Raw genomic sequence first — 72,089 nt, forward strand, 5'->3', positions numbered from 1 at the left:
TTCTATCGACCTTACCAGCCTTCTCATCTACCAAGTATCTAGGGTAATGCTGCTCCAGTGGTTGTTCCCCTTATTACAGAAGCACTTAGTCTCGGGTTTGGGTTCAACCTTGGGTTTCTTCACTAGAGCAGCAGCTGAATTGCCGTTTCATGAAGTATCCCTTTGTTCCCTTGCCCTTCTTGAAACTAGTGGTTTCACCAACCATCAACAATTGATGCTCCTTCTTGATTTCTACTTTCGCGGTGTCAAACATCATGAATATTTCAAGGATCATCATATCTATCCCTGATATGTTATAGTTAATCACGAAGCTCTAGCAGCTTGGTGGCAATGACTTTGGGGAAACATCACTATCTCATCTGGAGGATCAACTCCCACTCGATTCAAGTGATTGTTGTGCTCAGACAATCTGAGCACAAGCTCAACGATTGAGCTTTTCTCCCTTAGTTTGCAGGCTAAGAAAATCGTCGGAGGTCTTATACCTCTTGACGTGGGCACGAGCCTGAAATCCCAATTTCAGCCCTCGAAACATCTCATATGTTCCGCGACGTTTCGAAAACGTCTTTGGTGCCTCTACTTAAACCATTTAATTGAACTATCACGTAGTTATCAAAACGTGTATGTCCGATGTTCGCAACATCGACAAACGACGTTGGGGTTCAGCACACTGAGCGGTGCATTAAGGACATAAGCTTTCTACTGATCGCATAATCGCTACTATCAACTTTCAACTATATTTTCTCTAGGAACATATCTAAACAGTGGAACTAAAGCGCGAGCTTACGACATAATTTGCAAAAGGTCTTTTGACTATGTTCAGGATAATTAAGTTCATCTTATGAACTCCCACTTAGATAGACATCCCTCTGGTCATCTAAGTGATCACATGATCCGAGTCAACTAGGCCGTGTCCGATCATCACGTGAGACGGACTAGTCATCATCGGTGAACATCTTCATGTTGATCGTATCTACCATACGACTCATGCTCGACCTTTCGGTCTCCGTGTTCCGAGGCCATGTCTGCACATGCTAGGCTCGTCAAGTTAACCCTAAGTGTTTTCGCTGTGTAAAACTGTCTTACACCCGTTGTATGTGAACGTAAGAATCCATCACACCCGATCATCACGTGGTGCTTAGAAGCGACGAACTGTAGCAACGGTGCACAGTTAGGGGGAACACTTCTTGAAATTTTGTAAGGGATCATCTTATTTACTACCGTCGTCCTAAGCAAACAAGATGCATAAACATGATAAACATCACATGCAATCAAATAGTGACATGATATGGCCAATATCATTTTGCTCCTTTTGATCTTCATCTTCGGGGCTCCATGATCATCATCGTCACCGGCACGACACCATGATCTCCATCATCATGATCTCCATCATCGTGTCTTCATGAAGTTGTCACGCCAACGACTACTTCTACTTCTATGACTAAAGCGTTTAGCAATAAAGTAAAGTAGTTTACATGGCGTTCTTCAATGACACGCAGGTCATACAATAAATAAAGACAACTCCTATGGCTCCTGCCGGTTGTCATACTCATCGACATGCAAGTCGTGAATCCTATTACAAGAACATGATCAATCTCATACATCACATATCATTCATCACATTCTTCTTGGCCATATCACATCACATAGCATACCCTGCAAAAACAAGTTAGACGTCCTCTAATTGTTGTTGCATGTTTTACGTGGCTGCTATGGGTTTCTAGCAAGAACGTTTCTTACCTACGCAAGACCACAACGTGATATGCCAATTGCTATTTACCCTTCATAAGGACCCTTTTCATCGAATCCGTTCCGACTAAAGTGGGAGAGACTGGCACCCGCTAGCCACCTTATGCACCAAGTGCATGTCAATCGGTGGAACCTGTCTCACGTAAGAGTACGTGTAAGGTCGGTCCGGGCCGCTTCATCCCACAATACCGTCGAAACAAGATTGGACTAGTAACGGTAAGCATATTGAACAACATCAACGCCCACAACTACTTTGTGTTCTACTCGTGCAAAGAATCTACGCAATAGACCTAGCTCATGATGCCACTGTTGGGGAACGTAGCAGAAATTCAAAATTTTCCTACGTGTCACCAAGATCTATCTATGGAGAGACCAGCAACGAGTAGAAAGAGAATGCATCTACATACCCTTGTAGATCGCTAAGCGGAAGCATTCAAGTGAACGGGGTTGATGGAGTCGTACTCGTCGTGATTCAAATCACCGATGATCCTAGTGCCGAACGGACGGCACCTCCGCGTTCAACACACGTACAGCCCGGTGACGTCTCCCATACCTTGATCCAGCAAGGAGAGAGGGAGAGGTTGAGGAAGACTCCGTCCAGCAGCAGCACAACGGCGTGGTGGTGGTGGAGGAGCGTGGCAATCCTGCAGGGCTTCGCCAAGCACCGCGAGAGACGAGGAGCACTTGGGAGAGGGAGGGCTGCGCCAGGGGCAAGGGTGAAGCTCCCATGCGCCTCCCCACTATATATAGGGGTGGAGGGGGCTGGTTTCTTGCCCTCCAAGTCCATTGGGGCGTTGGCAAAGGTGGGAGGAAAGAAATCCCATCATTTCCTTCCCCACCGATTGCTATCCCCCCTTTTTAGGGATCTTGATCTTATCCCTTTGGGATATGATCTTATTCCTTCTAAGGGGGGATCTTGGTGCGCCTTGACCAGGGGTGTGGGGCCTTTCCCCCACTACCCACGTTCATGTGGGTCCCCCCATGCAGGTGGGCCCCACTCCGGAACCTTCTAGAACCTTCCCGGTACAATACCGAAAAATCCCGAACATTTTCCAGTGGCCAAAATAGGACTTCCCATATATAAATCTTTACCTCCGGACCATTCCGGAACTCCTCGTGACGTCCGGGATCTCATCCGGGACTCCGAACAACATTCGGTAACCACATACAAACTTCCTTTATAACCCTAGCGTCATCGAACCTTAAGTGTGTAGACCCTACGGGTTCGGGAGACATGCAGACATGACCGAGACGTTCTCCGGTCAATAACCAACAGCGGGATCTGGATACCCATGATGGCTCCCACATGTTCCACGATGATCTCATCGGATGAACCACGATGTCAAGGACTTAATCAATCCCGTATACAATTCCCTTTGTCTAGCGGTATTGTACTTGCCCGAGATTCGATCGTCGGTATCCTTATACCTTGTTCAATCTCGTTACCGGCAAGTCTCTTTACTCGTTCTGTAACACATCATCCCGTGATCAACTCCTTGGTCACATTGCGCATATGATGATGTCCTACCGAGTGGGCCCAGAGATACCTCTCCGTTTACACGGAGTGACAAATCCCAGTCTCGATCCGCATAAAACAATAGATACTTTCGGAGATACCTGTAGTGCACCTTTATAGTCACCCAGTTACGTTGTGACGTTTGATACACCCAAAGCACTCCTACGGTATCCAGGAGTTACACGCTCTCATGGTCGAAGGAAGAGATACTTGACATTGGCAAAGCTCTAGCAAATGAACTACACGATCTTTTGTGCTAGTCTTAGGATTGGGTCTTGTCCATCACATCATTCTCCTAATGATGTGATCCCGTTATCAACGACATCCAATGTCCATAGCCAGGAAACCATGACTATCTGTTGATCACAACGAGCTAGTCAACTAGAGGCTCACTAGGGACATATTGTGGTCTATGTATTCACACATGTATTACGATTTTCGGATAATACAGTTATAGCATGAATAAAAGACAATTATCGTGAACAAGGAAATATAATAATAATACTTTTATTATTGCCTCTAGGGCATATTTCCAATAGTGGTATGCTCCTATAATACCACGCTTGAAACGTCTATTCAGAAACGGAGAGCATGCCAAGTTGATGTGATGGCACAGTGAGGATCGTAAGAAAGACGGGAAGTTGAGAGCACCCGCTGACGGGTCGCAGTGGAGAAAAATCGAGAGAAAGTACTAGGCTGAGTTTGCACGTGACCCAAGGAACGTATGGTTTGCTTTAAGCGCGGATGGCATTAATTCTTTCGGGGAGCAGAGCAGCAATCACAGCACCTGGCCCGTGACTCTATGTATGTATCACCTTCCTCCTTGGATGTGCATGAAGCGGAAGTTCATTATGATGCTAGTTCTCATCCAAGGCCCTAAGCAACCCGGCAACGACATTGATGTGTACCTAAGGTCATTAGTTGAAGAACTTTTATAGCTGTGGAATGGAAACGGTGTACGTACGTGGGATGAGCACAAACAGGAGGAATTTGACCTAAAGGCGTTGCTATTCGTGACCATCAACGATTGGCCCGCTCTCAGTAACCTTTCAGGACAGACAAACAAGGGATACCACGCATGCACGCACTGTTTACTTGACACCGAAAGTATATACCTGGGAAGCTGCAGGAAGAATGTGTACCTGGGCCATCGTCGATTTCTTCCGACCAACCATCAATGTCGAAAGAAAGGCAAGCATTTCAAAGGCGAGGCAGATCACCGGAAGAAGCCCGCCATGCGTACCGGTGATCGCGTACTTGCTATGGTCAATGATTTACACGTAATCTTTGGAAAGGGTCCCGGCGCACTAGCTGTTTCGAGTGACGCTGAGGGACACGCACCCATGTGGAAGAAGAAATCTATATTTTGGGACCTACCCTACTGGAAAGACCTAGAGGTCCGCTCTTCGATCGACGTGATGCACGTGACGAAGAACCTTTGCGTGAACCTGCTAGGCTTCTTGGGCGTGTATGGAAAGATAAAAGATACACCTGAGGCACGGGAGGACCTGCAACGTTTGCACGAAAAAGACGGCATGCCTCCGAAGCAGTATGAAGGTCCTGCCAGCTACGCTCTTACCAAAGAAGAGAAGGAAATATTCTTTGAATGCCTACTTAGTATGAAGGTTCCGACTGGCTTCTCGTCGAATATAAAGGGAATAATAAATATGGCTGAGAAAAAGTTTCAGAACCTAAAATCTCATGATTGCCACGTGATTATGACGCAACTGCTTCTGGTTGCATTGAGGGGGCTTTTACGGGAAAACGTCCGATTAGCCATTGTGAAGCTATGTGCATTCCTCAATGCAATCTCCTAGAAGGTGATCGATCCAGAAATTGTACCAAGGCTAAGGAGTGATGTGGCGCAATGTCTGGTCAGTTTCGAGCTGGTGTTCCCACCATCCTTCTTCAATATCATGACGCACGTCCTAGTTCATCTAGTCGACGAGATTGTCATTCTGGGGCCCGTATTTCTACACAATATGTTCCCCTTTGAGAGGTTCATGGGAGTCCTAAAGAAATATGTCTGTAACCGCGCTAGGCCAGAAGGAAGCATCTCCATGGGCCATCAAACAGAGGATGTCATCGGGTTTTGTGTTGACTTCATTCCTGACCTTAAGAAGATAGGTCTCCCTAAATCGCGGTATGAGGGGAGATTGACTGGAAAAGGCACGCTTGGAAGGGACTCAATAATATGCAGGGACGGATATTCTTGGTCTCAAGCACACTGCACAGTTCTACAGAACTCTACCTTGGTGAGCCCTTATGTCGATGAACACAAGAACAGTCTGCGCTCCAAACACCCGGAGCAGTGCGACGACTAGATTACATGTGAACACATCAGGACGTTCAGCAGTTGGTTGGAAACACGTCTCAGAGGTGACAACACTGTTTGTGATGAGCTGTACTTGTTGTCCAGGGGACCATCTTCGACTGTTATGATTTGGAAATGATACGAGATAAATGGGAATACATTTTACACGGTTGACCAAGATCAAAAGAGTACCAATCAAAACAACGGTGTCCGCTTTGATGCAGCCACCGAGAGGGGAAAGGACACATATTATGTTTACATAGTGGACATATGGGAACTTGACTACGGAGTAGATTTTAAGGTCCCTTTGTTTAAGTGCAAATGGGTCAATCTGTCAGGAGGCGGGGTACAGGTAGACCCACAGTACGGAATGACGACAGTGGATCTGAAAAATCTTGGGTACACTGACAAACTGTTCGTCCTAGCCAATGATGTGGCACAGGTTATCTATGTGAAGGACATGTCTACCAGACCGAGAAAAAGAAAAGATAAGGAAGCGAATACATCATACGATGAGCCAAAGTGCCACATAGTTCTTTCAAGAAAAAGGGACATCATGGGAGTGGAGGGCAAGACAGACATGTCTGAAGATTATAAAAAGTTTCATGAAATTCCTCCCTTCAAAGTCAAGGCTGAGCCCAGCATCCTGATAAACGATGAAGATTATCCATGGTTACGGCACAATAAGCAAATGACACAAGCGAAGAAAAAGTGAAGACTTTCTCCCGCAACTATTATGATGATACCATGCCAATTTTGTAACAGACGAGTATGATACCATTGTCCGTTTTGTACATGCACATGCTATGTGGGTGAAATTATGATACCATGCCAACTTTCAACTTTTTCAGAATTCATTTGAAATGCTTTAATGTCTTATGGTTCGGCCCTCCTAATACCATTAATCCCAGTTCGCTCCTTGTCAACTATGTTCTCACCAAGAACACTCTCAAGAGGGCAGCCACGTGGGCCATTGGTCCCGGTTCGTCTGGACATTTTGGTGCCGGTTCCACGCACGAACCGGGCCCAATGCGCCTCGCCCTCGCCCATGACCATTAGTCCCGGTTTGTGCCACAAACCGGTACTAAATGGTTGGTCCTCGTTGCGCTCAGAGTTTAGTCCCACCTCGCCAACTGAAGGGCGCTCACACCGGTTTATAAGCCCGTCCCTCTCTGCCTTGTTGAGCTCCTCTCAAAGTGAAAATAGATGCCCCTATACAGGGAATTTGACCTAAATTCATAGTGAATTTCTCTGAAATTCATAGAAATTTATTATGAATTTAGGTTGAATTTTCTCTATAGGCGCATCTATGTTCATTTTTTTAGTAAAGTTAATCACAAACTTGTGATTCACACAAATTTTAACTATTCAAATTTGAAAACTAATGGCACTAACAGAAAGTTTATAATTTTGCTGACCTAAAAGCAAAAAAGAATTAAAATTAAAGCAAACAACAAAACAAAATAAATAATACAGAAAACAAAACAAAAAAACTGGAAACAAAATAAAAATAGCAACAATAAGTATTTTGTTGTAAGTAGAAACAAAATAAAATAAATAAAGCAACAAAGAAAACAAAAAACAAAAAAAAGTTTTTTCAAATTTGAAAACTAATGGCACTAACAAAAAGTTTATAATTTTTTTAAAACTAAAAGCAAAAAAGAATTAAAAAATAAAACAAAAAACAAAAGAAAATAAATAATGCAGAAAACAAAACAAAAAAACTGGAAAAAAATAAAAATAGCAACAATAAGTATTTTGTTGTAAGTAGAAACGAAATAAAATAAATAAAGTAAGAAAGAAAACAAAAAACAAAAAAAGTATTTTCAAATTTGAAAACTAATGGCACTAACAGAAAGTTTATAAGTTTCCTAAAACTAAAAGCAAAAAGAATTAAAAGACTGGAAAAAAATAAAAATAGCAACAATAAGTAAAGAAAACAAAAAAACAAGTGCCTACTACTGGGCCCCCACGGCCTGAATACGACTAGAAACCCTACCATGGGCCAGGATTCAGGCCCGCAGAAGGCACAGCAGGCCCACAGGCAAAGCAGTGTCAGATTAGGCCCATAGGCCTGCAGTTCAGAGGAGTTCGAGTGGGAAGAGGCAGCGGAGCTTATAAACAGGTGTGGGGCGCTCCCAACTAGCGAGGTGGTACTAAACATCCCATCGCACCAGTTCCAGCACAAGGCCTTTGGTCCCGGTTGGTGCCACCAACCGGGTATAAAGGGGTGCATCGGTCCCGGTTCGTGGCACCAACCGGGACCAATGCCCCCTTTTAGTCCCGGTTGGTGCCACCAACCGGGACCAAAGGCCAGTTTTCCCGGTTGATGGCACCAACCGGGACTAAAGGGTGCATTAGTCCCGGTTGGTTTCACGAACCGGGACCAATGCTCTTGCTCTATAAGAAACACTTGTGAAAAATTCTCGGTTTTCATCGCCAGTTGCCCCCATCCCCCGACGACGCCGAGCTCATCGACGCCGTCAGGCTGCTCCATCTCGCCGTCGCCGCCGCCGCCGCCAAGGCCGTCGCCTTCCCGAGCCCGCGCCGTCCAAGTCACCGGCCTCCCCGAGCCCGCGCCGTCCTCGTCGCCTGCCTCCCTGAGTCTGCGCCGTCCAAGTCGCCGGCCTCCCCGAGCCGGCCGTCCTCATCCCCGTCGCCACCTGCCTCCCCGAGCCCAACCTCCTCGTCCCTGTCACCGCGTGCCGCCCGATACCGCCGTCCCCGTCACCGCGTGCCGTCCCGAGCCCCTGCCCTGTCCTGCCCCCGCGCGTCGGCGCCCTCGCCGCCCCCACCGTCGCCATCGTCATCGCTAGCCGCCCCCGCTGTGAGCCGCCGCACTGCCCTAGCTCTGTTTTTTTATTTTTAGTAGTTTAATTATTTGTTCATATATATATATAATGTATATGTGTATGTATGTGGCTATGCGGCTCTTTTTTTTCATTTTTATTAGTTTAGTTTTTTTGTCCATATATATATATATATAATGTATATGTGTATGTATGTAGATGTTCAAAATGTATAAAAAAATATTCAGAGCATGTTTTTGTTCACATATGTATTTTTTATTCATATGTGTATTAATGTTTTCATATATGCAAAAGATAGATTTTTAGAAAAGTTAGGATTTTTTTTGTTCATAGATTTTTTTGGTGATATTAATTATTGTAGAATATACAAATGTTTGTATATTCATATGAACAATGCATTAGGCAAAACCTTTACTTTTTTTCGAAATTTTCTATTTGAACATTTTTTTAAAAAAACAAGCAATACTAAAAGAATGAGAGGAAAAAGGAAAATAAGAAAAGGAAGAAAGGAGGAGAAGAGGAGAAATAAATAAGAAGAGGAAAAAAGAAGAAAAAGAAGAGGAGGAGAAGAAAGGAATAGAGGAGAAGAAGAGAAAATAGAATATTTTCTATTTTCTCTTCTTCTCCTCTATTCCTTTCTTCTTCTCCTCTTTTTTTTCTTCTTTTTTTCTTCGATCTTCTCTTCTATTCCTTTCTTCTTCTCCTCTTTTTATTTCTTCCTTTGTCTTCTTTTTTATCGGGTATGTCATTGTCCATATACCCCCTCCCGATAACTTCAACACGAAGGGGGAGGATCGATATACCCCCTCCCCGATAACATTATTTTCCCATGTATGTATGTCGTCGTTGTCGATATAACCCCTCCCGGATAACTTCGACATGAGGGGCGGTCGATATATATACCCCCTCTCGACCGTGATAACTTATACCACGGCAGCACCCCCCTCGGCCCTCTCGCTCGACCAAAACTCTCGAGGACACCCAAACCCTAGAGAAAAACGATGTTGGTCTCCTACCCCCTCCCGCCGCGCCCCTACCCGACAAACTCTCTCGAGGCAGCGTCGAGGCCACTAATTAATATGATTCCTTACTGTGATTAGCTAGCTAGTTCTACGTTTGCCACTAATATATCCATATCTGTCATGTTTGAATAATAATTGCCATGTTGTAAATATTTGTAGAAACTATGGACACCCCCCGAGACGAAGCAACAGAAGTGATGTTGGAGGAGATAATCACACATGGAAGTGATGCCGTCTTATCGTTTCTGAACGACACCGATGGTCTGGAAGGACAGGGTGAAGAAGCAGGCAATTATGATGTCTCCTTTGACCCAATGCCGGTGCAAGAAGGAGACCATGAGGACTGCTTCGGTGACCCAATGACGGTGCAAGAAGGAGACCGTGATGACGGCTCCGGTGACCGAACCGAGTCTGGCCAGGTATATATATTAGTTAAGCCTGTGCTGACTAGCTAATTGATGCATTCATTGTTTTGGTATATATACACATATCAATTAACTCTTGTCTTTTTTCTTTTTTCTAGCCCTCCGAATCGAGCACAACTTCGGTGAGGAGACGAGGCCTGAAGAACAAGTTGAGCTCGAATGAAAGGTTTGAGATCACAGCAATCGCGCGCGACGGCGAACCGATTGAACCCATCCGGACAAAGAACGTATTTGTTGCTCAGTGAGGGGTTCTTGTTAGGGACAAGATCCCGATCAACATCCACCAATGATATAAGCCTAAGGAGGAAGATCCTCAGGTGTCTTATGTCAATGATATGCAGAAAGATGATCTTTGGACTGAGCTGAAGGCAAATTTCATCCTACCAAAACCCCCAACCCCCCCCCCCCCCCCCTCTCAAAAAAAAACAACCAACCGGGACCAAAGGCCCTCCTGCCTAGGCTCGGCGCACCGGCCACGTAGGCACATCTGTCCCGGTTCATGTTAGAACCGGGACTAAAGGGGGGAGGCATTAGTAACGATCCTTTAGTCCCGGTTCAAGAACCGGGACTAAAAGCCCTTACGAACCGGGACAAATGCCATGTTTTCTACTAATGGGCAATGCCGTCACTTGGAAGATCCCGCAACTGTGACATGCTCTCATTGTACCGACACCGACATGGCTGAGCTGTGAAGGAGAAACTAAGAGATGCCAAGGTGAACCAGCAAAGGACATGAGGAGTTTCTCCTTTTTTTTCAAGAAAAGAGCGAGGTCTGAAGTAGATATTTTGAGTAATACTACAAAATAACAAGAATATCTGGGACCCCAAAAGTTGTTAAAATTACAAATATTTATTTGATTTAAATACCTCACGAGATTTAAAACTGTAATTTTTGTAGAAAATTATAGGCTAAGGAAACTCATAAAATAAATCCAAGCAGAGCCTAACGGTAACATTTTTCAGTGGATTTCCTTTAACAAAAAAAAATATTAAAAAACCGGCCGATGGTTTCTCTTGGTTTCTGAGAAGTGGGCCGGCCCACTCGCTCGGTCGTGGTTTCCTTACCTCTGCCCTCCTCCCTCCGATGGCGGGCGGCGATTTTCCTCCCGTGGCGGTTGCCACGGGAAGGGATCGGGAGGCGGATGAGCAGCTGTTGAAGAAGCAGAAGCCGGAGCCGGAGCAGCCGCAGCCGCAGCCGGCGGCGGAGGAGGCGGTGGGCGTCAATCCTCTCAACCCGAGGTACAGCGAGTACGACCCCAAGCAGAGGGAGCACGTGTACACCCGCTTCTGCTTCGATCCCAGACTCGATCTCAACAAGGAGTGTAAGCCCCCGCGTCCCCCAACCGATTCTCCTGCAGGGTCGCTGTTGATTGCGCGTTGCCAACCTTGGGGGGCGCTTTGTACCGGTGTAATTTTGCACACAACACTAATAATTCTAGCATGGTATTGCGCTTTGTACTAGTGAGTCCGTCGGTTCAGAATTCAGAAACTCGCTTAAAGGAGTAGTATATGCGTGGTCGAGTTACCTGGTTGCACAACTAGGGTAAGTTTGCAGCCTGCTGTAAAAATCCTGCTGGCCTTTTCAACCATGATAACTTACCAGTTCATCCACCATCCAGTTCATTCTTGAAATTTGTAACGCTAGTAAAGTTTACTACAACGTAAAGAGCACCACACCAATACAATTCATGTTACGCCATTCAACTCTTACCTGTTCTATAAAGGACAGACCCAGTGCATAGAAGCTCCCACACAAGGTGGGGTTTGGGGAGGGATTATAGGAACCTAGTCTTACCCCTGCAAAGTGCAATGCAGAGAGGCTGGTTCGAACCCAGGACCTCTTGGCACAAGTGGGGAGGACTTCACCACTGCGCCAGGCCTGCCCTCTCAACTCTTACCTGTTCTATAGTGACAATTAAATGATTGATTACACATGTACACACACTCTTCTGTTGGCAATGGATCCGTTCATTTTATACATGTGTAATGTGTTGGTATTCATGTACGTATTGAAAGGTGTGTTCCTCTCTTTTCACAGCCCCTTATGGCCCAATGCGCCATACTCACAAAACCTTCGGAGAGGGATTCCCATTGTCTCACTCAGCAAATATTCTCTCAGTCAAGATTGTTTCCTCTGACTATGGCTACCCACTTAATGTCTATGGTACGGTCATAGCCAGGGATGATTTGGATCGCAAATGTGTCTATCTATTCCGGCGCGACAAGAAAAATCGCCAGTCCATCACCTCAGAGGTATTACTTATATTTTGCTTGCATGATAGCCAATGCACTTCTATACACATATAATTTCCCGGTGGTGTATTCACTGTATTGCTCTTGATATCTGTCATCTGTACAGTTATTTGAAATATGAATAGTGAATTCGTAATGGAGGGTTTATGATCGTCAATGGATTGTAGGCACATGAAACATATTTGCAACTTTGTGTGATTGAAAACTCCAATAAGATTATCCAACAAAGAATATATTCTATCGGATACTATATACTATATGGGTGCAGATATGGTATAAAGTAGAGTAAAATCTCTTTTATAACTGGACCGTCAGACAATTCTCGTATTTATCTATGGGGAACACTATTCAATGATTTTTTAAATGTGTTCCACATGATTAATCCTTATTTAGGCTCTGTATATTATATACTTAAACGATGGACCTCATAGATGGGTATGTCATGTTTGCTGTGCTGATATTATCAGTTTAATATATGTTGTTTTTAACGTCCACCAAATACTATAAGGTCTTCCCTTTTAGCGAATAATGTTAGGTGGCCTATGATTTGCCAATACTCCAGCATTTCAGTTTTGCTGTACCACAACCCTTGTGTGATTAAGAAGAGTAGACAAAATGCATGCAAATGTGAAACGTGCCTGAAAAGTATATCTATTCTGGTAATTTTGTTTCCTCGTTCAAACTCAAGCAAAGAAATTTAAAAGCTTCGATTTCAAACATAGACATTCCAAAAGATAACACCAGCAATTTATCTATTTGTACTTGTTTTGAAGGACAATTCTTTGATTTTGACTGGTCCAAAGAGAGGACTTGCGCTCTGCGGTTCGCTGTTCTTTGAAATCAATCTGAAGGTTAAGGATGTGCATGGGAGGGAGGTCAAGGATGAAAGACTCAGCAAAGGAATGCTGCAGATTAATGGCATTATAAGACAGACATCAAACTTCGAATATGGGGTCGAAACAGACATGCTTGTCAGCATGCACAGCACACTGGAGATGAACTTTGCATTTGTTAGGGACGCGGTGGAGGGCACTGTCGGGATCAGGATCCTTGAGGGGCCTGTTGATTTCCATGGTAAGATCATTGCTACCACCACTAGAGTTCTATGTGAAACTGTGTTACATGATAGCAGAGCGAATGGCTTGCTTACTGCCGGCAACAATCAAGTCATGCAAACAGCGTGCCGCGTGGTATGTGTATCTGTAGGTGAGATGCTCCTGGTGACTGTTGCTCCTGAAGGTGGCGATGAGCTCTCTCACCACACTGTTAGGTTTGCTTCAAAGCTCAACCTGTTATGCCAGCGAGAACATGGTGTGTGGTAACTATAAGATGCAATTGAAGGTCACTTGGTCAATTGTGATGTAATTCCTGGTTTACTAGTTGTGGTAGATCAGCTTTTAGATCCTTGGATGATTTGTAGCATCACCATGGGAAAAAAGGACGTCTTGGTAATGAGTGTAGTCCCTTTCATGGAATCTGGAAAGCTGAAGATCATATATGACCATGGTTTAATAGGGACAATCCATAACTGGTAAGATTTCTGTGCAACACCTTCTGTCCTAATACTTCCCATGCATTCATTTCAGATTCGATTGTTTCAGCACTGGCTAAGTGACTGTATAATTAAATTCTTAGAATCTGTGTTGTTCGGTGACACACAAGGTATAATTTTTATAACTATATCAGAGGTTTTAGTTTTTTGACCGAAAGAGGTTTTAGTTGCAGAAATAGGTCAACAATGTGGCAAGTCTTGATGAAAACCATACGAGAACCACATTTTGTGCTTCTCAAAGGGGTTTAACTGATGGGTGCAGGATACATTGTATATATAGTACGTATACAATTGCAAGCAGATGAAAAGCCAGATGCCTGTCTCCACATCGGGCGCCCTGTCTTGCCCAGTAGTTTCCATTCTTGATACACATTCATGCCAGAGCCTCTTCTTGGACTAGTACGATAATGCTTGATGTCTCGGGTTCGTGGTAATCACTGAAACTTCTGCATTGGTCTGTCTGTGAACTTCCATACTGGATACTTCCTACTACTGTTACATACTCCTACAATTGACCATTGCTTGATTTATTTACTTATATGGTTCTTTGCTATGCTATATATATATACTGAACGAGCGAGTCATTCTGCTGGTCCAGATGAACCGCATCATGAGGCCTCACGGCACGCCATTATCAGAGACGAAGTTGCTGTCATAGACCACATCAAGAAGCTTGTACAGGCGCTGAGATGGGATGACTGATCATCCAGCTCCGAGGTGAAACCTAAGAAAGGCACGCTCTGGTCAGGCGATGAAAGAAAGAGTCTTGAACTCTTGATCGTGAGGAAAAAGCTATGGGATGCAAAATGGTTCATGTTCTGATCTTATTAAGCTGCTGATTTCAAAAATCCTACTCCCTCCGTCCCATAATGTAAGACATGTCACACGTCTTACATTATGGGACCGAGGGAGTAGGTGTATTTCTTAATTTCCAAAATCTGAACACTTTGGCTATCCTTTCTCCACAGTTTTGTGCCTGTAATGGAATGTTTTTGTGTCTGCGATGGAATGTTCACAGAGGAGATAAAGATAGGGGGTGTATGACATGCAAAATTGCAGACTTTGAAGGTGCAGAATTCATAGGACAGTAACAGCCGTAACAGTATATGGTTCTCGGAATGCTCATCTGTAGCATTTCACAGGACAGTAACACTACAAGGGAAATCAAAGGATCAACGATGCCAGGCGCCGGGTGTTCTCTCTACAAGCGAAATCAACCGGACTCTCGCTCAGCATTAGCAACCCTTGCGCAGCCTCCAGCGTCCTCTCGTCCGGCTCGCTGTCACTGGCAATCGGCAATGGGGGCGGCCGCGCCGCTCTGCTCCCGGCGTTGGCGGCGAGGATCTCCGCGATGGCGGCGTCGGCGTGCGGGGCGTCTCCCTGGCGGTAGTGCATGACAACGAGCCCGAGCGGGCCGCGCGGCTGGCCGGCGACGCCCACCTGCAGCGCGGGCGACCGGAACGCCCACAGCTCCACCATGGCCGGCTCCAGGTCCTCGGCCCTGGCGTCGCCCGCCACGTCCAGGCCGTTCTGGGTCAGGAAGCTGCCCCAGCCGGCGATGAGGCGGTAGGCGTCGTTGCAGCCCAGCTTCTTGAGGCCGAGCACGTAGGGCCTGCCGCGCCGGTCGAAGGCCTGCACCTGCACGCTCGGCTTCTCCTCCGCCGTCAGCGCCTCGTCCAGCGGGAACGGCTCGCCGCGCCGCCAGCTCTTGCGCGACATGAGCAGCCGGTGCTGCTGCAGCAGCCGGTCCGTCTTGCACAGCCACTTCCCGTAGACGCGCACCGGCCGCGACGCGCCCAGGTCCCTCAGGATGTCCCGCAGCGCGCCGTCCACCACGCCGATCTCGTCCAGCGACGGGTCGTCCGCCGCCGTGGCGGGCGCGGACTCCATGCCGACGCCGGCCCAGAACACGCCGTCGAGCAGCCGACGCCGCTTCTTGCGCCTCTTGCTTGGGGAAGATTGGGCCCGGCGGCGGCAGGCGACGTGAGGCCGGAGCGCGGCGGCGGGGCCGGGCGGCAGGCTCTGGTCCGCGGCCAAGATCCTCCCCTCGCCCTCGCGCTCCCCTCCTTCTTCCCCGGCTTTCCGTTGCGCCGCCGCGGCGGCAACGGACGCCGCGGAGCAGCCGCAAGATCCGCCGCCCCCCTTGGCGTCCGTCGACCCATGGCGGCCAATGCCCGTGGCGGCGGGTGGAGGCTTAGGCGCCGTCCTCCTCCGGCGAGGCACGCTCCCGACCTCCAACAGCGTCATGGCGAGAAGGGCGCTGTGCTGGCAGACATTTGTAGGTAGGGGAGGCGGCGGCAGGAGATGAAAATGAATACCTAGCTGCTACAGCTCTGGATTCTGGAACATAATATACGCGTGGATACTAGTACTAGAGTTTGGTACGGGCTCCTCTCCAGTACTACTACTGCTAGCAGGAAACTTATCAGCGATAAAAGCTTTCTTTTTTTTAGAAGAATTTTATTTAGGACAGTAAAACTAAACTTAAACCCTAGTCCTCTCACGCGTCCGCGGCCTTTCGCCGTTGGATCCTGCGGCTTGGACATGCCTGACCGTCCGATGCATCATTTCCTCCTGTGTGGGCTGGTCTTGGGCCGACTGTCCTTGGGCTGCTATTCCAAGGGTCAAATCGGATGCCTCTCGTTCACTGCTACGGGTTAACGTCGTATTCCGAAAGAACGGTGGTGATTATGCGCTGTATCCACTCCCCTCTGTGAACCCTTTCCTCCGCTCTGCGAACCCCCACCCCTCCCAGTCCCACCATAGGTTAGAGAGAAAGAGAGATATGTGACTGATGGCAGTCCGCTGTCGAAAGGTATGCCCATGTAGCGCCCGAGGATACAAAGACGTCTAAGAAAAGGGAAACAGCCGCCAGTCAATGAGGTCGCAAGGTTGCGGACTAGGCGTGGAGGCGGGCAAGTAATGGCGATAAAGCTCATCCGTCTGCGATGCGTAACCGCAGCGGCGGTCGAGGAGGTATGCCATTGCCCTATTTCCTTCCTTTTTGGCCTCCATATATTTTGCTCCCTTCTATGTACCTTCGGCAGCCATGTTCGTTGCGTTGGGTTTGTATCCTTTCCACCTAAACTCTTAAACCATTTGGGAGTGATCCATGTTTTGTTGATATCACAAACTATGTTCTGGTGGTGTTTACATGGGTGATTGATTGTCGCCGTTGGTCATGCTTCATGCCCTAAATAAGGACCCTGTGTATATTCCGTGGCAACTAGGATTATGTCAAGTTTTCCATGGTATGATCGTCTTTCATCCCGCTCTCACCGGAGTTAAGACATGGCTCCGGGGCAGGTTAACCTTTGTTTATTCACTCTAACTCTACCTATTTCTCCTAACCGTGATGTGCTTTGCCTCGAGCATTGCTAGAGTGTAGAGTAATGGTGTATAAGTATGATAGTTTAAAAGAAGTATTATGGTGTGTTGCAGTAATAATTTTAAATTTTAAAACTACAGACCTTGCATCATTTTTTTGTGTGAATGTGGGCAGTGTGTTCAACTTGCATCATATTTTTGTTGTGAATGTGGGCAGTATGTTCAAGTTTATCTGGAACAATTTGAAGGGTTTCCTCAACACAAAATACTTCAACCAGGTTCACTTAAGCACCTCGAAGTATGTATAGAAATTTAAAATTATAATTGTTTCAGGTGCTTTGCCACTTTATGTATGCTTTGTTACAAAGTTTAATAACTGAACCTATTTGCTGTGTCGAACATTAGCATTTATTTGATCCTAATCTAATCCAGTTCGTCACCACCGTCTTTTGGCTCCCGCTTTCAACAATACAAATGCATTATCATTTATCTATTTTCTTGACACGATACTTTGGGAAACGGTTTAGACTTCTAGCCATTCTCTATTTATTGTCAGCACATCTTAAAAAAAATGAATAATGTTTCCTCCATATATGAATGACAAACACCCAGGTTTGAGGCCCTCGCTGGGAGGTAACACCCCTACTCCTGCATCTCTGAAATATATGTGGAATATGTAGCAATACAGAGTTACTCCTGAAGCCTTTTTACAGAAGGTAGTGGGGAGCTATGAGCTTCATGCCTCATGCATATGAGTGTGAGTGTGAGAGGGCGTGGGTTGCCTTGTGTGGCCGAATGGGCATGGATGGATGTATGCGTGAGTGTGTGGCTAAGGAGTCGTGGGTGAGCATTTATGTGTGTGTGAGAGTGCTCACCCCTTGGCCAAGTAAGTGCCTTCTTGGGCAAGGGAATGACTTCCCTCTCTAAGGCAGTGTTTTCTGGGTTACTTTATGCATTAGTGTCCAAGGACAAGTAACATTATATATGATGTTGGGTATGACAAGTGAACAGTGTATGCTTTATCAGCAATAGTGGCCATGGTATAGCCGCGGTATGGCCGTCTTATTGGTGTCGGGTCGATGCATCGGTTGACTCTGCGCAGCAGACCAGCTGGAGCAGCCGGACGGCGAGCCGGCCGGAGCAGCCGGGCAGCCGGACCAAGGGACGCTGGATGCCCCGATGTTCTGAAGCGTCGTATCGCCGTCTTGGGCCTACTCGGGGTCATCCCACGACATATATATTGCGAAAATATGTCTCAGTTTATTGGACAAATCGATGGACACCGAAACACAAACATTATGGTCTATTATAATTAACATCTTACACTATAAATGCACATAAAAATATGATCAATCATAAGTAACAACTTACACTACAAATACACTCAATATAATATAATAAAATATTATTACTTGTCTACTTATATTTTAACATAATTTTAAACACTATCATGCATGAATCAAGCTGGATGGGCGTAGCAACATGCACTATCAATGTTAGAGTCCTCCTAATAACCACACAATAGATTTTTAATTTCCCATTCCCTAACTCTAATTACCCAACCAAAATGTTATGAGTTCTGGATCAAGGGATTATGAGGTGTTATTGTTAGGAAACATACCCCACCTAGAGGTCTCCCCTGCTTATCCTGACCGAATAATGATGGCCATGGTTCCCTAATGGCCGTTGACCTTGGCAAGCACATATGTCGCGGTGGATGGTTATGTTCATTAACTATTATGTTTGGCACTTTTGTGTATATTGATTAGAGGCATATGTTTTTCTTAAAAAACAATCACAACCATTTTTCTTTCATAATCACATCAACACATTTGCGAACTCTACAATTTGCAAGTTACATCCGCAATGGATTGAATAAAATGCGCCTACAACCATTATACTTGTATCTTATATACACATTCGTCAAGCACATTCAGAAATTAAACTTATGGTAAGTGAATACTTCCGAGTGTGACAATATGGACATTGAGCTCAACATTTTCAGCCTATGTTGACCATTTGGCCACACTAGTTAGACGCATGCATGCAAAGTGGGGCCGCACGTGTTTTTTCCTACTTGCCACAACATTGGGGCATGGTATGCTCTCCCACTCCTCATGTATCCGCCCGATCGCCTACGCAGGTGCCGGCTCCATTGCCTCCACAACAATTCACACTCCACTTGATGGTTCATAGGACAATATGGTCATGTAAATGGTAATCCTCGTTCGTAGATATATGCCATTTTTTTGAATTGACGCTTGGACATTTTGCTTTGATTATTTCTTTTCGTTACAACATGTTAGTATGAAGCACAAAACCATAGAGTTAAAAAAGGCATAAAACTGTGATATTATCAAAATGCCTATCATTAGTCATACACTTTTCACATGATCCCTTTGAGGCATCCTTTTTGTTATATTATAACTAACACTATGTTGTTACTAAACATCCAAGTTACAAGAAACACTTTTTTTTTGCGGGGGTAAAGGGAGTTTTATTGCAAGATTATAGAGTTACAGTCTTGAGGCCACATATCCTCAATACACGGCGGTACTGAGTCCAACCACACAGCAGCAGTTTGCTCTGTGCGGCTATAATTGGCCAGTCGATCGACAACTCTATTTTAAGAACGACTAATCTTCAGAGGAAAAAACTCCCTGGTACCTAACAAGTCCTTGATTTCCAACACTAGGTGGCCATAAGCTGACCTGCAGAGCGCACTATTTGATAGGCTGGATAAGGCTTCAGAGGAATCCGACTGCACCACCACCGGAAGGACCGAATGTTGTATAGCTAGTGCCATGCCTTGCATTAACGCATGTAGTTCCGCCTCCAGTGAATCATTGCAGTGGAAGATAAATGGATAGGCTGCGAAAAGGATTGCTCCTTCACTATCCCTTAGAACCATACAAGCAGCTGCAGAACCGTCAGCCTTCTGGAAGGAACCATCAACAGAAAGGGCCACCATCCCAGCTGCCGGGGCCGGCCATGGAAGCGTGGGAGATATGCCAGCTCTCGCCGCTGGGGTGACATCCAGGGTAGACATCTTGCCTTTTAATATTTCATCAGTTTTGAAAGAAACTGTAATTACAAACTAGTCTTGGGATGATTCTTTGCCTCCTCCATGTTGCACACACGATGGCGTGTACAAATTTCTTCCCACCGTCGGAACGAGAGAGCAATTATGCACGCAGTCGGGAAGGCCATCTAACTCTGCTAGGAAGCGCGGGTGAGGTCAATCCAATCCGAAAGGACCCATTGCCCCGTAGCTTTGCCGCGAAACTTAGCCGGCCAGTCAAATGACACGAGTGCCAATTTTGATTGCGTATAAGTCCTAACCGATCAAATGCCACGAGTGCATAATAGCTAGTACAAAAGTCGACAACAAACGGGGATTCCTAGTTTCGAACACAGTCGACATCATGGGCATACCAAAAATTCAGTTGTGATGATGTCAGTTCATCCAAATGACCCAAATTCAGCAACTGTTTCCGGGAGCATACTAGGAGTTCGGATCATCTTCCCATTTCAGTTGTGTAAATATTTTTGCTGAACTTTTCGAAAATTTGACGAAATTTCCGGTGAAAACGAGAACCTGGTCGCGGATTCGCGATTACCCACACTGGGGAGATCCCAACAGTTTCCACTCCTCGCACCGACGCAGCCATGGCCGAGCTGCGGCACGGCACGGTGGCGGCGGCGGCGGCCCGCGCCTCCGGCTCGCCCGCGAAGCGCGATGCGGAGGCCGCCTCCGCCTCCGCATCCTCTCCCTTCCTCTCCTCCCCACGCGGCGACGGCGGCAAGGACGGCGCGCTGCGCCCGCCCCCTCCGCTCCACCAGAGGTACCCGCTCCCGGCCGCCGTCCGCGCCCTCCTCGCGCTGGAGGACCCCCGGTCGCCCTCCGCCCCGCCCTCCTACCGGATCCTGCTCGCCGTCCTCGCCTGCGTCGCCCTCGGCGCGCTCGTCTCCGCCCCCTCCGTCTGGTCGCGCCTCGTGAGTCCCCGATCCCGTCGATCTTCGCTGCGTCTCATCGGGATCCCTGATGCTTGCTTACATTCGTGTTGTTGTTGGACCCTAGAACGCGCCCTACCTGTGCCGCAAGGATGGGATTCGGCTCCAGTGCCCCGGGGTAAAGTGATGTTGATCTCAGCTTGCATCTCGGTGGATATCTGTGCGTGCAATCTGTTTTACCGTTTGTTTGTTCGGCTTGGCTTGGTGTTGTTACTGTTCAGGTGAGCAACTCTCTGTGGGAGAATCCGCATGCCGCCGCCACGTCTTGGAAGCCGTGTGCTGAGCGACGCAGCGACGAGATCTCAGGCAAGTGCTGAAGTTGATCGCTCCAGTAGAAATGCCGAATGCGATTAAAGATGTTCCATAACTGTATGGCTGTATATTCTCCATATAATTTTTGTTGGGTGTCTTTTCCATTTATGTTCATACTACCGCAAAGTCGATATGCTGCCTGGATAGTTGATAAAATTTGATCAGGACCATAAGTAACATGAACAGTTGACCTGCATCCTATTATCCTAAAGGGTAAGTTGTGTTGATGTCAATCAAGGGCTGAACTGCAGTTGCCCTTTCATTCACCTAGAATTTTGGCTTGGTCTTAGGCTTCAGAAAAAAACTTAAGAGTTAACCATCTAGTGCGAAAGTGCTAGTTTCCCCCTCCCAGAGAATGGGATAGTGGCAATAATACCCCTCACTGGTCAAAATAGAAATAACACTAGAGGCTAGACGTAGTATATTTGGTAAGAAGATATACCAAGCGTAAGTTGGCTGGCTGGAGAGATAAAAGATAATGACTTACCTTGAGATGAGGATACAATTATGATATCATTTGTGAGAGCACAAGTGGAAAGGGAACCCAGAAACAAAATACTCTACATTTCTTTCTTTAACAGGTCGTTCAAATCTTGTTACCCCTTTCCATGTTGCTTCCTCTTGGGGATAAGGAGTTCTCTACATAGCTTGACTAAGATTAAAGTGAAACTGTTTGGGTGCCTGTCCTCTGTTTCTGTTCATCACGATAACTTAAGAAAAATACAAAAACCATTCACTGAAACCATGGTTGCATCCTGATGAGTATCAATTTTGTCTTTTCTCTCTACTATTCTGCAGATCTTGTGTCAGAGAACGAAACTTCTGGGTATATTTTTATTCATGCTGAGGGTGGATTAAACCAGCAACGCATAGCTGTACGTATGTGCCCTATTCACAATTATCAGTTTATTGAACCTTTTTGGGCCTTAATAACATCATCATTCTTCTTATTATTATTGTTATTATTTCCATGCTTCGGTTTCAAAGGACATAGATTTAATGACTTGTTATGCAACATTTGCTTATGTAGTAAATGTTACCTTGCCTAAGTTGTATCAAATACTGTCAGTTAATTGCACTACTTGATATATTCGCAGATATGTAATGCTGTCGCAATTGCTAAGATAATGAACGCCACACTTATTTTGCCTGTGCTGAAGCAGGATCAAATATGGAAAGATCAAACGTAAGTGATAATTCTGATTTCCTTTTGAATGGACTCCTCCTTGCTTATGCCCCTTTGAAATTTGTATCCATTATCATGTTAGCTCCTGGCAAGTGTTTAATATCTGACAACGTTGTATGTTCAGGAAATTTGAAGATATCTTTGATGTAGATCATTTTATAAATTATTTGAAGGATGATGTGCGCATTGTTCGAGATATTCCTGACTGGTTCACAGAAAAAGATGAGCTGTTCACCAGTATAAGGTTAGTTTCTTCATTTCATCTTTTGGTCTGTCTTAGCTGCCTTCAGTTTGAAAGCTTGATACTAAAGTTTGAACACATGAATGGTATTCATTTTTAAAGCATTGCTTTCTTTTGTTAAAATCGACACTAATATTGTTAGAGAGGGAATTACTCTTGGAGCGTATTAATCTGAACAAGCCAACTAGGTGACTTCGGCTGCTTGTTTGTGCTCTGCACTTTACAAACTTACATACGCATTTCTCATGTTTGTTATATTGCTATGCAATAAATTGCTAATGTAATAACAGCGCAACTAGAGTCATCTCTGCTTCAAACCTCATAATTGACTCCCCAAGTATAAGTCTGCTTGTCCAATTCAGACTATTATATTGGATGCCGTGAGTTCTGAGGGTGCAAGCGGATCACAATGGTTTTTTGCTTCTGCTCATTCCACTTTGTGACATTTTTATCAATCATTAGATAATTTTGCCATGCTGGTCGATACTGCAATCCCACTTTATTATAGCGGTTTGAACTACAGTAGCCGCTGTCATATGTGTTATTCATAATTAGTTGACACTGGTATATTGTGTGGCATGATAGTTTGCTGGCTGACATATAGTTCCTTTTACTTGCAACCTGGCTTATCAAGTATCAACATTCAATACATCTGGTCTGTCTGCCAGATATGATTAAATTCTGCCAATTTCTGTGACTACTGCGTGTGAAATTTTGTTAAATGTTAGTACTGCCAGCTGCTAAATGGTGCCTATTTCTACATTTACTTCATGGTTTGATAAATGTGCTTATGTTTCTTTGTTTTTGCTTGCTGATGTTGTTTTCCTTTCGTGCCTACATATTTTCATACTTAATTGTCACGTCTAATTATGTATGTTGATTTTAACAGGCGTACTGTAAAAAATATCCCAAAATATGCACCAGCGCAGTTTTATGTTGATAATGTACTTCCAAGGATCAAAGAGAAAAAGATAATGTCTATCAAGCCATTCGTTGATAGATTGGGGTAAGTCTTCACATCATTTTATGAAGATGTTTTCTGGCTTTATCTTGATCATATATCTTCAGATTTGTTACATAACTGCTTAGCCCTGTGACTAAATCTTCACATTAGAGTCTTTTGTGGTCAAGTATATTGCTCCCTATTACCCCTCTCCCCCCTTGGCCCTTCACCCCACCCAGTTTATTTATTTCTTGCTACTTTGTTCACGACTTGTGACCATAGTGTAATGTAAACTTATTATTTCAGATATGATAATGTTCCAATGAAGATAAACCGGCTCAGGTGTAGAGTTAATTATCACGCATTAAAGTTTCTACCTGGCATTGAAGAAATGGCTGACAAGCTGGCAACAAGGATGCGGAATCGAACTGGAAATGTAAATCCATACATGTAAGTGTAGCACGTGATCTTCAGAGTAACCTGCCCTGGAGTCGGCAATTTTTTACATATCTCACCATCAGTTATTCTTGCTTTTGAAGGGCTCTTCATCTTAGATTCGAGAAAGGAATGGTGGGTTTATCCTTTTGTGATTTTGCTGGAACCAGAGAGGAGAAAGCAATGATGGCTGAATATAGACAGAAACAATGGCCAAGACGCTTCAAGGTGATGTACTAATATGAATTCTCTAGACAATGATTTTAGCCTGAGGAGAATAAGGTCACAGAGTACAGTAGTTACATATATTTCTCTTGTATATATGCAGAATGGATCTCACCTTTGGTCTTTAGCACTGGAAAAGAGAAAAGAAGGCCGCTGCCCGCTTGAGCCTGGGGAAATAGGTTTCATTCTGCGTGCAATGGGATATACGAAGGAGACTCAGATATATGTTGCATCAGGGCAAGTGTATGGTGGAAACAATAGAATTGCACCGCTGAGGAATATGTTCCCCAATTTGGTAGGTGTTCTACTGCAAATCCTGTTTGTTGCCTTCAAACTTCAAAGTGCCTTTGTATGGACATAATGGGAAACTACAGATTCAGAAAGGAAACTGAGACAATTACCTTTTGATGGGCAAGCAATCATCAGCAGGTGGATTTGTTGTAGAGACAACTGACCCATTATCTTTGTTGCTTGCAGGTTACCAAAGAAGATCTCGCAAGCAAGGAGGAGATAGAGCATTTCAAGAAGCATGTAACCAGCCTTGCTGCATTGGACTTCCTGGTATGCCTGAAGTCGGACGTATTCGTCATGACCCATGGCGGCAATTTTGCGAAGCTGATCATCGGGTTCCGCCGCTACATGGGGCGGCATAGGCTCAAGTCTATCAAGCCGGACAAGGGGCTCATGTCGAAGTTCTTCGGCGACCCCTACATGCCATGGGCGACTTTCGTGGAGGATGTGATGATCACTCACCAGACACGAACAGGCCTCCCCGAGGCCACCTTCCCGCACTATGACCTCTGGGAGAACCCTCTCTCCCATTGCATGTGTAGAGCATAAACTATATAGACTACAAGTGATTGTGCATAGCTTAATTAATTCCTTTGTTCATACAGATCCATCCTATAACTGTAAGTTCATATAACTATTTTTTTTCACGTCCAGTTTTGTTTGTGTAGAGTTTTTCATCTAGAAACACTACATGTATATGAAAGTTCAGCTGATGCATATGAATTTCCCAAAAATAGTTTGTGCATAATAATTACATGATTGAACAAACAATTTTCACTTCAACGGTGTAGTTACAGAGATTTAGGGCCTGTTCGGAGTCCCTCCTGCTCCGTGACTCCGCTCCCTGAGCAGCCCAAGCCGCAGTTCAAATTTATGGAGCGGCGAAACGGATACTCCGCGGATCCTTGGATTTGGCGGAGCTGGTGGTTTCCCGAACAGCTCCTTAATCAAATCAAATACAGTTGACATGATTCATTCATTGATGAACTGACTATGAAACCCAAGAATGCTATCCTTCAGCAGAACAAATAATTTCGGAAGAACAGCTAGTTGGACATTTGTACTACAACTTGCCGAACGTCGAGCCTCTTTGCTTTAGAGTTTATTTAGGCTCGACGTACAGCGTGCGCCTGCACATAGGGCACGTCTTGCTCTCCACGAGGACGCTCTCCAAGCACGCGCCATGGAAGACGTGGGGCTTGCCGCACCCAGGCCACGCGGCGAGGTCGTCGCCCTCGAGCAGCTGCAAGCAGATGGGGCAATCCTCCCCGGCGGCGACAACCCTCCTTCGCTTTACTGGCCGTTCACCGGCGTCCATATCATCGTTGGCTTCGTCTTTATCATGGTCGCGCCGCATCGGCTCTGGCAGGTGCAATTCCATGCCGGTGAAGCGCACGGGCCACGGCTCCTCCACCATGTCCTCCAGCGCGGGGCGCATCCACTCCATGCGCTCGGGCGTGTAGTACGACCTCCGGAGCATGCCGTCGACGTCATCGACGAACAACGACCTCCGGAGGATGCCGACGTCGACGAACACCTTGACGCGCGCGGCCCGCGGCAGCACGCTCACCTGCGCCGCCAGGCTCAACCATAGCTCCTGGAGCTGCTCGCTGAAGTGACCGGGGTATATCAGCCGGGGCAGAGACGATCCGGCCCACGCCAGCGACCTCGCCGTGTGGTCGCCGGTGGCCATGAACCGGAGCAGGTGCTTCTTGGTGCTCCCTCGCACTACCACGCCGTCCGATGATACTGAAAAAGGGGCGTAGCGGTAGAGCACCAGGATCTGCTTGCTGTCTGCGTCTTCTTCTTGGTCCTCCACGGCGGCGACCCGCATGCAGCCGGCCGTACACCCAGCGTCGGCGAACCACGGCGCCGGTCCTCCAAGAAACCGCCCCTCGGGGACGTACTCCATTTCCACCAGCTCGTCATCGCCGGGGCAGCTCATGTCGAGCTCGTCGTCGGCCGTCCCCAGTTCAGGTGGCACTGTGAGAAGGAAACCGTATAGCCGAACGACGGCGTGGGCAGCGGAGTAGACCTCCAGCGAGAACTCCTGGTTCATCACCGGGGACCTCAGCACCAAGTTGGGGCTCTCCGGCGACAGCACGAACGTCTCCATCTCCTCGCCGGTGTTGGCGTGTACGGCTACGGCCACGCGCACGCTCTCGTCGGTTCCGTCAGCTGTCGCCCAGTCGACGAGCTCGGCGATGGCGACAACCGCCTGCTGGCTGGCGCCCAAGGGAAACCTCGTGGGCTCGCCGCTGCTGAGGTCCCTGGTCCAGCTCTGCGGCCGCCGCGACATGCCGGACCGACTTAAGGGATTAGGGTTTAGAGTGACTTTAGAGACAATCTCGCGCGCGGCGTGTTAAGGTAAGCAGCCATGCATGTCTGCTGCCGTGCTGTGAAATCTTTTGTGCCGACTCCAAATTGAGTTCCGGAGCAACATATATCCTGATAACCTGCCGATTCCAAGTTCAATTCGGACACTTTTCCGTTTTCCGTCATCCAACGCACAAGGCAAATCTCAGTTCAGCTCAAAATGGACTGAAAATTTCCTTTGTTTTTTGAGAACCAGCAGTTTTTTTTTCGTGATCAAGCCCATCATACGTCTAGCACAACTCCCTGCCTGACTTATCATATTTTCCTTTGTCTTCTTTCTCCCGACCCCCTTCTTTCAGCCGCTTGCCTTCTTCCTCCGGGTCCCCTTCTCTCTCTCGGTCGCTCCTCGTCTTCCTCCTTCAGATCCCACAGCCGGCTAGCCCCAATCCCGCATAGGTCCCCACCTCCAAACTCAGCATCCATGCCCACTTCTTTCACTGCCACCGTCTTGCAGGTTCCTTCCGCCCCGCGAGCCGGAGTTGGAAAGCCGCCATGGACATGTCGTTTGCGAGCTTCTACTCACAGTTTCCCATGCTGGAACCATCCACTGGAGATGCTACAACCACGGCGGCGCGACCTCCTCCCCCACCGCCGCAACCATCTCCTCCCAAAACGAACCTGAAAACTTTTTTTGCTCCTCCAATGATGCTGCAACCTACGACCCAAAAAGCTACAACCGTTTGATTCGAAAGCTTCAACCCACATCATATAAAGCTTCAAGCATACACCGTGTACTAATAAAAGTTACAATCGTCCATATGAAGCTTCAACCGTAGTTTGAAAAAGTTTCGACGGACCACCCGTGCAACTGAAAAAGCTACAACCATTCATGTGAAAGCTTCAACTATAGTTTTTAAAAGCTTCGACCGGTGAAATAGAGAAGTTCCATTCGACCACTACGAAATAAAAAAAGATACAACCATCAAATTGGGAAGCTGCAACCGTTGAATTGAAAAGCTTCAACCCACTTTGTAGAAAGCTTCAACCGGATTTATAGAAAGCTTCAACTTTCCGAGTACACAACGGAAAAGTTCCAATTGTTGACATGAAAAGCTTCAACCCTATTTTTGAACAGTTTCAACCAGATACCGACGGCAAAAGCCGGAACCAGCACCTCACCATTGATGCAACTGACAACTGTGATGGCTTCACGACGGAGCTGCAGTGTTGATGAGTTCCAGGGGCAGGCGGGAAGATTTTTTTTGGGTCCGATTTGCTGCATAAGGGGGGCGGGCCATGGGGCACCAGTGCATCAACCGGCGAGCGGTGTCGATAGCACAATGACCGGTGCGAGCTGGCGGTGCTTCAAGGTCGCACATCCATCACGGGGTCGACGGGCTCGCGGCCCTCTATGCATGCTGGAGACGAAGAAAAGGATAGGGAAAGAAAACATAAAAGATGAGTTGAGATCTGACCGTCAACGTCCCCTCAATCCAACGACTGCTAGGCGTCCAGCCGAAAGTTGGGCCGGCCGGCTGGCGCCTAGCGTCGCCCTTTCTTAAAACTATACATTTTAGAAAAGAGAGAAGCCCATAAGAGAAAAGAGAGAAAAAAATAAGCCCATAATACACTAGTAGAAAACATGCCATTTGTCCCAATTCCAGAGGCCCATTAGCCCCGGTTCTAGAACCGGGACTAAATGGTCGGGACTAAAGCCCAACACCTTTAGTTCCGATTCGCTTACGAACCGGGACAAATGGTGCTCCACGTGGCCGATGCGGGGCGCCCAGGCAGGAGGGCCTTTAGTCCCGATTGGTAACACCAACCAGGACCAAAAGGCATCCACGCGTCAGCTGCTCAGGACCTGATTTTTTTGTATTTTTGAAGGGGGGGGGGGGGGTGGGGTGATGTCTACTATGCAACTTTATTATTGTAGTCACGTGTTGGGTCTCCAAGTGCAGAGTGTTGTAGGACAGTAGAAATTTTCCCTCAAGTGGATGACCTAAGGTTTATCAATCCGTGAGAGGCGCAGGATGAAGATGGTCTCTCTCAAACGACCCTGCAACCAAATATAAGAAATCTCTTGTGTCCCCAACACACCCAATACAATGGCAAATTGTATAGATGCACTAGTTCGGCAAAGAGATGGTGATAAAAGTGTAATATGGATGGTAGAAATATATTTTTATAATCTGAATAAATAAAAACAGCAAGTTAGCAAATAGTAAACGGGCACAAAAACGGTATTGCAATGCTTGAAAATGAGGCCTAGGGTCCGTACTTTCACTAGTGCAACCTCTCAACAATGCTAATATAATTGGATCATATAACTGTCCCTCAACGTGTAACGAAGAATCACTCCAAAGTTCCTATCTAGCGGAGAACATAAGATGAAATTGTTTGTAGGGTACGAAACTACCTCAAAGCTATTCTTTCCGATCAATCTATCCTAGAGTTCATACTAAATTAACACGAGGCTATTCTTTCCGATCGATCTAACCAAGAGTTTGTACTAAAATAACACCAAAGAAAATTCATATTCTTAATATTCAATCCAACACAAAGAATTTCAAAGAGTGCTCCAAGATTTCTACCGGAGAAACAAAGACAAGAACGTGCATCAACCCTTATGCGTAGATTACCCCAATGTCACCTCGGGAATCCGCGAGTTGAGTGCCAAAACATATATCAAGTGAATCAATACGATACCCCATTGTCACCATGAGTATTCAATTGCAAGACATATATCAAGTGCTCTCAAATCCATAAAAGTATTCAATCCGATAACAACAAAATCTCAAAGGGAAAAACTCAATTCATCACAACAAGATAGAGAGGGGGAAACACCATATGATCCGACTATATTAACAAAGCCCGCGATACATCAAGATCGTGACATCTCAAGAACACGAGAGAGAGAGAGAGAGAGAGAGAGAGAGAGAGAGCTACTAGTACAAACCTTCAGCCCCGAGGGTGGACTACTCCCTCCTCATCGTGGTGGCCGCCGGGATGATGAAGATGGCCACCGGAGATAATTCCCCCCCTCCGGCAGGATGCTGGAACGGGGTCTAGATTGGTTTTTGGCGGCTACAGAGCCTTGCGGCGGCAGAACTTCTGATCTAGGTTAACCCCGAGGGTTTTTGGAATATCTGGGAATTTATAGGGCAAAGAGGGGGTGCGGGAGGCCACTGAGGTGGGCACAACCCACTGGGCGCGCCTGGGCCCCCAGGCGCGACCTGGTGGGTTGTGCCCCCTCGGGGACCCCCCAGGTGCTGCTCTGGCCCATCGAGAGTCTTCTGGTCCATAAAAAATCCACAAAAAGTTTCACGGTGTTTGGACTCCGTTTGATACTGATTTCCCGCGATGTAAAAAACATGCAAAAAACAGCAACTGGCACTTGGTTCTATGCCAATAGGTTATTACCAAAAAATGATATAAAATGACTATAAAATGATTATAAAACATCCAAGAATGATAATATAATAGCATGGAACAACAAAAAATTATAGATACGTTGGAGACGTATCAGCATCCCCAAGCTTAATTCCCGCTCGTCCTTGAGTAGGTAAATGATAAAAAGAGAATTTTTGATGTGGAATGCTGCCTATCATGTCATCTCATATTCTTTTCTTTGCAGCATGGACTTCCGGACTTTTATATGGTTCAAAGCAATAGTCTAGTTTTGACATGAGGACTTAAATACACAAGCATATCAACAAGCAACCATGTCTTTCAAAATATCAATGCTAAAATAAGTTATCCCTAGCCCAACATGCTCAACCATTGATCCATTCATGAAACACACTCGCATATTAGCTACACCCAGTGCTCAAGTATGATCATAGTGCCCCCTAGTTGGTGCTTTATAAGAGAAGATGGAGACTCAAAATAAAAATTGCATAAAGTAAAAGAAAGGCCCTTCGCAGAGGGAAGTAGGGATTTGTAGAGGTGTCAGAGCTCAAAGCGAAAATTGAGAGATAAAAACATTTTGAGAGGCATACTTTTCCCACCAAAGAAAATGACTTAGAGCTCTCAACACTTTCCATGCTAGATATATAATAGGCGGTTCCCAAACAGAAAATAAAGTTTATTCCTTTTTCCACCATACTTTCACTTTCCATGGCTAACCGTATCCACGGGTGCCCTCCATACCAAGACTTTGCAAGGAATTTATTATTTGACAACATAAAGTAAATTCATTTTTCATGTCGGGACTGGGCATCCCTAATACCTTTGCCTTACTCTCGTGCAATGACAAGTGAATAAACACTCATCGTGAGAACAACACATATATCATGAAAAATATTGGCCACCCCACCCCGCCTCGCAAGCGGTACGAGCACACAAAAGAGAAATTTATTTTGAAATTAGAGTTGACACATACAAATTTGCTTAGAACGACAAAAGAATACCGCATATAGGTAGGTATAGTGGACTCATGTGGCAAAACTGGTTTAAAGAATTTTTGATGCACAAGTAGTGATCATACTTAGTGCAAAATGAAGGCTAGCAAAAGATTGAGAAGCTACCAACCAAGAAACGAATAATCTCATAAGCGAACATTGAGCATAATTAACACCGAATAATGCACCACAAGTAGGATGTAATTTCATTGCACAACTATTGACTTTCGTGCTTGCATAGGGAATCACAAACCTTAACACTAATATTCTTACTAAAGCACAATTACTCATCAACATGACTCACATATCACATCATCATATCTCAAAACTATTACAAGGAATCAAGTTTATTTTGTACAATGATCTTCATGAAAGTTTTTATTATATCCTTCTTGGATATCTATCACTTTGGGACTAATTTTCATATGTTGCTTTTGATAAGCTCAAACAAATATAAGTGAAGATCATGAGCATAATATTTCATTCTCTCAAATTAATTTAAGTGAAACAAGAGAGAATTTCTTAAAAAATACTAAAGCACACCATGCTGAAAAAGATATAAGTGAAGCACTAGAGCAATTCCATAGAAAAGAGCTTCGTTGACGGGATGTGAGTGCCGCTTACCTAGCCTCCCTGGCAACTATTTGAGGTCTCTATTTTATGTAAAAAATTTCAGATCTCAGTATTTTATTAAAACATCAAGCAAAACAAAACAAAATGATATTTAAAGGATAGCACAAATCATGTGAAGGAGAAAAAACTTAGGATATCCCGATACTAACCGATAATTGTTGATGGAGAAAGGTGGGATGCCTACCGGGGCATCCCCAAGCTTAAATGCTTGAGACTTCTTGAAATATTATCTTGGGATGCCTTGGGCATACCCAAGATTGAGCTTTTGTGTCTCCTTAATTCTCTCATATCACGGTTTTTCTAAATCTTAAAAACTTAATCCACAAAAAACTCAACAAGAACTCGTGAGGTAAGTTAGTATAAACCAATGCAAAAACCTTATCATTCTCCACTGTAGAAAATCATGAAAATTATTATTCAACATTTCATACTAAATGCCTCTGCATATTTAATACTCCTATCCTCAAATAGAATCATTAAACAAGCAAACATATCCAAACAATGCAAGCATAACAGCAATCTGCCAAACCAGTATAGTCTGTAAAGAATGCAAGAGTATCAATACATATTCAACTCCAAAATTATGAAAAAAATACCACACTGAATAAAATTTACCAAAGCTTATTTTGCAAAAACTTTCAACATTTTATCATATTCTAAATTTCCTAGGGAATTTTCGCAACATCGATAAACTTTCTGTTTTGAAACAGCAACATATAGACTTGCAAAATAAGCATGGCAAAGGCTATACTTGACATTTTTATTGAAATAAAAGATGCAAAACATTATTATAAATAAAATCAAGCAAATAATAACAAAATAAAATGATTCTCCAAACAAAAAACATATCATGTGACGAATGAAAACATTGCTCCAAGTGAGGTTACCAATAATGTTGGAGACGAAAGAAGAGATGCCTTCCGGGGCATCCCCAAGCTAAGTTGCTTGGATCTTCCTTGAATATTACCTTGGGGTGCCTTGGGAATACCCAAGCTTAGGGTCTTGTCACTCCTTATTCTCCTCATATCGACATCTCACCCAAAACTTGAAAACTTCAATCACACAAAACTTGACGGAACTTTGTGAGATAGGTTAGTATGATAAAGAGCAAACCATTCCACTTTTGGTACTGTCAAAGACAAGATTCATAATTGTTCTCACACAATGCCTACTGTATCATATCATTTTTACAATTTATATTGAGCAATATAAGCCATAGAAACTAGAAAACAAGCAAACTATGCATTGAAAAAAGAATCTGTCAAACATAGAACAGTCTGTAGTAATTTGTACTCAAACCATACTTCTGCTACTCCATTTTTTTTTGAAAAAATAGATAATTTGTATATCTATCACCTGTAAAAATATTCAGATCAAAAGCACATTCCAGTGAATTTTAGAAATTCCTGGACTGGATGCAAAAGTTTCTGTTTTTGGACAGAATCAAGTCAACTATCATCCACAGTATCCCAAAGGCTTTACTTGGCACTTTATTGAAACAAAAGCTATAAAACATGATTACTACAGTAGCATAATCATGTGAACACACAAAAACAGTAGGTAAAAGTGTCGGGTTGTCTCCCAACAAGCGCTTTTCTTTAATGCCTTTTAGCTAGGCATAATGGTTTCAATGATGCTCACATAAAAGATAAGAACTGAAACATAAAGAGAGCATCATGAGACACATGGAAATCACATTTAATCCTAACCCACTTCCTATGCATATGGATTTTGTGAGCAAACAACTTATGGGAACAAGAATCAACTAGCATAGGAAGGCAAAACAAGCATAACTTTAAGATTTTCAACACATAGAGAGGAAACTTGATATTATTGCAATTCCTACAAGCATAAGTTCCTCCCTCATAATAATTTTTAGTAGCATCATGAATGAATTCAACAATATAGCTATCACATAAATCATTCCTTTCATGATGCATAAGCATAGAAATTTTATTACTCTCCACATAAGCAGATTTCTTCTCATCAATAGTAGTGGGAGCAAACTCAACAAAATAACTATCATGAGAGTGAAAACTAAAATCATGATGACAAGTTTCATGGTTATCATTATTATTTATAGCATACATGTCATCACCATCATCATCATATATAGCAACTTTGTTGTCATAATCAATTGCAACCACTTCCAAAATAGTGGATTCACCATTAAATAAAGTCATGACCTCTCTGAATCTACTTTCATCAATATAATCATCATAAATAGGAGGCGTGCAATCATCATAATAAATTTTCTCTTCAAAACATGGGGGGCTAAAATATCATCTTCATCAAACATAGCATCCCCAAGCTTATGCCTTTGTATATCATTAGCATCATGGATATTAAAAGAATTCATACTAACAACATTGCAATCATGCTCATCATTCCAATATTTTGTGCCAAACATTTTATTGACGTCTTCTTCTAATAATTGAGCACAATTTTCCGATCCATCATTTTCAAGAAAGATATTATAAAGATGATCAATAATATGATGCAACCTCAATTCCATTTTTATGTAGCTTTCTTTTATAAACCAAACTAGTGATAAAACAAGAAACTAAAAGATTAAATTGCAAGATTTAAAGATATACCTTCATGCACTCACCTCCCCGGCAACGGTGCTAGAAAACAGCTTGATGTCTACTACACAACTTTATTCTTGTAGACACGTGTTGGGCCTCCAAGCGCAGAGTGTTGTAGGACAGTAGCAATTTTCCCTCAAGTGGATGCCCTAAGGTTTATCAATCCGTGAGAGGTGTAGGATGAAGATGGTCTCTCTCAAACGACCCTGCAACCAAATACAAGAAATCTCTTGTGTCCCCAACACACCCAATACAATGGCAAATTGTATAGGTGCACTAGTTCGACAAAGAGATGGTGTGTGACGCCCCCGATTCAATCGTACACTAATCATGCACGCAAACGTGTACGATCAGGATCAGGGACGCACGGGAAGATATCACAACACAACTCTAAAACATAAATAAGTCATACAAGCATCATAATACAAGCCAGGGGCCTCGAGGGCTCGAATACAAGTGCTCGATCATAGACGAGTCAGCGGAAGCAACAATATCTGAGTACAGACATAAGTTAAACAAGTTGCCTTAAGAAGGCTAGCACAAACTGGGATACAGATCGAAAGAGGCGCAGGCCTCCTGCCTGGGATCCTCCTAACTACTCCTGGCCGTCATCAGCGGGTTGCACGTAGTAGTAGGCACCTCCGGTGTAGTAGGGGTCGTCGTCGACGGTGGCGTCTGGCTCCAGGGCTCCAGCATCTGGTTGCGCCAACCAGGTAAAAGGGAAAAGGGGGAAAAGAGGGAGAAAAACAACCGTGAGTACTCATCCAAAGTACTCGCAAGCAAGGAGCTACACTACATATGCATGGGGATATGTGTAAAGGGCCGTATCAGTGGACTGAACTGCAAAATGCCAGAATAAGAGGGGGGATAGCTAGTCCTATCGAAGACTACGCTTCTGGCAGCCTCCGTCTTGCAGCATGTAGAAGAGAGTAGATTTAAGTCCTCCAAGTAGCATCTCCAAGTAGAATCTCCAAATAGCATCTCCAAGTAGCATCGCATAGCATAACCCTACCCGGCGATCCTCCCCTCGTCGCCCTGTGGAAAAGCGATCACCGGGTTGTCTGTGGAACTTGGAAGGGTGTGTTTTATTAAATATCCGGTTCTAGTTGTCATAAGGTCAAGGTACAACTCCAAGTCGTCCTGTTACCGAAGATCACGGCTATTCGAATAGATTAACTTCCCTGTAGGGGTGCACCAACTTACCTAGCACGCTTGATCCCATTTGGCCGGACACACTTCCCTGGGTCATGCCCGGCCGCGGAAGATCAACACGTCGCAGCCCCACCTAGGCAAAACGGAGAGGCCAGCACGCCGGTCTAAACCTAAGCGCACAGGGGTCTGGGCCCATCGCCCATAGCACACCTGCACGTTGCGAGGGCGGCCGGAAGCAGAACTAGCCCCCTTAATACAAGAGCAGGCTTACGTTCCAATCCGGCGCGCGCCGCTCCGTCGCTGACGTCTGAAGTGCTTCGGCTGATACCACGACGCCGGGATACCCATAACTACTCCCGCGTAGATGGTTAGTGCGTATAAGCTCGTAGCCAACTCAGATCAAATACCAAGATCTCGTTAAGCGTGTTAAGTATCCGCGAACGCCGAACAGGGCCAGGCCCACCTGTCTCCTAGGTGGTCTCAACCTGCCCTGCCGCTCCGCCACAAAGTAACAGTCGGGGGCCGTCGGGAACCCAGGCCCACCTCTACCGGGATGGAGCCACCTGCCCCTTCAGCCCCCAACTCCGAACAGTATCACAGATAATGTAACTGTGTAAAGTATATCGTATATGCCCGTGATCACCTCCCGAAGTGATCACAGCCCAGTAGTATAGCATGGCAGACGGACAAGAGTGTAGGGCCACTGATGGAACACTAGCATCCTATACTAAGCAGTAGGATAGCAGGTAAAGGTAACAACAATAGTAGCAAGGACAGGCTATGCAGCAGTATAGGATTAACTGAAAGCAGTAACATGCTACACTACTCTAATGCAAGCAGTATAGAGTAGAATAGGCGATATCTGGTGATCAAGGGGGGGGCTTGCCTGGTTGCTCTGGCAAGAGAGAGGAGTCGTCAACTCCGTAGTCGAACTGGTCAACAGCAGCGTCGGTCTCGTAGTCTACCGGAGAGAAGAGGGGGAAGAAATAATGAATACAGAGCAAACAAAGCATCACAAAATATAACAAGGCAATACGCGATGTTCGGTGTGCCCTAACGCGGTAGTAGGTGATACCGGTGAAGGGGGGAAAACATCCGGGAAAGTATTCCCGGTGTTTCGTGTTTTCTGACAGATGAACCGGAGGGGGAAAGTTGCGGGTTTGATATGTTAGGGGTGTGTGGTGGACGAACGGGCTACGTATCCGGGTTCGTCTCGTCGTTCTGAGCAACTTTCATGTTGAAAATATTTTAATCCGAGTTACGGATTAAAAGATATGATTTTCTAAAGATTTAATTATTTTCTGATTTTATTTAATTATTTATTTAAATCCAACACTATCCAGAATAGTAAATGATGACGTCAGCATGACATCAGAGTGATGTCAGCAGTCAACATTGACCATTGACCTGGTCAACCTGACGTGTGGGTCCCTCTGTCATTGACTAAGATTAACTAAAACAGATTAATTAGTTTAATTAGTGATTAGGTTAATCTAATCAGGATTAATTAACTTAATTAATTACTTAATATTTTAATTATTTTAATTATTATTATTTATTTAATATATTTTTAATTCCTTTTTTATTAAAACGTTTTGGGCTAGGCCCACCTGTCATTGGCACAGGGAGCCATAGCGGGTGTGGGGGGTTCACGGGCGTCGGGCGCGACCGGCAGGGGCAACCCAACTGGGGCGCCGGCGACCACGGCAGAGCGCCGGAGAAGAGGGGGCCGGTGGCCTGGGGCGGCCTGGGTGGGCGCGGGTCGGCAGTGAGGGGAGCCGCAGCGAGGGGGCGCGGCACACAGGGGGACGGGGAAGGGCAGCCGCAGCTGCGGTCGGCGCGGGCGCGCGACCATGGGCGTGCGAGCGAGCGGGAGGAGGGGGGAGGCGGTGCGGTGGCCGTGGTGCCGTTCGGCAATCCCGTCGACGCGATGGAACAGACGATGGAGGCGGGGAGAGAAGAGGAGGCCGGGGGTGCGGCCACGGGCGCGGTCATGAGCAGGGAGCCGGCCACGGCGCGGGTGCCGCGCGTGCGGGCGCGACGCCGCGGGCGTCGGGACGGCGCTGCTGAGCGCGTGCGGGGCGAGGCGGAGGAGAAGAACGGGGGCTCACAGGGGGGTTCGTGGGGTTCGGGGCAACGGGGGGCGAGGAGGAGGACGGCGACGACGTCGTAGAGGAGGCAGGCCGGTGGGGAGGGGCGCCGGCGAGGACGAGCTCCGGGCGGCGTCAGGCGCAGTCCGAGCGGCGACGGGTGCGCGGGGAAGAGGGGCGAGGGGATCGGGATTTTGCCCCGATCCAGATCCAGCGGGGGTGGGGGGGGGAGTGGTGCGATTGGGGGGTCTAGGGTTGGACCGGGGGGGAGTGGGGGTTATGGGGAGGCCGGTTGGGCCAAAGGAGATTTGGGTCGGCCTGGCAGGTCGTGGCCCAGTTGGGCCGGTGGCCTGCTGGGCCGGAGCCCCGGGGGGTTTCTCTCCTATATTTTTTTTGTCTTTTGTTTTTCTGTTTTATCTCTTTTCTTTTATTTATTTTCTTCTACGGATTTATATTATTTTAGTTTTATAAAACATAAAAGTTGCACCTAAATTATTATTACTAGTTATACCTCGGTCACAAAAAGGTCTAACCCCCAAATAAAATAGTTTAGTATTTTATAAAATACAAAAGGCATTTATTTAGTTGTTTTAGCTACTGCTTAAATCATTTTAGAGCATTCAAACATTTTATAAAAGGGTGGTTTCTTCACCATAATTACCTATGCTTTATTTGTCACCGTTTGTACTTTTTAGTTCTGACATTTGAAAATTTTACTGGTTTGACTTTATTTTAAATTTGAATTTCGAATCGGTTTTGAACTACGCGTGATTAACAACAGTAATCGAGGTGACATGGCATCATTTGGTGAGGGTTACTATAGCTTAATTATCCGGGCGTCACAATTCTCCTCCACTACAAGAAATCTCGTCCCGAGATTTAAGAGGTAGTGAAAGGGGGAAGGTTTGGTAACGAATCTAGCGGATCTTCTCATCCTGGCTTGCTCTTCTCGAAGAGGCCGGACCAATACATTGATGTATTCATTTCTCTGCTTCAGGCCATCATGATGAAGTCGGCGTCCTTTCTTCCGGAACTCCATCGTACTTATGAATAGGTAAGGGGCAGCTCGGCTACGACAGAATGCTTATGAGGGAAACAATCTCGGGTTTAACCCATGAAGGAGCATAAGATTATCTCTCGAGTTGAACATATCGAATACATCAAGAGTAAGGTACGAAGGTACAATAAGAGGTTCCAAGTGGATAGATAGTTGCTCAAAGTCTGAACCAGAGTGAGAAAGGGTTTTAGAGCAGCGAGAGTAAGTATTGTGTCTGATACCAGAATAGAGCACTAGGAGGGTGGCTCGTGAATTAAATACGAAGCCAAGCGCGAGGAATAACTTCGACAACAGGGTGTATAGGAGAGTCGGGTTTTGATCGTGTGGAACTGTGGGTTATGGGACCACCATGTGGGTTAAAAGTAGGAAGGGCGTTGACATCTTGCATGGTCATGTAGGCAAGGCATGTCAGAGGTTAGTCTGTCGGTTATGTCGACAACAACATCGGTACCAAGGGCGAGGGACGAAGAGAACCATTTTTCCTGCTCGTTCAACGAGGCGGACCAATAGGCAAAGTTCTCATCCATCGGTGGTTACTGGAATGTCATCAACAATAGAAACAGGGTCTTACTGACACGGTTGTACACCAAGGTGTTTACTTAAGCAGAAGAATATTACTGCTTAAATCATATGGACCACGAGGAAGATTAAACAAATCAATGGAAAGGAAAATGTGATCATCAGATTAAATAGAGCAATGGAAAGGAAAATGTGTTTAAACACATTATTCAGGGGTATATCCTTCGCTAAGGACAAACAGAGCATGATATCCACAACAGGATATAATGTAGAAGACCCTTTAGGAAAGGGGAGAGAAACTTCATGACATTACCCATACAACGGTGTTTGGATAATTGAGCAAGAAACATTTAGCATTGGGCTTCAAATGTTCTTGTTGAAAATCAGAGTACCACAGACATGCTTCGAGATAGCATTGACGTGGTCACTAGGTGAAGATCAGACTTTGGAAACAACAGGATCCATCAGGAACAACTTATAGAATAAGTCTTACAATTTCCTCATTGAAGAATGGATAACCTTGCTGAAAAGGAAACTATAACACTTGGTCCTCCGGTCAGGTGTGCATGACATCACCTTACCGGGTCATATGAGGATCAATGTTATAACTCTTGAAAATATGTTCCAACCATCATATCTGACCGAGATTCAGATCTGATTGGGGTCATGATACCTTAGACCCAGGATGCCTGAGAAGAAAAGGTGTAACACAAATTGACGAGAAGACATTGTAAGATTCTCGGGGAAATGAACTATGTAGTGATTTCCGTTATCAAGAGTCCATCATTAACCCAAGGAGAGGACAAGGAGGTGTCTGGTGAACTCAACGACAATTCACCGAGATTCCCAAAAGATGGATGTCCACAATTAAGTGAACAAGGAGATAACATTGGCCAGATCAAATGATATAAGGAAATATGCTCGAGGAAAACATACACCATTAAACATTGGTTGAAAGGTGCGCTCGAAATATGGGTTGGGTTGCACGACCAATGTCAGAATGGTGATTCAATAGTCAATAGCCTAAGAATGAACTTTTGACCATTAACTTCAAAAAAATAGGGTTGCTAGAAGGAAAGAATCCAAACAACACCGTTCACTTGTTGGAATTAACACGGGGACCAAGAAAGAATGGTGATGGTGAGAAGTATTTCTATGTCAATAATTCTCAAGAGGTGGAACAAATCTCAGAACATTCTTGACATAAAGGATGGTAATACTCCAAGGTAAAGAAGAACAATTGCTGGATAGCAAGGAACTCAAGATATAACACCAAACATGAACAAGCTTGTGTTGGTGGGAGGGCAATAAAGTGGTCGACGATAATACAATTCATCGAGGGCAAGGATGGTATTTCTCATCATGAATTCAATTGATATCCTGGATGAACTCAGAATGTTGATGATCACGACACCTTTGTCGCGAGAGTTCATGAAGATGTAATCGATCGGCGACGACATCAAGTCAAAGTAATGATGAAGTGAAAGGTTATTGGAACCAAGGGTACAACACAAACTCGAAATCAAGCTTGATGTTCAAAGCGAAATGATATGACAAGGAAGATCGACGTAAGTCTAGCTCATCATCGAAAGTTGTGCTCCGGAAGAAGGACCGGGTAGCACAGTTAAAATTAGCTCGATAATGATATAGCCGATCAGGCTAGGAACGACTTGAAGGATTAATAAATTTGTAAGCAGTGATGGGTTCAAATACTTGTTGAATCGCAATGCGAACTCGATTCAGTTATCGGTGTCTTTGAGTTTTTAATAACTCAGAGCCCGTGAAAAATTTGAATCAGTGAGAAGGTAGTACTTGATGAACTCATAAAAATTTAGGCAGTTCCATAATAATCTCGAGATACCATGGGGTAATACTCGATGACAGATCGAAGTAGAGGTTGGACTGGGGCATTGCTCTGCAGAAGACAAGTGCTTAAACTTGCACGAGAAATGGTATTTAAAGGAGAACATGGTCGGAACCAAGATTGCAAAAAGGCCAGATCCCAGATATAAGATGATCTTATATCAATGGAATAATTAATTTTAAAAGAAGCTTCGATGAGAAGATGTGTATCGTGTCCATGGGCATGAACACAAAGTTCAAGGTCGACTCCCACTTCCCCAATGCACAACCTTTCATTCACTTCTCGCGTTCAATGAAGTTGTAGTGTTGAAATTTTATCTGGCAAAATATCAGAAGAGTACGACTCGTGAAAACTTTCGAGCCCACACATATTAAGGAAGGCATAGGTTCAACCCATCGGGGCATCTTAGAATCATATACCAGAATCTTTAGAAGTAATTAACTCAAGCTCGAAGACAGAGCATGGTTGAGAAAGCAGACGATACAATTTACCAAAGGCATTATGTATCAGAGAAAAGGCTCACAAGGTTATTGAATATGAAGGGCGTTGTCAGATAAAATCCAACAAAGGATCTGGTGGTCCACAAGGGATCTGACGTGAGCATCGGTACTCAACTAGAGGAAGCAAATTATAGAAACAACTGACTAACTCAATTGTCAAATGCAAAGGAATTATGATTTCCAAATCAAGGGATCAGAAGCAATGCTCTGATTAGGGGTGGATAAGTTGAATAGCCTTAGGGTACAATCAAAGACAATTGGATTGGTCGAGAACCAATTCCAGTTAAAAGGATGGCAGCTCAGCCGGAAAATTAATTTATAAGGATCAATGATGATTGCGTGTATTCGCAAACATATTGAGTCAACGGACTCAAAATGATAATGACAAGGAATGTCATTAAGACTACGAGACTTATGGGATTAACCATAATGCAAGCAAGCAAGAATTTCAAGAGCCAAAGGCTCCAGAGGATTTTAGGAAGATCGAATATTATTTTGAAGACTTTTGTGAAACACATGAACAACTGGGGATGAGCGGATACTCGGCAAGCGCGAGTAATTATCCGTAGGGGTATTCATGCAGCAAGGAACTGCAGGGCAGTAAGCGTAAAGAATTCTCGGAATAACGAAGAGTATTTCAGGACATCTTGTAATAACAAGAGCAACTGGGGATGACAATATGAACGATAGGTGTAAGTAGTTATCCAGAGGGATTTATCGATGGAAGTGAATTGCAAAAGCGATGGCACATAGTCTCGAGAGCACATCGTAGAGTATCTTCGGAATCTTCTGGTTAGCAGACGGTCATCTGAAGTGAGGGGCTCTCCGGGAGAAAGTACTTGCGAGAACCTAAAGTTAGTTTTGTTTTTAGCAAAATCGTTTAACCCGAATAGAAGAGAGTTCAGAATCCCAGAGTAAAGATCGAGGAGTAAAAGATCCTAATACCACCCAATGGCGACGTGGGCCCATGGGCCGCACAGCCATGTTAGTAAAAGTTTTGTAAAGTCTAGACCCGACTTCGGCCAAGGAGTTGGAAGGGGGATTCCTACAGGCAGTTGGCTCTGATACCAACTTGTGACGCCCCCGATTCAATCGTACACTAATCATGCACGCAAACGTGTACGATCAGGATCAGGGACTCACGGGAAGATATCACAACACAACTCTAAAACATAAATAAGTCATACAAGCATCATAATACAAGCCAGGGGCCTCGAGGGCTCGAATACAAGTGCTCGATCATAGACGAGTCAGCGGAAGCAACAATATCTGAGTACAGACATAAGTTAAACAAGTTGCCTTAAGAAGGCTAGCACAAACTGGGATACAGATCGAAAGAGGCGCAGGCCTCCTGCCTGGGATCCTCCTAACTACTCCTGGTCGTCGTCAGCGGGCTGCACGTAGTAGTAGGCACCTCCGGTGTAGTAGGGGTCGTCGTCGACGGTGGCGTCTGGCTCCAGGGCTCCAGCATCTGGTTGCGACCAACCAGGTAAAAGGGAAAAGGGGGAAAAGAGGGAGAAAAGCAACCGTGAGTACTCATCCAAAGTACTCGCAAGCAAGGAGCTACACTACATATGCATGGGGATATGTGTAAAGGGCCATATCAGTGGACTGAACTGCAGAATGCCAGAATAAGAGGGGGATAGCTAGTCCTATCGAAGACTACGCTTCTGGCAGCCTCCGTCTTGCAGCATGTAGAAGAGAGTAGATTTAAGTCCTCCAAGTAGCATCTCCAAGTAGAATCTCCAAATAGCATCTCCAAGTAGCATCGCATAGCATAACCCTACCCGGCGATCCTCCCCTCGTCGCCCTGTGGAAAAGCGATCACCGGGTTGTCTGTGGAACTTGGAAGGGTGTGTTTTATTAAGTATCCGGTTCTAGTTGTCATAAGGTCAAGGTACAACTCCAAGTCGTCCTGTTACCGAAGATCACGGCTATTCGAATAGATTAACTTCCCTGCAGGGGTGCACCAACTTACCCAGCACGCTTGATCCCATTTGGCCGGACACACTTCCCTGGGTCATGCCCGGCCGCGGAAGATCAACACGTCGCAGCCCCACCTAGGCAAAACAGAGAGGCCAGCACGCCGGTCTAAACCTAAGCGCACAGGGGTCTGGGCCCATCGCCCATAGCACACCTGCACGTTGCGAGGGCGGCCGGAAGCAGAACTAGCCCCCTTAATACAAGAGCAGGCTTACGTTCCAATCCGGCGCGCGCCGCTCCGTCGCTGACGTCTGAAGTGCTTCGGCTGATACCACGACGCCGGGATACCCATAACTACTCCCGCGTAGATGGTTAGTGCGTATAAGCTCGTAGCCAACTCAGATCAAATACCAAGATCTCGTTAAGCGTGTTAAGTATCCGCGAACGCCGAACAGGGCCAGGCCCACCTGTCTCCTAGGTGGTCTCAACCTGCCCTGCCGCTCCGCCACAAAGTAACAGTCGGGGGCCGTCGGGAACCCAGGCCCACCTCTACCGGGATGGAGCCACCTGCCCCTTCAGCCCCCAACTCCGAACAGTATCACAGATAATGTAACTGTGTAAAGTATATCGTATATGCCCGTGATCACCTCCCGAAGTGATCACAGCCCAGTAGTATAGCATGGCAGACGGACAAGAGTGTAGGGCCACTGATGGAACACTAGCATCCTATACTAAGCAGTAGGATAGCAGGTAAAGGTAACAACAATAGTAGCAAGGACAGGCTATGCAGCAGTATAGGATTAACTGAAAGCAGTAACATGCTACACTACTCTAATGCAAGCAGTATAGAGTAGAATAGGCGATATCTGGTGATCAAGGGGGGGGCTTGCCTGGTTGCTCTGGCAAGAGAGAGGAGTCGTCAACTCCGTAGTCGAACTGGTCAACAGCAGCGTCGGTCTCGTAGTCTACCGGAGAGAAGAGGGGGAAGAAATAATGAATACAGAGCAAACAAAGCATCACAAAATATAACAAGGCAATACGCGATGTTCGGTGTGCCCTAACGCGGTAGTAGGTGATACCGGTGAAGGGGGGAAAACATCCGGGAAAGTATTCCCGGTGTTTCGTGTTTTCTGACAGATGAACCGGAGGGGGAAAGTTGCGGGTTTGATATGTTAGGGGTGTGTGGTGGACGAACGGGCTACGTATCCGGGTTCGTCTCGTCGTTCTGAGCAACTTTCATGTTGAAAATATTTTAATCCGAGTTACGGATTAAAAGATATGATTTTCTAAAGATTTAATTATTTTCTGATTTTATTTAATTATTTATTTAAATCCAACACTATCCAGAATAGTAAATGATGACGTCAGCATGACATCAGAGTGATGTCAGCAGTCAACATTGACCATTGACCTGGTCAACCTGACGTGTGGGTCCCTCTATCATTGACTAAGATTAACTAAAACAGATTAATTAGTTTAATTAGTGATTAGGTTAATCTAATCAGGATTAATTAACTTAATTAATTACTTAATTAATTAATTAATATTTTAATTATTTTAATTATTATTTATTTATTTATTTAATATATTTTTAATTCCTTTTTTATTAAAACGTTTTGGGCTAGGCCCACCTGTCATTGGCACAGGGAGCCATAGCGGGTGTGGGGGGGGTTCACGGGCGTCGGGCGCGACCGGCAGGGGCAACCCAACTGGGGCGCCGGCGACCGCGACAGAGCGCCGGAGAAGAGGGGGCCGGTGGCCTGGGGCGGCCTGGGTGGGCGCGGGTCGGCAGTGAGGGGAGCCGCAGCGAGGGGGCGCGGCACACAGGGGGACGGGGAAGGGCAGCCGCAGCTGCGGTCGGCGCGGGCGCGCGACCATGGGCGTGCGAGCGAGCGGGAGGAGGGGGGAGGCGGTGCGGTGGCCGTGGTGCCGTTCGGCAATCCCGTCGACGCGACGGAACGGACGACGGAGGCGGGGAGAGAAGAGGAGGCCGGGGGTGCGGCCACGGGCGCGGTCATGAGCAGGGAGCCGGCCACGGCGCGGGTGCCGCGCGTGCGGGCGCGACGCCGCGGGCGTCGGGACGGCGCTGCTGAGCGCGTGCGGGGCGAGGCGGAGGAGAAGAACGGGGGCTCACAGGGGGGTTCGTGGGGTTCGGGGCAACGGGGGGCGAGGAGGAGGACGGCGACGACGTCGTAGAGGAGGCAGGCCGGTGGGGAGGGGCGCCGGCGAGGACGAGCTCCGGGCGGCGTCAGGCGCAGTCCGAGCGGCGACGGGTGCGCGGGGAGAGGGGCGAGGGGATCGGGATTTTGCCCCGATCCAGATCCAGCGGGGGTGGGGGGGAGTGGTGCGATTGGGGGGTCTAGGGTTGGACCGGGGGGGAGTGGGGGTTATGGGGAGGCCGGTTGGGCCAAAGGAGATTTGGGTCGGCCTGGCAGGTCGTGGCCCAGTTGGGCCGGTGGCCTGCTGGGCCGGAGCCCCGGGGGGTTTCTCTCCTATATTTTTTTTGTCTTTTGTTTTTCTGTTTTATCTCTTTTCTTTTATTTATTTTCTTCTACGGATTTATATTATTTTAGTTTTATAAAACATAAAAGTTGCACCTAAATTATTATTACTAGTTATACCTCGGTCACAAAAAGGTCTAACCCCCAAATAAAATAGTTTAGTATTTTATAAAATACAAAAGGCATTTATTGAGTTGTTTTAGCTACTGCTTAAATCATTTTAGAGCATTCAAACATTTTATAAAAGGGTGGTTTCTTCACCATAATTACCTATGCTTTATTTGTCACCGTTTGTACTTTTTAGTTCTGACATTTGAAAATTTTACTGGTTTGACTTTATTTTAAATTTGAATTTCGAATCGGTTTTGAACTACGCGTGATTAACAACAGTAATCGAGGTGACGTGGCATCATTTGGTGAGGGTTACTATAGCTTAATTATCCGGGCGTCACATGGTGATAGAAGTGTATTATGGATGGTAGAAATATTTTTTTATAATCTAAATAAATAAAAACAGCAAGGTTGAAAATAGTAAAAGGGCACAAAAATGGTATTGCAATGCTTGAAAATGAGGCCTAGGATCCGTACTTTCACTAGTGTAACCACTCAACAATGCTAATATAATTGGATCATATAACCGTCCCTCAACGTGAAACGAAGAATCACTCCAAAGTTCCTATCTAGCGAAGAACATAAGACATAATTGTTTGTAGGGTACGAAACCACCTCAAAGCTATTCTTTCCGATCAATCTATCCTAGAGTTCGTACTAAAATAACACGAGGCTATTCTTTCCGATCGATCTAACCAAGAGTTCATACTAAAATAACACCAAAGCAAATTCAGATTCATAATATTCAATCGAACACAAAGAATTTCAAAGAGTGCCCCAAGATTTCTACCGGAGAAACAAAAGCAAGAACGTGCATCAACCCCTATGCATAGATTACCCCAATGTCACCTCGGGAATCCGCAAGTTGAGTGCCAAAACATATATCAAGTGAATCAATACGATACCCCATTGTCACCACGAGTATGCAATTGCAAGACATATATCAAGTGCTCTCAATTCATCACAACAAGATAGAGAGGGGAAAACACCATATGATCCAACTATATTAACAAAGCCCGCGATACATCAAGATCGTGACATCTCAAGAACACAAGAGAGAGAGATTAAACACATAGCTATTGGTACAGACCCTCAGCCCCGAGGGTGGACTACTCCCTCCTCATGATGGTGGCCGCCGGGATGATGAAGATGGCCGCCGGAGATGATTCCCCCCTCCGACAGGGTACCGGAACGGGGTCTAGATTGGTTTTCGGTGGCTACAGAGCCTTGCAGCGGCGGAACTTCTGATCTAGGTTAACCCAGAGGGTTTTTGGAATATTTGGGAATTTATAGGGCAAAGAGGGGGTGCGGGAGGCCACCAAGGTGGGCACAACCCACCTGGGCGTGCCTGGGCCCCCAGGCATGCCTTGGTGGGTTGTGCCCCCCTCGGGGCACCCCCCTAGGTGCTGCTCTGGCCCATCGAGAGTCTTCTGGTGCATAAAAAATCCACAAAAAGTTTCGCGGTGTTTGGACTCCGTTTGATATTGATTTACTGTGATGTAAAAAACATGCAAAAAAACAGCAACTGACACTTGGCACTATGTCAATAGGTTAGTACCAAAAAATGATATAAAATGACTATAAAATGATTATAAAACATCGAAGAATGATAATATAACAACATGGAACAATCAAAAATTATAGATACGTTGGAAGACGTATCAAGGGAGGGGGGTTAGGGGGTTTTGGAGGGTTAATTTAGAGGTTTCATATATTGTGTTAGCTAACTAATAGAGAGAAGTGACCTCTCCTATCTCCGTGCTTGGTCGACGCTAGCTACTATATGTATAGAGAGAACTCGACACGCTAGCTACTAAGTAAATGAAGGAACCATTAAGTACACAAGATCGTCATGAACATATACAGAGAGGAGTGATCGACCTCTCTTTCTCCGAGAGATTGGTCGAACAACAAGTTTTCGTATATCTATCCGACGCTACTAGCTACATATATACAATATAAGATCTCTTACAATCCCTAACATCTCATGTCTATATCAATTTCCACATGGTATTCCGGCTTTATTGATGACATGGTCAAGAAAGAATCCCGCCAATTCCTCTTGAATTGCTCGTATGCGATCTTGTGGTAGGAGTTCATCCCGCATCTGCCATATCTAAATTGAAGAAGGGGGTCATTACATGTATATGAATGAAACTCAACACAAATGATGGTAATAAAATAAAATTATGAATATTTTTGCTTACGCACTTCATATTTTTTTCGGAGTAGCCCGCTTATTAGAGGCCGTCGCGTTGTAGATGAACTTGCAAACGTAGTATCCACAGAAATCATTCCCTCATTCCTGCCACAAGCACTTTATGAGAAATAGAGGTCAATCAAACTGAGAAGCAAGCATGCTAATGGTATTGATGAAACTAGCTAGAATCAATGCGAGATGCGCAGAACTAGCTAGTAGTACTTACTTTCGGATGTGTAAATCACAGCTCGGTCGGCAATCCCGGAGTAATTGCGGTGAACTCTTTCCAAACACTGCCAGACAAAGAAAATAATTACTTGATATCAGGAAATGGACAAAGTTGCCAATATGGTGCGGTAATGATCGATTGAACTTACTTCTGGAGCATTTGAGTCATGTACGCATAGTCCTAAGGATCTTTTTGTCTCGAGTCTAAGACGGTTACTACTTCCCGCTCAAGCTTAATCTCTAGGAGAATAATGTGGAAGATGCGCTTGCATGCATAACTCATTAGTTACATTACTATAACCTCGAATAAGAAGGGAAACCGAATATGCACAAGACAGTAACACTCACTTGAAGTTGTAAGGAAAGAGTATTTTATCTTTGTTTTGATTCTTGAGGAACGATTGTAGAAAGTTGTCCTTGGTTTCTGTGACATTGTGTTTAACCGTCCATTCATGTATGATACTTGGGTTAATGAACCCAATGTCATAGATTTGTGCTTTTCTGCATTCAACGATCTTCAATCTGCATATTATAGCGAGGATAATTATATATACACATGCAATGAAAGAGCTGAGCTATATAAAGAGACTTAATTACAGAAGTAGTACTTATAGACAGTAGCAAGTCACGAGTGATTTGTCGAGGGCCTTTTGATTGTCAAACTTGAATAACTCATCAAATTCAACAAAGAACAGACCCATTCCAACGAGGTCGTGCTCCTCTTTAATTCTCATCATCAAAACATCCTTCCCAGAATCGCTGTAGGTTTCCAAGTACCATTCATGGAATCTTTGCATCATCATTGTTGGAGGAGGACTTCCATCTTTGATGAGAGGCCTCCCGCACTGGTATCTGAGTTCGTCCACCTCCATTGTTTCAAAATGTACGTCATCGACCAGGTAATCAGCTGGATTGATACAGGGCACCATCCCCGATAGATTAGCGATGATATCGCTAGACACCTTGAGCAGGGGGCACGATTGGTTCACCTGTTCGCCGAGCTGTGGAATTTTTTTCCCATTTTTTCGTTCTGCTAACCTTTTATCACTGGAAGTACTTCCCGACCGCCGCGCATCTTCATATGTCTTTTTAAGAGCGCGGACATGGTTGGAATCCGGTGAAGGCGGTGGTGGTCACTTCAGGGCATCGATAGTGCGCTTTGATTTCACCGGATCTATCATCTCCTTCGGAGGTGGAGGTTTATTTGCAAAAAAAGCCCCTCACTTGGGCTTCACAGATCTCCGTGTTTTCCTTCTTGGTCCTCTCGTATGGTAACTTTTTCGGAGTCTTGAGAGATGGACCATATCCGAATTGCCTTCCGCCTCTGGATGTACTGCTAGCAGCCAGAGCGGCGGCTTCTCTCTTCCATTGTTGCTTACGAGGTGGAGAAGGAGGCAGAGTGCTCCAACGCACCGGAGGAGCCGAAGCGGTGGCGTTTGTCTTCCACCGTTGCTGACGAGGCGGAGGAGGAGGCGAACTGCTCGGACGCGCCGTAGGAGGTGAAGGAGGAGGCGGAGTGCTGGCCTCACGCACCGAAGGAGCCGTAGAAGGAGGCGGAGTGCCTTGATCACTCACCGGAGGAGGAGGAGGAGGAGGAGGAGGAGGAGGAGGAGGAGGAGGCTGAGTTCCCTAACTCGCCGGAGGAGGAGGAGGAGGAGGAGGCGGAGACGTCCAGTTCGGAAGCTTGATGTACTCCTTCCGCCATAGACATGTAGTCCTCAGAGCATAACCCAACTGAGTCTCCCCTTCACCTGTAGGATGGTCAAGCTCGAGCTCCTCAAATCCCTCCATTACTTCATCCACCAACACAACAACATAGCCATGTGGAATCAGATGGCAGTGAAAAGTTTCGTCAGGTTGAGGAGGTGCAACAGAGCTGACAACCGCCTTCAAGGTGAGGTTTTGGCATTTCGTCATAAGCTGGCAATGTTGAGCCTCTGTGATATCATCCACGTGGTAGGTAGGAGCCGTGAAGTCAGGCTGCTGAACGAGCTCCATGGAAGCCATGCTGCTTCTCCGCTGAGATGACGGGGTAGCTTCTGGGGTAGCTCCAGCAGCTCGCTGGCTCTCAACTTGTTCCTCTAGCTTTAGTACTCTTGCATTGAGCTTCTGCATCTCGCTCAGCTCCTGTTTCCTCTTCCTCTCCTAGGTTTTGTAACCGCTTGCGAAGGGAAACCCAACCTTCCATGCAACGGAGCCTGGCGTGCCTCGTGTTCGTCCAGGGTGCTCAGGATTCCCAAGGGCCTCAGTCAGCTCGTCCTTCTCTCTGTCAAGAACGAACGTCCTGTTGGGTTTCGTAGTAATTTCAAAAAATTTCCTACGCGCACACAGGATCATGTGATGCATAGCAACGAGAGGAGAGTGTTGTCTACGCACCCAACGCAGACCGACTGCGGAAGCGATGACACGCCGTAGAGGAAGTAGTCGTACGTCTTCACGATCCAACCGATCAAGCACCGAAACTACGGCACCTCCGAGTTCGAGCACACGTTCAGCTCGATGACGATCCCCGGACTCCGATCCAGCAAAGTGTCGGGGAAGAGTTTCGTCAGCACGACGGCGTGGTGACGGTCTTGATGAACTACAGCAGCAGGGCTTCGCCTAAACTCCGCTACAGTATTATCGAGGAATATGGTGGCAGGGGGCACCGCACACGGCTAAGGAATCGATCACGTGGATCAACTTGTGTGTTTAGAGGTGCCCCTGCCTCCGTATATAAAGGAGTAGAGAGGGGGAGGCTGGCCGGCCATAGAGGGAGGCGCAGGAGAGTCCTACTCCCTCTGGGAGTAGGATTCCTCCCCCCAATCCTAGTCCAACTAGGATTCCTCGGAGGGGAAGGGAGAGAGGGGGGCCGGCCACCTTCTCCTAGTCCTAATAGGACTAGGGGAGGGGGAAGAGGCGCAGCCACCTTGGGCTGCCCCTTTCTCCTTTCCACTAAGGCCCATGAAGGCCCATATGGCTCCCGGGGGGTTCCGGTAACCTCCCGGTAACCCGGTAAAATCCCGATTTCACCCGGAACATTTCCGATGTCCAAACATAGGCTTCCAATATATCAATCTTTACGTCTCGACCATTTCGAGACTCCTCGTCATGTCCGTGATCACATCCGGGACTCCGAACAACCTTCGGTACATCAAAATGCATAAACTCATAATATAACTGTCATCGTAACCTTAAGCGTGCGGACCCTACGGGTTCGAGAACAATGTAGACATGACCGAGACATGTCTCTGGTCAATAACCAATAGCGGGACCTGGATGCCCATATTGGCTCCTACATATTCTACGAAGATCTTTATCGGTCAGACCGCATAACAACATACGTTGTTCCCTTTGTCATCGGTATGTTACTTGCCCGAGATTCGATCGTCGGTATCCAATACCTAGTTCAATCTCGTTACCGACAAGTCTCTTTACTCGTTCCGTAATACATCATCTCACAACTAACATATTAGTTGTAATGCTTGCAAGGCTTATGTGATGTGTATTACCGAGAGGGCCCAGAGATACCTCTCCGACAATCGGAGTGACAAATCCTAATCTCGAAATACGCCAACCCAACATCGACCATTGGAGACACCTGTAGTACTCCTTTATAATCACCCATTTACGTTGTGACGTTTGGTAGTACCCAAAGTGTTCCTCCGGTAAACGGGAGTTGCATAATCTCATAGTCATAGGAACATGTATAAGTCATGAAGAAAGCAATAGCAACATACTAAACGATCAGGTGCTAAGCTAATGGAATGGGTCATGTCAATCAGATCATTCTACTAATGATGTGACCTCGTTAATCAAATAACAACTCATTGTTCATGGTTAGGAAACATAACCATCTTTGATTAACGAGCTAGTCAAGTAGAGGCATACTAGTGACACTCTGTTTGTCTATGTATTCACACATGTATTATGTTTCCGGAAAATACAATTCTAGCATGAATAATAAACATTTATCATGATTATAAGGAAATAAATAATAACTTTATTATTGCCTCTAGGGCATATTTCCTTCAGTCTCCCACTTGCACTAGAGTCAATAATCTAGATTACACTGTAATGAATCTAACACCCATGGAGCTTTGGTGCTGATCATGTTTTGCTCGTGGAAGAGGCTTAGTCAACGGGTCTGCAACATTCAGATCCGTATGTATCTTGCAAATCTCTATGTCTCCCACCTGGACTAGATCCCGGATGGAGTTGAAGCGTCTCTTGATGTGTTTGGTCCTTTTGTGAAATCTGGATTCCTTTGCCAAGGCAATTGCACCAGTATTGTCACAAAAGATTTTCATTGGACCCGATGCACTAGGTATGACACCTAGATCGGATATGAACTCCTTCATCCAGACTCCTTCATTTGCTGCTTCCGAAGCAGCTATGTATTCCGCTTCACATGTAGATCCCGCTACGACGCTTTGTTTAGAACTGCACCAACTGACAGCTCCACCGTTTAATGTAAACACGTATCCGGTTTGCGATTTAGAATCGTCCGGATCAGTGTCAAAGCTTGCATCAACGTAACCTTTTACGATGAGCTCTTTGTCACTTCCATATACGAGAAACATATCCTTAGTCCTTTTCAGGTATTTCAGGATGTTCTTGACCGCTGTCCAGTGATCCATTCCTGGATTACTTTGGTACCTCCCTGCTAAACTTATAGCAAGGCACACATCAGGTCTGGTACACAGCGTTGCATACATGATAGAGCCTATGGCTGATGCATAGGGAACATCTTTCATATTCTCTCTATCTTCTGCAGTGGTCGGGCATTGAGTCTTACTCAATTTCACACCTTGTAACACAGGCAAGAACCCTTTCTTTGCTTGATCCATTTTGAATTTCTTCAAAATTTTGTCAAGGTATGTGCTTTGTGAAAGTCCAATTAAGCGTCTTGATCTGTCTCTATAGATCTTAATGCCTAATATGTAAGCAGCTTCACCGAGGTCTTTCATTGAAAAACTTTTATTCAAGTATCCCTTTATGCTATCCAGAAATTCTATATCATTTCCAATCAGTAATATGTCATCCACATATAATATCAGAAATGCTACAGAGCTCCCACTCACTTTCTTGTAAATACAGGCTTCTCCAAAAGTCTGTATAAAACCAAATGCTTTGATCACACTATCAAAACGTTTATTCCAACTCCGAGAGGCTTGCACCAGTCCATAAATGGATCGCTGGAGCTTGCACACTTTGTTAGCTCCCTTTGGATCGACAAAACCTTCTGGTTGCATCATATACAACTCTTCTTCCAGGAATCCATTCAGGAATGCAGTTTTGACATCCATTTGCCAAATTTCATAATCATAAAATGCGGCAATTGCTAACATGATTCGGACGGACTTAAGCATCGCTACGGGTGAGAAGGTCTCATCGTAGTCAATTCCTTGAACTTGCCGAAAACCTTTTGCGACAAGTCGAGCTTTGTAGACAGTAACATTACCATCAGCGTCAGTCTTCTTCTTAAAAATCCATTTATTCTCAATTGCTTGCCGATCATCGGGCAAGTCAACCAAAGTCCATACTTTGTTCTCATACATGGATCCCATCTCAGATTTCATGGCTTCAAGCCACTTTGCGGAATCTGGGCTCACCATCGCTTCTTCATAGTTCGTAGGTTCATCATGATCTAGTAGCATGACCTCCAGAACAGGATTACCGTACCACTCTGGTGCGGATCTTACTCTGGTTGATCTACGAAGTTCAGTAGTATCTTGATCTGAAGTTTCATGATCATTATCATTGGCTTCCTCACTAACTGGTGTAGGTGTCACTGAAACAGTTTTCTGCGATGAACTACTTTCCAGTAAGGGAGCAGGTACAGTTACCTCGTCAAGTTCTACTTTCCTCCCACTCACTTCTTTCGAGAGAAACTCCTTCTCTAGAAATGATCCATTCTTAGCAACAAATGTTTTGCCTTCGGATCTGTGATAGAAGGTGTACCCAACAGTTTCCTTTGGGTATCCTATGAATACACATTTCTCCGATTTGGGTTCGAGCTTATCAGGTTGAAGTTTTTTCACATAAGCATCGCAGCCCCAAACTTTAAGAAACGACAACTTTGGTTTCTTGCCAAACCATAGTTCATAAGGCGTCGTCTCAACGGATTTTGATGGTGCCCTATTTAACGTGAATGCGGCCGTCTCTAAAGCATATCCCCAAAATGATAGCGGTAAATCTGTAAGAGACATCATAGATCGCACCATATCTAGTAAAGTACGATTACGACGTTCGGACACACCATTACGCTGTGGTGTTCCGGGTGGCGTGAGTTGCGAAACTATTCCACAGTTTTTCAAATGTACACCAAACTCGTAACTCAAATATTCTCCTCCACGATCAGATCGTAGAAACTTTATTTTCTTGTTACGATGATTTTCAACTTCACTCTGAAATTCTTTGAACTTTTCAAATGTTTCAGACTTATGCTTCATTAAGTAGATATATCCATATCTGCTCAAATCATCTGTGAAGGTGAGAAAATAACGATATCCGCCACGAGCCTCAATATTCATCGGACCACATACATCGGTATGTATGATTTCCAACAAATCTGTTGCTCTCTCCATAGTACCGGAGAACGGTGTTTTAGTCATCTTGCCCATGAGGCACGGTTCGCAAGTACCAAGTGATTCATAATCAAGTGGTTCCAAAAGTCCATTAGTATGGAGTTTCTTCATGCGTTTTACACCGATATGACCTAAACGACAGTGCCATAAATAAGTTGCACTTTCATTATCAACTCTGTATCTTTTGGTTTCAACATTATGAATATGTGTATTACTACTATCGAGATTTAGTAAGAATAGACCACTCTTCAAGGGTGCATGACCATAAAAGATATTACTCATATAAATAGAACAACCATTATTCTCTGATTTAAATGAATAACCGTCTCGCATTAAACAAGATCCAGATATAATGTTCATGCTCAACGCTGGCACCAAATAACAATTATTTAGGTCTAATATTAATCCCGAAGGTAGATGTAGAGGTAGCGTGCCGACCGCGATCACATCGACTTTGGAACCGTTTCCCACGCGCATCGTCACCTCGTCCTTTGCCAGTGCCCGCTTATTCTGTAGTCCCTGTTTCGAGTTGCAAATATTAGCAACAGAACCAGTATCAAATACCCAGGTGCTACTGCGAGCATTGGTAAGGTACACATCAATAACATGTATATCACATATACCTTTGTTCACCTTGCCATCCTTCTTATCCGCCAAATACTTGGGGCAGTTCCGCTTCCAGTGACCAGTCTGCTTGCAGTAGAAGCACTCAGTTTCAGGCTTAGGTCTAGACTTGGGTTTCTTCTCTTGAGCAGCAACTTGCTTGCCGTTCTTTTTGAAGTTCCCCTTTTTCTTCCCTTTGCCCTTTTTCTTGAAACTAGTGGTCTTGTTAACCATCAACACTTGATGCTCCTTCTTGATTTCTACCTCCGCAGCTTTCAGCATTGCGAAGAGCTCGGGAATAGTCTTGTTCATCCCTTGCATATTATAGTTCATCACGAAGCTCTTGTAGCTTGGTGGCAGTGATTGGAGAATTCTGTCAATGACGCAATCATCCGGAAGATTAACTCCCAATTGAATCAAGTGATTATTATACCCAGACATTTTGAGTATATGCTCACTGACAGAACTGTTCTCTTCCATCTTGCAGCTATAGAACTTATTGGAGACTTCATATCTCTCAATCCGGGCATTTGCTTGAAATATTAACTTCAACTCCTGGAACATCTCATATGCTCCATGACGTTCAAAACGTCGTTGAAGTCCCGATTCTAAGCCGTAAAGCATGGCACACTGAACTATCGAGTAGTCATCAGCTTTGCTCTGCCAGACGTTCATAACATCTGGCGTTGCTCCAGCAGCAGGCCTGGCACCCAGCGGTGCTTCCAGGACGTAATTCTTCTGTGCAGCAATGAGGATAATCCTCAAGTTACGGACCCAGTCCGTGTAATTGCTACCATCATCTTTCAACTTTGCTTTCTCAAGGAACGCATTAAAATTTAACGGAACAACAGCACGAGCCATCTATCTACAATCAACATAAACAAGCAAGATACTATCAGGGACTAAGTTCATGATAAATTTTAAGTTCAATTAATCATATTATTAAAGAACTCCCACTTAGATAGACATCCCTCTAATCCTCTAAGTGATCACGTGATCCAAATCAACTAAACCATGTCCGATCATCACGTGAGATGGAGTAGTTTCATCGGTGAACATCATTATGTTGATCATATCTACTATATGATTCACGCTCGACCTTTCGGTCTCCGTGTTCCGAGGCCATATCTGCATATGCTAGGCTCGTCAAGTTTAACCTGAGTATTCTGCGTGCGCAACTGTTTTGCACCCGTTGTATTTGAACGTAGAGCCTATCACACCCGATCATCACGTGGTGTCTCAGCACGAAGAACTTTTGCAACGGTGCATACTCAGGGAGAACACTTCTTGATAATTTAGTGAGAGATCATCTTATAATGCTACCGTCAATCAAAGCAAGATAAGATGCATAAAAAGATAAACATCACATGCAATCAATATAAGTGATATGATATGGCCATCATCATCTTGTGCTTGTGATCTCCATCTCCGAAGCACCGTCATGATCACCATCGTCACCGGCGCGACACCTTGATCTCCATCGTAGCATCGTTGTCGTCTCGCCAATCTTATGCTTCCACGACTATCACTACCGTTTAGTAATAAAGTAAAGCATTACATCGCGATTGCATTGCATACAATAAAGCGACAACCATATGGCTCCTGCCAGTTGCCGATAACTTGGTTACAAAACATGATCATCTCATACAATAAAATTCAGCATCATGCCTAGACCATATCACATCACAACATGCCCTGCAAAAACAAGTTAGACGTCCTCTACTTTGTTGTTGCATGTTTTACGTGGCTGCTACGGGCTTAAGTAAGAACCAATCTCACCTACGCATCAAAACCACAACGATAGTTTGTCAAATAGACTCCGTTTTAACCTTCGCAAGGACCGGGCGTAGCCATACTTGGTTCAACTAAAGTTGGAGAGGCAGTCGCCCGCAAGCCATCTCTGTGCAAAGCACGTCGAGGGAACCGGTCTCGCGTAAGCGTACGCGTAAGGTTGGTCCGGGTCGTCTCGTCCAACAATACCGCTGAACCAAAATATGACATGCTGGTAGGCAGTATGACTTGTATCGTCCACAACTCACTTGTGTTCTACTCGTGCATATAACATCAACATCATTAACCTAGGCTCTGATACCACTGTTGGGTTTCGTAGTAATTTCAAAAATTTTCCTACGCGCACACAGGATCATGTGATGCATAGCAACGAGAGGAGAGTGTTGTCTACGTACCCAACGCAGACCGACTGCGGAAGCGATGACACGACGTAGAGGAAGTAGTCGTACGTCTTCACGATCCAACCGATCAAGCACCGAAACTACGGCACCTCCGAGTTCGAGCACACGTTCAGCTCGATGACGATCCCCGGACTCCGATCCAGCAAAGTGTCGGGGAAGAGTTTCGTCAGCACGACGGCGTGGTGACGATCTTGATGAACTACAGCAGCAGGGCTTCGCCTAAACTCCGCTACAGTATTATCGAGGAATATGGTGGCAGGGGGCACCGCACACGGCTAAGGAATCGATCACGTGGATCAACTTGTGTCAACTTGTGTGTTTAGAGGTGCCCCTGCCTCCGTATATAAAGGAGTAGAGAGGGGGAGGCTGGCCGGCCATAGAGGGAGGCGCAGGAGAGTCCTACTCCCTCTGGGAGTAGGATTCCTCCCCCCAATCCTAGTCCAACTAGGATTCCTCGGAGGGGAAGGGAGAGAGGGGGGCCGGCCACCTTCTCCTAGTCCTAATAGGACTAGGGGAGGGGGAAGAGGCGCAGCCACCTTGGGCTGCCCCTTTCTCCTTTCCACTAAGGCCCATGAAGGCCCATATGGCTCCCGGGGGGTTCCGGTAACCTCCCGGTAACCCGGTAAAATCCCGATTTCACCCGGAACACTTCCGATGTCCAAACATAGGCTTCCAATATATCAATCTTTACGTCTCGACCATTTCGAGACTCCTCGTCATGTCCGTGATCACATCCGGGACTCCGAACAACCTTCGGTACATCAAAATGCATAAACTCATAATATAACTGTCATCGTAACCTTAAGCGTGCGGACCCTACGGGTTCGAGAACAATGTAGACATGACCGAGACATGTCTCTGGTCAATAACCAATAGCGGGACCTGGATGCCCATATTGGCTCCTACATATTCTACGAAGATCTTTATCGGTCAGACCGCATAACAACATACGTTGTTCCCTTTGTCATCGGTATGTTACTTGCCCGAGATTCGATCGTCGGTATCCAATACCTAGTTCAATCTCGTTACCGGGAAGTCTCTTTACTCGTTCCGTAATACATCATCTCACAACTAACATATTAGTTGTAATGCTTGCAAGGCTTATGTGATGTGTATTACCGAGAGGGCCCAGAGATACCTCTCCGACAATCGGAGTGACAAATCCTAATCTCGAAATACGCCAACCCAACATCGACCATTGGAGACACCTGTAGTACTCCTTTATAATCACCCATTTACGTTGTGACGTTTGGTAGTACCCAAAGTGTTCCTCCGGTAAACGGGAGTTGCATAATCTCATAGTCATAGGAACATGTATAAGTAATGAAGAAAGCAATAGCAACATACTAAACGATCAGGTGCTAAGCTAATGGAATGGGTCATGTCAATCAGATCATTCTACTAATGATGTGACCTCGTTAATCAAATAACAACTCATTGTTCATGGTTAGGAAACATAACCATCTTTGATTAACGAGCTAGTCAAGTAGAGGCATACTAGTGACACTCTGTTTGTCTATGTATTCACACATGTATTATGTTTCCGGAAAATACAATTCTAGCATTAATAATAAACATTTATCATGATTATAAGGAAATAAATAATAACTTTATTATTGCCTCTAGGGCATATTTCCTTCAGTCTCCCACTTGCACTAGAGTCAATAATCTAGATTACACTGTAATGAATCTAACACCCATGGAGCTTTGGTGCTGATCATGTTTTGCTCGTGGAAGAGGCTTAGTCAACGGGTCTGCAACATTCAGATCCATATGTATCTTGCAAATCTCTATGTCTCCCACCTGGACTAGATCCCGGATGGAGTTGAAGCGTCTCTTGATGTGTTTGGTCCTTTTGTGAAATCTGGATTCCTTTGCCAAGGCAATTGCACCAGTATTGTCACAAAAGATTTTCATTGGACCCGATGCACTAGGTATGACACCTAGATCGGATATGAACTCCTTCATCCAGACTCCTTCATTTGCTGCTTCCGAAGCAGCTATGTATTCCGCTTCACATGTAGATCCCGCTACAACGCTTTGTTTAGAACTGCACCAACTGACAGCTCCACCGTTTAATGTAAACACGTATCCGGTTTGCGATTTAGAATCGTCCGGATCAGTGTCAAAGCTTGCATCAACGTAACCTTTTACGGTGAGCTCTTTGTCACCTCCATATACGAGAAACATATCCTTAGTCCTTTTCAGGTATTTTAGGATGTTCTTGTTAGGTTTCGTAGTAATTTCAAAAATTTTCCTACGCGCACACAGGATCATGTGATGCATAGCAACGAGAGGAGAGTGTTGTCTACGTACCCAACGCAGACCGACTGCGGAAGCGATGACACGACGTAGAGGAAGTAGTCGTACGTCTTCACGATCCAACCGATCAAGCACCGAAACTACGGCACCTCCGAGTTCGAGCACACGTTCAGCTCGATGACGATCCCCGGACTCCGATCCAGCAAAGTGTCGGGGAAGAGTTTCGTCAGCACGACGGCGTGGTGACGATCTTGATGAACTACAGCAGCAGGGCTTCGCCTAAACTCCGCTACAGTATTATCGAGGAATATGGTGGCAGGGGGCACCGCACACGGCTAAGGAATCGATCACGTGGATCAACTTGTGTCAACTTGTGTGTTTAGAGGTGCCCCTGCCTCCGTATATAAAGGAGGAGAGGAGGGGAGGCTCGCCGGCCAAAGAGGGAGGCGCAGGAGAGTCCTACTCCCTCTGGGAGTAGGATTCCTCCCCCCAATCCTAGTCCAACTAGGATTCCTCGGAGGGGAAGGGAGAGAGGGGGGCCGGCCACCTTCTCCTAGTCCTAATAGGACTAGGGGAGGGGAAAGAGGCGCAGCCACCTTGGGCTGCCCCTTTCTCCTTTCCACTAAGGCCCATGATGGCCCATATGGCTCCCGAGGGGTTCCGGTAACCTCCCGGTAACCCGGTAAAATCCCGATTTCACCCGGAACACTTACGATGTCCAAACATAGGCTTCCAATATATCAATCTTTACGTCTCGACCATTTCGAGACTCCTCGTCATGTCCGTGATCACATCCGGGACTCCGAACAACCTTCGGTACATCAAAATGCATAAACTCATAATATAACTGTCATCGTAACCTTAAGCGTGCGGACCCTACGGGTTCGAGAACAATGTAGACATGACCGAGACATGTCTCTGGTCAATAACCAATAGCGGGACCTGGATGCCCATATTGGCTCCTACATATTCTACGAAGATCTTTATCGGTCAGACCGCATAACAACATACGTTGTTCCCTTTGTCATCGGTATGTTACTTGCCCGAGATTCGATCGTCGGTATCCAATACCTAGTTCAATCTCGTTACCGGCAAGTCTCTTTACTCGTTCCGTAATACATCATCTCACAACTAACATATTAGTTGTAATGCTTGCAAGGCTTATGTGATGTGTATTACCGAGAGGTCCCAGAGATACCTCTCCGACAATCGGAGTGACAAATCCTAATCTCGAAATACGCCAACCCAACATCGACCATTGGAGACACCTGTAGTACTCCTTTATAATCACCCATTTACGTTGTGACGTTTGGTAGTACCCAAAGTGTTCCTCCGGTAAACGGGAGTTGCATAATCTCATAGTCATAGGAACATGTATAAGTCATGAAGAAAGCAATAGCAACATACTAAACGATCAGGTGCTAAGCTAATGGAATGGGTCATGTCAATCAGATCATTCTACTAATGATGTGACCTCGTTAATCAAATAACAACTCATTGTTCATGGTTAGGAAACATAACCATCTTTGATTAACGAGCTAGTCAAGTAGAGGCATACTAGTGACACTCTGTTTGTCTATGTATTCACACATGTATTATGTTTCCGGAAAATACAATTCTAGCATGAATAATAAACATTTATCATGATTATAAGGAAATAAATAATAACTTTATTATTGCCTCTAGGGCATATTTCCTTCACATCCCTTGCTGCGCTGCAGCGATATACTTCTGAAGCTTCTTGACGGGTATTTGCAAGTTGCTCGTCCGTCCAAACGCACTTCCCTGTTTTAGGGTCGAAAGTTCCCCCAACCCCGAAGAACCAAGTCGTCGAACGGTCTGGCCAGTTCAATGTCTCTGGTTCGACCCCTTTAGCAATCAGGTCATTCTCAGCTTTGTCCCACAATGGCCGGGCTTTGAGGTAGCCAGCTGACCCCGTGCGATGGTGATACAGCTTCTTGGCAGCATTTATCTTGTTTGTCTCTAACATCTTCTTACTCTTGTCCGATGTCTTGTAGGCCACAAATGCGGGCCACTGATCTCTTATCTTCTCAAATCGGCCGATGAATTCTGGAGCTTCCCTTTGTCGACAAACGTTGAATTCAACTCATTCTTCCACCTCCTGAATAGATCTGCCATCTTCTTAAGAGCACACGCCTTGACTAATGGCTCTATAACTGGCTTATTCGGATCTTCCTCTGGCGGTAGGGTGAAATTTGCCTTCAGCGAGGTCCAAAGATCATCTTTCTATCTATTGTTGACACAAGAAAATTGAGGGTCTTCGTTCTTAGGCTTATTCCATAGCTGGATGCTGATCGGGATGCTGTCCCTAACAATAGCTCTGCACTGAGCATAAATTGCATCCTTGTCCACCTGGGTTCAATCGGTTGGCCATCGTTCGAGATTGCTGTGATCGTGAACCTTTCATCCCGGTGCAACCTTTTCTTCGGGCCTCGTCTCGTTATTGAAGTTTGGCTCGATCCGGAGGGCTATAAAAGAAGAAAGAAGAGTTAATATATGTACATACCAAAACAATTAATGCATCAATTAGCTAGTCAGCACAAGCTTAATTAATATACATACCTCGCCGGACTTTGCAACAACTCCCTCATCTGTTCGGTCACCGGAGCTGTCATCACGGTCTCCTTCTTCCACTGGCATTCGGTCACCGAAGCCATCATGATCACGTCTTTCCTCCTCCATTGTTCGACCACCGGAGCCTTCATCCTCTCCTTCTAGACCATTGATGACCCACAAGTGTAGGGGATCTATCGTAGTCCTTTTGATAAGTAAGAGTGTCGAACCCAACGAGAAGCAGAAGGAAATGACAAGCGATTTTCAGTAAGGTATTCTCTGCAAGCACTAAAATTATCGATAACAGATAGTTTTGTGATAAGGTAATTCGTAACGGGTAACAAGTAACAAAAGTAAATAAGGTGCAGCAATGTGGCCCAATACTTTTTGTAGCAAAGGACAAGCCGGGAAAAATTCTTATATAGAGAAAAGCGCTCCCGAGGACACATGAGAATTATCGTCAAGCTAGTTTTCATCATGCTCATATGATTCGCGTTCGTTACTTTGATAATTTGATATGTGGGTGGACCAGTGCTTGAGTACTGCCCTTTCTTGGACAAGCATCCCACTTATGATTAACCCCTATTGCAAGCATCTGCAACTACAAAAGAAGTATTAAGGTAAACCTAACCATAGCATGAAACATATGGATCCAAATCAGCCCCTTACGAAGCAACGCATAAACTAGGGTTTAAGCTTCTATCACTCTAGCAACCAATCATCTACTTATTACTTCCCAATGCCTTCTTGTAGGCCCAAACAATGGTGAACTGTCATGTAGTCTACGTTCACATAACACCACTAGAGGAAAGACAACATACATCTCATCAAAATATCGAACGAATACCAAATTCACATGACTACTTATAGCAAGACTTCTCCCATGTCCTCAGGAACAAACGTAACTACTCACAAATCATATTCATGTTCATAATCAGAGGGGTATTAATATGCATATAGTGAAGGAAATATGCCCTAGAGGCAATAATAAAGTTATTATTTATTTCCTTATTTCATGATAAATGTTTATTATTCATGCTAGAATTGTATTAACCGGAAACATAATACATGTGTGAATATATAGACAAACAGAGTGTCACTAGTATGCCTCTACTTGACTAGCTTGTTAATCAAAGATGGTTATGTTTCCTAACCATGGACAAAGAGTTGTTATTTGATTAACGGGAACACATCATTAGTTGAATGATCTGATTGACATGACCCATTCCGTTAGCTTAGCACCCGATCATTTAGTATGTTGCTATTGCTTTCTTCATGACTTATACATGTTCGTATGACTATGAGATTATGCAACTCCCGTTTACCGGAGGAACACTTTGTGTGCTACCAAACGTCACAACGTAACTGGGTGATTATAAAGGTGCTCTACAGGTGTCTCCAAAGGTACTTGTTGGGTTGGCATATTTCGAGATTAGGATTTGTCACTCCGAATGTCGAAGAGGTATCTCTGGGCCCTCTCGGTAATGCACATCACTTAAGCCTTGCAAGCATTGCAACTAATGAGTTAGTTGCGAGATGATGTATTACGGAACGAGTAAAGAGACTTGCCGGTAACGAGATTGAACTAGGTATTGGATACCGACGATCGAATCTCGGGCAAGTAACATACCGATGACAAAGGGAACAACGTATGTTGTTATGCGGCCTGACCGATAAAGATCTTCGTAGAATATGTAGGAACCAATATGGGCATCCAGGTCCCGCTATTGGTTATTGACCGGAGACGTGTCTCGGTCATGTCTACATTGTTCTCGAACCGTAGGGTCCGCACGCTTAAGGTTTCGATGACAGTTATATTATGAGTTTATGAGTTTTGATGTACTGAAGGAGTTCGGAGTCCCGGATGTGATCGGGTACATGACGAGGAGTCTCGAAATGGTCGAGACGTAAAGATCGATATATTGGACGACTATATTCGGAGTTCGGAAAGGTTCCGAGTGATTCGGATATTTATCGGAGTACCGAAGAGTTACGGGAATTCGCCGGGGAGAAGTATTGGGCCTTATTGGGCCATACGGGAAAGAGAGAGGGGCTGCCTAGGGCAGGCCGCGCGCCCCCCCATGGCCTAGTCCGAATTGGACTAGGGGGAGGGGCCGCACCCCCTCATTCCTTCGCTTCTCTCTTCCCCTTCCTTGTCTCCTACTCCTACTACATGGAAGGACTCCTAGTTGGACTAGGAAAGGGGGAATCCTACTCCCGATGGGAGTAGGACTCCCCTAGGGCGCGCCATAGATAGGGACGACCCTCCCCTCCTCCACTCCTTTATATACGGGGGCAGGGGGCACCCCATAGACACACAAGTTGATCTTCGTGATCATTCCTTAGCCGTGTGCGGTGCCCCCCTCCACGATATTACACCTCGGTCATATTGTAGCGGTGCTTAGGCGAATCCCTGCGATGGTTGAACATCAAGATCGTCACCACGCCGTCGTGCTGACGGAACTCCTCCCCGAAGCTTTGCTGGATCGGAGGTCGGGGTGCGTCATCGAGCTGTACGTGTGTCAAGAACTCGGAGGTGCCGGAGTAACGGTGCTTGGATCGGTTGGACCGGGAAGACGTACGACTACTTCCTCTACGTTGTGTTAACGCTTCCGCTTCGATCTACGAGGGTATGTAGACAACACTCTCCCCTCTCGTTGCTATGCATCACCATGATCTTGCGTGTGCGTAGGAATTTTTTTGAAATTACTACGTTCCCCAACAGTGGTATCAGAGCCTAGGTTTTATGGTTTGATGTTATATGCACGAGTAGAACACAAGTGAGTTGTGGGCGATATAAGTCATACTGCTTACCAGCATGTCATACTTCGGTTCAGTGGTATTGTTGGATGAAGCGGCCCGGACCGACATTACGCGTACGCTTACGCGAGACTGGTTTTACCGCCGTGCTTTGCACACAGGTGACTAGCGGGTGTCAGTTTCTCCAACTTTAGTTGAACCGAGTGTGGCTACGCCCGGTCCTCGCGAAGGTTAAAACAACACCAACTTGACAAACTATCGTTGTGGTTTTGATGCGTAGGTGAGATTGGTTCTTTCTTAAGCCCGTAGCAGCCACGTAAAACTTGCAACAACAAAGTAGAGGACGTCTAACTTGTTTTTGCAGGGCATGTTGTGATGTGATATGGTCAAGACATGATGCTAAATTTTATTGTATGAGATGATCATGTTTTGTAACCGAGTTATCGGCAACTGGCAGGAGCCATATGGTTGTCGCTTTATTGTATGCAATGCAATCGCCTTGTAATGCTTTACTTTATCACTAAGCGGTAGCGATAGTCGTAGGAGCATAAGATTGGCGAGACGACAACGATGCTACGATGGAGATCAAGGTGTCGCGCCAGTGACGATGGTGATCATGATGGTGCTTCGAAGATGGAGATCACAAGCACAAGATGATGATGGCCATATCATATCACTTATATTGATTGCATGGGATGTTTATCTTTTATGCATTTTATCTTGCTTTGATTGACGGTAGCATTTTAAGATGATCTCTCACTAATTATCAAGAAGTGTTTTCCCTGAGTATGCACCGTTGCCAAAGTTCGTCGTGCCCAAACACCACGTGATGATCGGGTGTGATAAGCTCTACGTCCATCTACAACAGGTGCAAGCCAGTTTTGCACACGCGGAATACTCAGGTTAAACTTGACGAGCCTAGCATATGCAGATATGGCCTCGGAACACGGAGATCGAAAGGTCGAGCGTGAATCATATAGTAGATATGATCAACATAGTGATGTTCACCATTGAAAACTACTCCATCTCACGTGATGATCGGTTATGGTTTAGTTGATTTGGATCACGTGATCACTTAGATGACTCGAGAGATGTCTGTCTAAGTGGGAGTTCTTAAGTAATATGATTAATTGAACTTAAATTTATCATGAACTTAGTCCTGGTAGTATTTTGCAAATTATGTTGTAGATCAATAGCTCGCGTTGTTGCTTTCATATGTTTATTTTGATATGTTCCTAGAGAAAATTATGTTGAAAAATGTTAGTAGCAATGATGCGGATTGGATCTGTGATATGAGGTTTATCCTCATTGCTGCACAGAAGAATTATGTCCTTAATACACTGCTAGGTGACAGACCTATTGCAGGAGCAGATGCAGACGTTATGAACATTTGGCTAGCTCAATATGATGACTACTTGATAGTTTAGTGCACCATGCTTAACGGCTTAGAATTGGGACTTCAAAGACGTTTTGAATGTCATGGACCATATGAGATGTTCCAGTAACTGAAGTTAATATTTCAAGCAAATACCCGAGTTGAGAGATATGAAGTCTCCAACAAGTTCTATAGCTAAAGGATGGAGGAGAATCGCTCAACTAGTGAGCAAGTGCTCAGATTGTCTGGGTACTACAATCGCTTGAATCAAGTGGGAGTTAATCTTCCAGATAAGATAGTGATTGATAGAATTCTCTAGTCACCATCACCAAGTTAGTAGAACTTCGTGATGAACTATAGTATGCAAAGGATGACGAAAACGATTCCCGAGCTCTTCGTGATGCTGAAATCGACGAAGGTAGAAATCAAGAAAGAGCATCAAGTGTTGATGATTGACAAGACCACTAGTTTCAAGAAAAGGGCAAAGGGAAAGAAAGGGAACTTCAAGCAGAATGGCAAGCAAGTTGTCACTCTCGCGAAGAAGCCCAAAGCTGGACCAGAGCCTGAAACTGAGTGATTATACTGCAAAGGAAATGGTCACTAGAAGCGGAAATGCCTTGAATATTTGGTGGATAAGAAGGATGGCAAAGTGAACAAGGGTATATTTGATATACAGGTATTTGATGTGTGCCTTACTAGTGTTTATAGTAGCCCCTGAGTATTTGATACTTGTTCGGTTGCTAAGATTAGTAACTCGAAACAGGAGTTACATAATAAACAGAGACTAGTTGAGGGGAAGTGACGATGAGTGTTGGAAGTGGTTCCAAGATTGATATGATCATCATCGCACACTCCCTATACTTTTGAGATTAGTGTTGAACCTAAATAAATGTTATTTGGTGTTTGCGTTGAGCATGAATATAATTTGATCATGTTTATTGCAATACGGTTATTCATTTAAAATCAGAGAATAATTGTTGTTCTGTTTAAATGAATAAAACCTTTGATGGTCATACACCCAATGAAAATAGTTTGTTGGATCTCAATCGTAGTGATACATATATTCATAATATTGATGCCAAAAGATGCAAAGTTGATAATGATAGTGCAACTTATTTGTGGCACTGCCGTTTGGGTCATATCGGTGTAAAGCGCATGAAGAAACTCTATAAAGATGGATTTTCGGAATCACTTGGTTATGAATCATTTGATGCCTGCTAACCATGCCTTTTGGGCAAGATGACTAAAAACTCCGTTCTCCGGAACAATGGAACAAGCTACTGACTTATTGGAAATAATACATACCAATGTATGCGATCCAATGAGTGTTGATGCTCGTGGCAAGTATCGTTATTTTCTGACCTTCACAAAATGATTTGAGCAGATATGGGTATATCTACTTGATGAAACATAAGTCTGAAATAGTTGAAAGGTTCAAAGAATTTCAGAGTGAAGTGGAAAAATCATCGTAACAAGAAAATAAAGTTTCTGCGATCTGATCGCGGAGATGAATATTTGAGTTACGAGTTTGGTCTTCAATTAAAACAATGTGGAATAGTTTCACAGCTCACGCCACCTGGAACACCACAACGTGTCCGAACGTCGTAACTACACTTTATTGGATATGGTGCGATCTATGATGTCTCTTATCGGTTTTACCACTACCGTTTTGGGGTTGTGCATTAGAGACAACTGCATTCACGTTTAAAAGGGCACCATCTAAATCCGTTGAGATGACACCGTATGAACTATGGTTTAGCAGTAAACCTAAGCTGTCGTTTCTTAAAGTTTGGAGTTGCGATGCTTATATGAAAAAGGTTTTCAACCTGATAAGCTCGAACCCAAATCGGAGAAGTGCGTCTTCATAGAATACCCAAAGGAAACTATTGGGTACTCCTTCTATCACAGATCCGAAGGCAAAACATTCGTTGCTAAGAATGGATCCTTTCTAGAGAAGGAGTTTCTCTCAAAAAAAGTGAGTGGGAGGAAAGTAGAACTTGATGAGGTAACTGTACCTGCTCCCTTATTTGAAAGTAGTTCATCACAGAAATCTGTTCCTGTGACTACTACACCAATTAATGAGGAAGTTAATGATGATGATCATGAAGCTTCAGATCAAGTTACTACAGAACCTCGTAGGTCTTCCAGAGTAAGATCCGCACCAGAGTGGTACGGTAATCCTGTTCTGGAAGTTATGTTACTAGACCATGACGAACCTACGAACTATGAAGAAGCGATGGTGAGCCCATATTCCGCAAAATGGCTTGAGGCCATGAAATCTGAGATGGGATCCATATATGAGAACAAAGTGTGGACTTTGATTGACTTGCTCGATGATCAACAAGCCATGTTAAATAAATGGATCTTCAAGAGGAAGACGGACACTGATAGTAGTGTTACTATCTATAAAGCTAGAATTGTCGCAAAAGGTTTTCGACAAGTTCAAGGTGTTGACTACGATGAGAGTTTTTCACTCGTATCTATGCTTAAGTCTGTCTGAATCATGTTAGCAATTGCCACATTTTATGAAATCTGGCAAATGGATGTCAAAACTGCATTCCTTAATGGGTTTTCTTAAAAGAAGAGTTGTATATGATGCAACCAGAAGGTTTTGTCAATCCTAAAGGTACTAACAAAATATGCAAACTCCAGCTATCCATCTATGGACTGGTGCAAGCATCTCGGAGTTGGAATATACGCTTTGATAAGTTGATCAAAGCATATAGTTTTATACAGACTTGCGGTGAAGCCTGTATTTACAAAAAGTGAGTGGAGCAATACAACATTTCTGATAAGTATATGCGAATGACATATTGTTGATCAGAAATAATGTAGAATTATTCTGTAAAGCATAAAGGAGTATTTGAAAGGAGTTTTTCCAAGAAAGACCTCGGTAAAGCTGCTTACATATTGAACATCAAGATCTATAGAGATAGATCAAGACGCTTGATAAGCTTTTTCAATGAGTAAATACCTTGACAAGATTTTGAAGTAGTTCAAAATGGAACAGTCAAAGAAAGAGTTCTTTCCTGAGTTACAAGGTGTGCAATTGAGTAAGACTCAAAGCCCGACCACGGCAGAAGATAGAAAGAGAATGAAAGTCATTCCCTATGCCTCAGCCATAGGTTCTATAAAGTATGCCATGCTGTATACCAGATCTATTGTATACCCCACCAGTGAGTTTGACAAGGGAGTACAACAGTGATCTAGGAGTAGATCACTGGACAGCGGTCAAAATTATCCTTAGTGGTATAAGGATATGTTTCTCGATTATGGAAGTGACAAAAGGTTCGTCGTAAAGGGTTACATCGATGAAAGTTTTGCCACTAATCCAGATGACTCTAAGTCTCAATCTGGATACATATTGAAAGTGGGAGCAATTAGCTAGAGTAGCTCCGTGCAGAGTATTGTAGACATAGAATATTTGCAAAATACATACGGCTCTGAATGTGACAGACCCGTTGACTAAACTTCTCTCATGAGCAAAACATGATCATACCTTTGTACTCTTTGGGTGTTAATCACATAGCGATGTGAACTAGATTATTGACTCTAGTAAACCCTTTGGGTGTTGGTCACATGACGATGTGAACTATGGGTGTTAATCATATACAGATATGATTATTGGTGTTAAATCACATGGCGATGTGAACTAGATTATTGACTCTAGTGCAAGTGGGAGACTGAAGGAAATATGCCCTAGAGGCAATAATAAAGTTATTATTTATTTCCTTATTTTATGATAAATGTTTATTATTCATGCTAGAATTGTATTAACCAGAAACATAATACATTTTTGAATATATAGACAAATAGAGTGTCACTAGTATGCCTCTACTTGACTAGTTTGTTAATCAAAGATGGTTATGTTTCCTAACCATGGACAAAGAGTTGTTATTTGATTAACGGGATCACATCATTAGTTGAATGATCTGATTGACATGACCCATTCCGTTAGCTTAGCACCCGATCGTTTAGTATGTTGCTATTGCTTTCTTCATGACTTATACATGTTCGTATGACTATGAGATTATGCAACTCCCGTTTACCGGAGGAACACTTTGTGTGCTACCAAACGTCACAACGTAACAGGGTGATTATAAAGGTGCTCTACAGGTGTCTCCAAAGGTACTTGTTGGGTTGGCATATTTCGAGATTAGGATTTGTCACTCCGAATGTCGAAGAGGTATCTATGGGCCCTCTCGGTAATGCACATCACTTAAGCCTTGCAAGCATTGCAACTAATGAGTTAGTTGCGAGATGATGTATTACGGAACGAGTAAAGAGACTTGCTGGTAACGAGATTGAACTAGGTATTGGATACCGACGATCGAATCTCGGGCAAGTAACATACTGATGACAAAGGGAACAACTTATGTTGTTATGCGGTCTGACCGATAAAGATCTTCGTAGAATATGTAGGAACCAATATGGGCATCCAGGTCCCGCTATTGGTTATTGACCGGAGATGTGTCTCGGTCATGTCTACATTGTTCTCGAACAGTAGGGTCCGCACGCTTAAGGTTTCGATGACAGTTATATTATGAGTTTATGAGTTTTGATGTACCGAAGGAGTTCGGAGTCCCGGATGAGATCGGGTACATGACGAGGAGTCTCGGAATGGTCGAGACGTAAAGATCGATATATTGGACGACTATATTCGGAGTTCGGAAAGGTTCCGAGTGATTCGGGTATTTATCGGAGTACCGGAGAGTTACGGGAATTCGCCGGGGAGAAGTATTGGGCCTTATTGGGCCATACGGGAAAGAGAGAGGGGCTGCCTAGGGCAGGCCGCGCGCCCCCCCATGGCCTAGTCCGAATTGGACTAGGGGGAGGGGCCGCACCCCCTCCTTCCTTCCCTTCTGTCTTCCCCTTCCTTGTCTCCTACTCCTACTACATGGAAGGACTCCTAGTTGGACTAGGAAAGGGGGAATCCTACTCCCGGTGGGAGTAGGACTCCCCTAGGGCGCGCCATAGATAGGGACGACCCTCCCCTCCTCCACTCCTTTATATACGGGGGCAGGGGGCACCCCATAGACACACAAGTTGATCTTCGT

General features: G+C 45.0%; 2 protein-coding genes and 1 pseudogene across 2 annotated transcripts; 2 read left to right on the forward strand and 1 right to left on the reverse strand.

The window, feature by feature from the left end:
* Positions 1–10,893: 10,893 nt before the first annotated feature.
* On the forward strand, positions 10,894–14,192 carry LOC123162119 (uncharacterized; annotated as a pseudogene).
* A 6,369-nt stretch (positions 14,193–20,561) lies between these two features.
* On the forward strand, positions 20,562–25,259 carry LOC123160405 (protein PECTIC ARABINOGALACTAN SYNTHESIS-RELATED). Its single transcript, XM_044578225.1, has 11 exons — positions 20,562–20,961; positions 21,047–21,097; positions 21,201–21,285; positions 22,090–22,166; positions 22,389–22,477; positions 22,602–22,721; positions 23,608–23,724; positions 23,968–24,111; positions 24,201–24,324; positions 24,425–24,616; positions 24,799–25,259. The coding sequence occupies exons 1-11, from the start codon at positions 20,635–20,637 to the stop codon at positions 25,159–25,161; spliced, it is 1,689 nt and encodes a 562-aa protein (XP_044434160.1). The 5' UTR covers positions 20,562–20,634; the 3' UTR covers positions 25,162–25,259.
* A 455-nt stretch (positions 25,260–25,714) lies between these two features.
* LOC123155729 (uncharacterized) lies at positions 25,715–26,994 on the reverse strand. The gene has a single exon (XM_044573873.1). The coding sequence runs from the start codon at positions 26,909–26,911 to the stop codon at positions 25,715–25,717; it is 1,197 nt and encodes a 398-aa protein (XP_044429808.1). The 5' UTR covers positions 26,912–26,994.
* Positions 26,995–72,089: the final 45,095 nt, after the last annotated feature.

Source organism: Triticum aestivum, chromosome 7B, assembly GCF_018294505.1.
Source record: "Triticum aestivum cultivar Chinese Spring chromosome 7B, IWGSC CS RefSeq v2.1, whole genome shotgun sequence".
Classification (NCBI taxonomy): Eukaryota; Viridiplantae; Streptophyta; class Magnoliopsida; order Poales; family Poaceae; genus Triticum; species Triticum aestivum.

Bases quoted from the DNA above. Each gene is read 5' to 3' on its own strand.
- LOC123160405 (XM_044578225.1), top strand. From the start codon at position 20,635: ATGGCCGAGCTGCGGCACGGCACGGTGGCGGCGGCGGCGGCCCGCGCC. The intron at 21,286-22,089 runs GCAAGTGCTGAA...ACTATTCTGCAG, and splicing joins ACGCAGCGACGAGATCTCAG to ATCTTGTGTCAGAGAACGAA. The intron at 24,325-24,424 runs GTGATGTACTAA...GTATATATGCAG, and splicing joins AATGGCCAAGACGCTTCAAG to AATGGATCTCACCTTTGGTC.
- LOC123155729 (XM_044573873.1), bottom strand. From the start codon at position 26,911: ATGTCGCGGCGGCCGCAGAGCTGGACCAGGGACCTCAGCAGCGGCGAG.